This window comes from Coenobita brevimanus, chromosome 84, assembly GCF_032717465.1.
Source record: "Coenobita brevimanus isolate Jiangsu-jjx chromosome 84, ASM3271746v2, whole genome shotgun sequence".
Taxonomy (NCBI): domain Eukaryota; kingdom Metazoa; phylum Arthropoda; class Malacostraca; order Decapoda; family Coenobitidae; genus Coenobita; species Coenobita brevimanus.
Window position 1 is genome coordinate 26,949,785 of NC_137037.1, and position 72,089 is coordinate 27,021,873.

A 72,089-nucleotide genomic window follows, 5' to 3' on the forward strand; every position below is an offset into this window, starting at 1 on the left:
ATCTATCTATATCTCTACCTATATCTATATCTATATCTATCTATCTATATATATATATATATATATATATATATATAGATATATATATATATATATATATATATATAGATATATATATATATATATATATATATATATATATATATATATATATATAGTATATATATATATATATATATATATATATATATATATATATATATGGAATCTATTTTTATAATTTATATATATATATATATATATCTATCTATCTATATATATATATATATATATCTATCTATCTATCTATCTATCTATCTATCTATATATATATATATATATATATATATATATATATATATCATCCAATCCTACGTTGCCCCATGAGGAGCGTAGGAGCCCGGGGCTAGGTAGTTGGTCCTGACATTTAAGATGAGAGTGACCAGCCTCACTCATCCCTGAATGGCATTACATGAGCAATATACCCCAACAACCCCTTGGATATAAACCTTCACCGGCTCAATCCGACTGGAGCACAAAAATTACCCACTAAACCACCAGGCGCCAAAATTTGGTTATATGGTTACCACCCAGGGTAGTAAATGGTTTCCTGGTGCACAGGAAACCATTTGGCTTGTCACTCAGTGTAGAGTCACCCACAGGCAGAAGGAAGAGGAGAGAATGAAGGAAAGAAAGACGGAAGAGAGAGTGTAAAGTCACCCGTAGGCAAAAGGACAAGGAAAGACTGAAGGAAAGAAAGACAGACGAGGATGGAAGGAAAGAATGATGGAGGAGAGGAAAGGGCAAACACCCGAGAGCAGCACAACATCGAGTGAATGGATGGTGAGCGTTGTGTGTGTGTGTATATATATATATATATATAATCCAATCCTACATTGCCCCATGAGCGTAGGAGCCCGGGGCTAGGCAGTTCGTCCCGACATTTAAGATGAGAGTGACCAGCCCCACTCATCTCTAAGCGGCATTACATGAGCAATAAACCCCAACCATCCCTTGGATATAAACCTTCACCGGCTCAATCCGATTGGAGCTTAATAATTACCCACTAAACCACCAGGCGCCAAAATTCGGTTATATGGTTACCAAAAAGCGTAGTAAATGGTTTCCTGGTGCACAGGAAACCATTTGGCTTGTCACTCAGTGTTGAGTCACCCAGAGGCTGAAGGAAGTGGAAAGAATGAAGGAAAGAAAGAAAGAAGACGGAGTGTAAAGTCACCCATAGGCAGAAGGACAAGGAAAGAATGAAGGAAACAAAGACAGAAGAGAATGGAAGGAAAGAAGGATGGAAAGGAAAGGGCAGACACACGAGAGCAGCACTACATCGAGTGAGTGGATGGTGAGCACCTCCACCTACCATTAATATATATATATATATATATATATATATATATATATATATATATATATATATAGCCCGACGCCCTAATCCCGCAAAGGGTGGCCGCAGACAAAACGCCTCCAAGTCACTCTGTCACCCACCATTTGACTACCCTCCCCCCAACTCACCCCCCCCTCCCTCATATACCTCTCAACTCCATCCCTCCACCTCATCCTCGGTCTACCCCTCCCTCTCCCTCCCTCCACCTCACCTACATACACCCTCTTAGTCAGTCTTTCATTCTCCATTCTCTCCACATGTCCAAACCACCTCAGTGTATTTCTCCTAATCTTTTCAACCACATCCACATCTATCCCACAACGTTCCTTCACTTCTTCATTCGTCAACCTGTCCCTCCACGTCACTCCACATGCTCCTCTCAAGTAACTCATTTCCACTGCTCTCACTCTTGATTTGTTCCCCTCTTGCAAGGTCCACGCCTCGCTTCCATACGTCAGGGTAGGGATCACAATACCATCATGCAGTGACTTCTTAACTTCCATACTCACCTCCCTATTTCTCATCAATGCTTTCAGTGTACCAACAACCTTTCTTCCCTGCTGTACCCTTTCACGTACTTCATCCCCCAAAGTTCCATCCTTACTCATCACACTACCCAAGTACTTGAATGCACTCACATTCTCCATATCCTCACCATCCAACCTCACTGCACACTCTGTGACTTCATTCCTCTCAAACACCATAACTCTACTTTTGTTTACATTAACTTTCAGCTTCCTCCTCCTACACACTGTCCCAAATTCATTCACCAAACCATGCAACTCCCATTCATCTTCACTCAACAATACTGTATCATCAGCAGACAGCAATATATATTTATATATATATATATATATATATATATATATATATATATATATATATAGAGAGAGAGAGAGAGAGAGAGAGAGAGAGAGAGAGAGCCTCTGTGGTAGTGGTACAGTGTGCGTTTCGTACACGGGTGGACCAGGGTTCGTGCCTCGTCAGGGTAATAAATTTTGGGAGTGTTCACCCGGCCACGTACTGCATTGGCAGACACAAGAGGTGCTGTGGTTGAATCAGTGTCGCTTACCGTAAAGTATGCTAGCACCCAGTCGGCTTGCGCGGGCAGATTACACTTGGTTCACAGACTACACACACATCCAAAGCCACTGCAACACTACAATTGCACTTACAAGCACTTCTCAGCCTAAATACAATCTCTACCAGACAGCCTAAGCCACTTGGTAGAGATACATTGGCTGTATCGTCCCGACTTCGGTCAGGATAGGCCGGTCCTGCAGTGGATACTCAAACGGCTGATGATGATGAAGATGATATATATATATATATATATATATATATATATATATATATATATATTGTAAGAATGTTTTATAAGTTGTAGGTGGGTGTGCTTACCATCCACTCACTCGATGTAGTGCTGCTCTCAGGTGACTGGCCTTTCCTCTCTTCCTTCTTTCCATGCTTCATCTTCTGTCATTCTCTCCCTTCATTCTTTCCTCTTCCATCTGTTTACGGGCGGTTCGACACTTAGTGACAACCCAATTGGTTTCCTGTACACAGGAAGCCATTCACTGTGCTGGGTGGTAACCTTATTAGCTAGCTTATGGCACTTGGTGGTTCAGTGGCTCATTAGAATGCTTCATGTGGATTGGCCCTGGGTAGGTTTATAGCCAAGGGATGGTTGGGGTTTATTGCTCACGTAATGCCATTCAGGGATGAGTGATGGTGGTCACTCTCAACTTATGGATCAGGACCGACTTGCCTACATCCTGGGCTCCTACTGTCCTCGTGGGGCAACTCGGGATTAGATGGTGATGATGATGTTAATACTGTGTGTATGATATGTGTTGGATACTGCAGTAATGGGGGGTAGGTGGGGGTGTGAGTGGAAGGGAAGGGGTAGGAGAAGGTTGTGATAGAGATAAGGGTTGGAGTGGATTAGATTGGGGTGGAATGGGAGGGGTTGGAAGCTTGGATGGTTTGGGAAGGATCGGTGGGTTAGGCTGAGGAGATGTAGAGGAAGCAGGAGAGGGTTGGTGGTGGGGTTAGAGGGTGATGGTGAAGGAGCATAAGGAGGAGGTCCATGTGTCTATGTAATGTTCTCTGGATGCAAGTGCTGTGCAGGTGAAATGGATCAAGTTCTTGAAAGAACTGCACTGAACTAAACCCTTTGTCTGTTGACTCAAAGTGATGGGTTTTGAGCATGTTGGACAATTGTATGTAATGGGTCCTGGATTGCTCTCAATGTCACCAGGTAGAAGAAGTCTTCAAGAAATGACTGCCGGAGAGTCATTTCTTAGTGTGGCAAAAACAGTGTTGTTATGTGTGCTCTGTTAGGACATGTGGTACTTGCCCCGGTGACCTAAGCCACTCCCAGGTTGTCGGGCCCCATGATGGACAGGGAAGATTTGCAATGGTTTGGCCCCCATGCTGTCCTCCTCCTCCGCTTTGACAGCCTCTGGGGAGTGGACCCACGACAAAGATGCCACCACTCCAGGCCCCTTGTTGTTTATCATGGTGCTTGAAGCCCTCTCACGTCACTTAAGAATGGGCTTCCTTGAGAGATGTTGTATGCATATGATTTGATGTTGATTGCAAATAATTAAAGGAGATGGAGGAAAGATTTATAAAGTGGAGAGATGGTATTGGGCACAAGGGCTTGAAAGTAAATGCAGATAAAAGTGATGTTATCTAGGGGTTGGTGGCACTGCTATCAAAGCAGAGGGAGAGTAGCCGTGTGCTGTTTGCCACAATGCTGTGGGAAGTAATTCCATCTTGTGCAGTGTTTTTGATAAGTGGGTGCGTAAGGGATGTAGTGGTATTAGAGGCAGACTGCAAAATAATGCTGATTTCATGTGTGTGGTCTGTTGGGAATAACATCTGGAGATTGTCATGCGTTAAATGATTGATTTTGGTGATGAGTCCCTCAGGTATGTTGAAGAGTTTTATTATTTGGGAGACATGTTATGTGCTGGAGGTGGGGCTGGAGCTAGCTCTGGATTAAGTGAGGAGTAGTTGGAGGAAGTTCAGGAAGCTGTTGCCTCTCCTGACACTGAGAGGGCTCTCCCTCTGTGCTAAGGGGTCTATATATGCAGCATGTGTTAGGAATGTAGTGGTGTATGGTAGTGAGAATTGGACAGTAAAGGAAGAGAATAATCGCAGGATTAAATGTACAGAAATGACCATGATTAGGTGGATGTCCAGTGCGTCCCCTAATGTGAGGCTTGGGGGGGAGGGGACTAGGTTTACGATGGAAGAGGTAAGAGGTATGATGGGACTGAAGTGTATTGAAGTTGTGATGATGAGAGGTAGACTGAGATGGTTTGGGCATGAGGAGAGGATAGAGGATGACAGTTGGGTACAGAAAGTGAGAAGTGTTAACGTTAGCGGTAGGGTTGCGAGATATAGACCGAAAAGACCTGGGACGAGATCATTTAGTGTCACCTCAGAGATAAGGGACTTAATAGGGAAGCTGCTAGAGATCGAACAGCATGGACAGCTGCCATTTCATGACCAAGGCCGATGCATGCAAGCATGTTGGAGCCTTTATACACAGAAAAAAAAAAAATTCTTGCTGTCTGCAAGTTTTTAGTTTATTTTTACTGTCTCCAAGTATGATTTATTTACTTTATTCTTGTTGTCTCCATGCATAAGTTATTTAATTTACTTGCTGTACGAGTTGTATGAAAATAGTTGTTATAATTTTGCATTGCATCCCTAATGCATAATGAAGGCTGACTGCTGCTATTTGATGACAATTCTTTCTACACTTGCTTCCCTATGTACAAACTTTGTTGGGTTGTGTCTTGAAAATTTTTAAAATCAAATTTATCTGCAACTCAAGGCGAAATACATGATACCCCACAAGGTTATTTTAGGCACTTCTGGAGTTTATTCAATGGCTAATTTTGAATGGAAAATACAGTATCAACATGGGTCCTATTCAAAGCCATTTCTTAGCTTCCGTTACTGTAGACGTTATGGCTGAAAATGGTCACTCTCATAATTAGCCTTTGTCTTCAGTTTTTGTAGTTCAATAAAAGTTGAAAATAGTACCCATGTTGATATATAATATTGTACTTAAAATTAACTGTAGCATTACCTCCTAAGTTTGATAAAAACTGCCATATCTTGCATATGCATATCATTGCAGAACACAGATACTGAATACGATTCTTGTTATTTTTTTAGGTGTCATTGAAAAAATGAATAAATACTGCAAATGGTTTTCGAAAAAAGTTTGTATCGCCCAAAATTTGCAACTCAAAAACTCATAAGTAATTGTATTCGCAGCACTGATGGTGGTGAACAGTATTATAATAATGCTTGTATATACTGTAATTGTATGTAGTGTAATGTATAATGAAGGAGAATAACAGAGAAAGGTTTTTATCAATCAATCAATCAATCATTTCCTGTGGCACCCTCGGGGATGCATAGGGCCTCGATGAACTCACACCACCACATCCTATCTTGTGCTAACTCCTCAAGATCTCCCCAACACTCATCTCCAGCTTCCCGTCTCATTGTCCTCACCCACGTCTCTTTTGGCCTTCCTCTACCTCTCCTACCAGGTGCCACCCACCCTGGTGTACCTCGTACTATTCCCTGTCTCCTATACACATGTCCTAGCCACTTCCATCGTGAGAATCTAACATATTCATCGATCGGCTGCACTCCCGTTATTTCTCTAATTCTACTATTTGGTATCCTTTCCCACCACTTAACTCCTAATATTCTTCTAAGTGCTTTATTTTCAAACACCAAGAATTTATTTTCCATAGTCACTGTGCTGTACCAAGACTCGTGTCCATAAATTAAGATACTCCTAACCATTACCTTATAAAGTTTGATTTTTGTATGCACAGAGAAATTGTTATTATTCCAAATATTTTTAAGCATTCCCATTGCCTGATTAGCCTTCTTTAACCTTTCCTCGAATTCAAAGTTCAAAGAACCATCCTTGGCTAAATAAGTACCTAAATATTTAAACCTATCAACTTGCTTTACAACCATACCTCCAATTACACATTCCTGCGCATTTTCCATATTCATATTGATTATTTCAGTTTTTCCACAATTAATAACCAAACCCACCTTGCGACCTTCACTCACCAAACAGTCCAACACTCTGCATCTCTTCTGGCCCATCACAAATCAAAACTATATCATCTGCATAATCTAAATCCAAAAGTTTCCTGTTCTCTCCCCAAAGTATACCTGCACCGGTTTCTGTTCCAACACGTTTCATAATGTAATCAATGACCAATATAAATAGTAAAGGCGATAGAACACCACCTTGAATTACTCCGGACTTGACTTCAAACGAATCACTCAGACAACCATCAACCATCACTTTACAAAATGTGTCCTCATGCATGTTCATAATGACCCTCACAAACTCCTCTGGTATTCCATAATGTCTCATGATCTTCCCCATAGACTCTCTCGAAACACTATCAAAAGCCTTTTCAAAATCAACAAAACAAAGACTTAACGGTACTCTCATTTCATTAACTTGCTGCATCAAATGCCTAACTATAAAGATCTGATCACTGCAACCACGTCCCTTTCTAAAACCAGCCTGTTCATCCCTCAGAATACCCTCAACCACCGGCTCCAACCTATTTTTTTATGTCATGTCTTATTGTAAGGTTTGTGGCTGGTAGGTGTGGGCACCCACCATCCACGTGCTTGATGTGGTGCTGCCATCAGGTTGCTCTGCACTGAGCGAAAAGTCTAATGGTTTCCTGTAATCCAGGAAACTATTCGTTCTGCTGGATAGTAACTGTATAACCCAGTGATGTCTGGTGGTCTAGTGGGTTAAGGCACTCCAGCCAGATGGTACTTGAAAGGGTTAACACATTAAGGATGGTTGGGGTTTACTGCTCACATATTGTCACCCAGAGGCAAGTGAGCCCGATCACCCTCATGTTAAATGTCAGGACCAAGTAGCCTAGGCCTGAGCCCCTTGCGTTCCTGATGAGGCAGAAAGAATTGGATGAGGAGAGATGAAATGTAAAGTACCTTACTATCACAGTCAAATGCTCGTTTACACTTCCTTGACAACTGTGGCGATGAAAGGTTATGTGAAAATAATTGTTTTTTATATGAGGCATTGGATGGACTTTTGAAGAAGGGCAGATTCAGTCTGCAGTCTACGAACTTCATGTTAGGATGAGTTTGAGGCCACGACGACGGAAGTAAATAAAGCCAGTTTTTCCTCCGTAACTTGGCAGATATTGTGTTCTTTAGCTTATTTCCTGTGGTTCAGTGCCTAAAATATCAATAAATTCTTTCCATACCACTTTTTTACTAGCTCTGGATTTGAAAGGGGCTTGTCTTTATCTTAAAAGCTGAGTTGTAACAAGAGATTAACCCTAGATTATAGCTGTAGTCACAAAGGAAGTGCTGTGGAAAGGATGTAGAGCTATTGCCTTTTTTTTTTTTTTTTTTTTTGCCATTGAACTATAGGAAGTAAGCTGCATATGGACAAAATCCTTACCAAACTAATGTTAAATGAACCATGTGATTATCTCATATTACAGCTCAGCATTCAAGGTGAAGAGATCAGCAAGTGAAACAGAAGACAGTATGGTGAAGAGAGAAAGAGAGGGAAAGAAGAGGTGCAGAGCTTCCGTAATTACACCCTGCCTAGGTAAACTCTTTCACCTTTGTGTGTCATCTTGTACGTTTCCTTCTTGCTGGAAGTTTGCCCTCATTGAGCCAGTCCCAAAGAAGAGTGACCATTCCCAATCCTATAACTATCACCCAATTGCTTTAACATCCTGTATCTCAAAAGTTTTCGAGTTTATTCTTAATAGAACAATTTTAAAACATCTTTCCTATCGCAACCTTCTTTCTGATCGCCAGTATGGGATCCTCCAGGGACGCTCCACTGGCGATCTTCTCACCTACCTTTCAGGCTCATGGTCATCCTCATTTCGGGACTCTGGTGAAGGCTTTGCCATTGCACATGTCATCTCAAAGGCTTTCGATCAGGTCTGGCATAAATCTTTAATTTCCAAACTGCCCTCTAATGGTTTTTATCCTTTTATCTGTGCCTTCATATCTAGCTTCCTTTGTGGTCGTTCTATAGCTGCTGTTGTAGACGGCCACCGTTCTTCTCCTAGAACTATCAATACTGGTGTTCCTCAGGGCTCTCCTGTCACTAACTCTCTTCCTCTTATTCATCAGTGACCTTCTAAGCTGTACATCTAACGCTCATATCCTGATGACTCCACCCTTCACCTTTCCATTCGTTTCCTGCAGCACCCATCTCAGCAGTTACTTCAACAAACAAGGGATGAGGCAATGGCACACTTAATGTGTGACTTGGCTCATATCTCTGACTGTGCAAAAGTAATTTTGTTGTTTTTAACTCATCAAAAACGCAGTTCTTACATCTATCAACCTGACAACAATTTCTGCAGGAGCACCCTCTAAGGTTTAATAGTATTCAGCTTAATCCTGCTTCATCTTTAAATATTCTTGGTGTTTCATTCTCTCGGGATTTGTCTTGGAATGAAAATATTACCTGTCTTGTAAAATCTGCTTCCAAGAGATGGGGTGTGTTGGCCGACTCCATGCCTTCTTTACCCCAGCACAGTTGCTGACTTTATACACGTATTATATTAGCCCCTGTGTGGAGTACAACTCTCGTGTGTGGGAAGGCTCCCCTCACACAGCTGTTCTCAGCAAGGCGCAGTCAAAGGCTTTTTGTCACATTAACTCTCCTCCTCTTACTGGCTTCCTTCAACCTCTCTCTTTTCGCCGCACTGTTTCATCTTTATCTCTTTTCTGTTGCTACTTCAGTGGTCACTGCTCCTCTGAACTGTCTGCTTGCATCCTTCCACCACTACGACAGGCATCAAACTCTCATCCCTTTTCTGTCTAACTCTCTAATTCAAGAATTAACCATTACTCCCAGTCCTTCATATAATTTATGCAACAGGTCAACTCTGGAATTGTCTTCCTCTGTCTGTGTTTCCCACTGCCTATGATCTCCAGTCTTTCAAACGCAGTGTTTTCAGGCATCTCGAAATGTACGGATCTTGAATTTGCCCCTGTGTTATCTTTCTTTCTTTTTCTTGGAACAGTTTTTGAGTTGTTTGCCTTTGGCTCTTTCTTCCTTGCATAAAAAATTAAATAAATAATATGGAAGCTGGTGAAGAGAGCTAGAGCATGAAGAAGAGATGTTAGAGAGGAGAGATTAGATGATAAAGAAGAGATAAAAAATGGAGAAGAGGTAAGGCTGAGAGGAGAGGTAGAGGATGGAAATGAGAGACATGATATAGAGAAGAGAGACAGAAGATGAAGAAGAGAGGTAGAAGGTGGAGAAGAGAGAAAGAAGATTAAGAGAAGAGATGGAGATATGGCTTATTAGCACCTAATTCTGAGTGATGGTTGTGGTATACTGCTCACCTAATGCCACTGGAGGGGAGAGGGTGAAAGTAGCTGGTCACTCTTGCCCCAAATGTCTACACTACGTTGCCTACCCCTAGCCTGGTAAACTCTTTGATTGGGCAGTATTTGCTTGGATAATCATCACGGCGGTTTTAAAATGCTTTATTAATTATCCTATAAATATGCAGATACATTCTCACTTATTACAGCAAACAGTTTGTACCTTTACCCCAATATTTTATTTACTAACCTTCAAGGGATATCTATTTATCTCTCTATATAGCCAGACTGCTTAATCTAAAAGGGAGGTGGCTACAAACAAATCGTCTCCACATCACCTTGTCCTCTGCCGTCAAACTGCTCTCCCTCCATTTCACGTCACTCATTCATATACTTCATCCCATCCCTTCGCCTCATCATCAGTCTCCCTCTTTTTGTTTTTTGTTGTTTTTATTCCTTCCCCTACAGTTCATCCTTCACTGAAGGAACAGGGAGGGAACTGAGAGACATTCAAATAACCAGGCAGCTCAAGTGTCTGGTCATATCGGTGCTACACGTACCACATGAGGGGATCCCTAGCACAAAAGAGGATAAAGCAGTGATGGCAGAGGTGTGGTCAAGCCATGAATTTTTGTTCTTAACCGCATAGAAGCATTACCAGCTAAGTACACCAGGGCAGTACTTGTCAATGAGTGACTGGTAGTAGGTCTTAAGGGACTCGATGTCGGGAACCTTCTCTTTCTTGGTGTATAGGTCAAATTTGCTGCAAGGAGAAAGAGGTTTGTGTAGGTAGGAAATAAAGTTCATCATTATAATCTTCATTGTCATTATCATCATCATCATCATTGTTGGCAATGTCAGTCATCTACATAATCATCACGTCAGTCATTCAATCAGTCAGTCAATCAGTAAAATTAATCAGTGAACCAATTAGTCAAGCAGTTATCATATATCTATATCTATCTATCTATCTATCTATATATTGTTAGGTCCTCACCCCACACTGCCACAGGCTCCAACAGCAGTAGTACAGTACAGGAAGGACGTTGCCCAGTGAGTTGTTCTTCCTATGGTCAGCCTTTAGGTGCGCAGAACACAAAATCAGCTGAGGCGAAAACAAACAGTAGCTCCTTAAATTCACTGTCTTTATTTTCCAAGTAATTCCACTTAATGCTTTTCAACTTCACTATTCTCAGAAGCATTGGAGCTATACGCATTTTACTACTGCTATCACACTTAGTGCTAAACAACGCTTCACAGTTATTACACGTAATGCTTGATACTTCACTATTTTCTCAAGTACCAATGATATACAAACTTCAGTAACCCGTCACTGTTTACCACTGTTTTCACAAGTACCAAAAATATACAATCTTCACTGACACTGACACTGCACTACAAAACCGACTGCACTTCACACAAACTGACCTGAAACCCGACTAAACTTGTAATAATCTCTACCCCATCTTATATAAGCTTGCATTACTCCCGAAACTTCGTGTTTACTCTCGACAGGCAACAGTTGCCAACTCGGAAGCACCCCAAAACATGCCAGTGTTGTCTTACAATATATAACACTCAAAATCATTTACCATACGAACTTAAACTACATAATTTAACAAGTAATCACTTAGAACATTATGAAGGAAAAAGAGCACATAAAGAAATGTATATCTTACGAAATAACTATGCTCACAAACAGCAGGCAAACTGGCAGCTTTGACACGTACTGATTCCCGAACTTCGGTACGAGAAACATCTCGAAGACACGAGACTACCTAACTGGCAAATCCCCTTTCATGACACTACCCCCTCCCTAGTTCTTTGTCGTTCCGACAAAACTACGCAGTATATACAAACATAAACCTTAATCCTACTGAAATATCTAACTATACACAATATAATCCTTCAACTTGTCAGGTATTCTTCTTCGCTGCTTCTGACGATGTCCTTGCTCCTGCACACAGTCCACTCCTCCAGGAAGGTCTTGGTCCTCTTCTTGATGCACTTGTTCTCTTGTGGAACTGTCACCATCCCCTTGCACTTCATCTCCTTGGTCCTCCTCAACATCTTCAGCAGCTGGTGAGCACAATTTCACGGAGACGTCCCAGCTGCACTTTCCTGGCCCATGGTACTGCCACAGACGGTTCACGTGTACCACCTTTGGGCGAGACTTCTTGTCCCCCCTAATCCTTATGTTACGTCTGATAGGCGGTCCAACACAGTGTACGGCCCGTCCCATGAGCTCTGCAACTTTGGTGACTGTCCCTTCTTTCGCTGAGGATTGTATAACCAAACTTGGTCACCATCCTTGAAGCTCACTTCACTTGCCTTGTCATCATACTTGCACTTCATCACCTCTCCTGAAAACTTGAGGGCCCCTCGCACTTGTTGATGTACCTCAGCCATCCTTTCCTGAAGGTGCTTCGCATACCTGGTGGTGTCTGTAGGTAGCTCTTCACCAGGTGGTCTTCTCATTAACAGATCAATGGGTAAGCTTAACTAGTGGCCCAACATCAGTTTTGCCGGAGTGTAACCGATATGCCATAAGCAGGGCAGGTAATTTCTGGTCCCCTTCTGTTTGTCCATCTATGCAGTACATGGCCAGTTCTTGTCTAGGGCCCAATTGAATGTCTCCACCATCTCATCTGACTGTGGCCTTAGTGCGATCATCCTGGTCTTCTTGAGCCACAGTAACTTGCAGCACTCATGAAACACAGAAGACTCAAAGTTTCTACTCTGGTCTGAATGTAGCTCTTGTGGCATCCCCAAACGACTGAAAAACTGATCAACCAACACCTGAGCAACAGTCGCAGCCTCTTGATCGGGGATGGTATAGGCTTCTGGCCACTTTGTGAAGTAGTCCATGGCATCACATAAATACTGGTTTCCTCTCTCAGTAAGTGGCAGAGGTCCAGCAATGTCCACTGCAACTCTTTCCATCGGTGCACCCACTTGGTACAGCTGGAGAGGGGCACCACCACGTTTCTTGGGTCCCTTCTTGGCACAGCACACATCACAGGCCCGACACCACTCTTCAACATCCTCACGCATGCCAATCCAGTAGAACCTCATTCGCAGCCAGTTTAGAGTTTTCTTCACTCCCAGGTGCCCGCTAGTGATCTGGTTATGGGACTCATCTAAGATCTCAGACCTCATTTTCTTCAGAACCACATGTTGCTAATGGTTCCTGAGGCCATCAGGTGTCTCCCACTGACGCTCCAGTAGCCCATTGTTCAAACGTAGAAGGTCTCACTGACTCCAGTAGCTCTTGGTCGCTGAGTTTAACCTGGAAACTTCTTCCCAAGATGTCGTACTGTACTCTGCTGCAGCCACTCTAGCACTTGTTGAAAATCTGCATCCTCCATCTGCATCCTCTTCAGGTCTTCATCTGATGCTGGCCCTGTCATTGCAGTACGACTGCATTTTTTATCATGATTTTCCTTTTTACTACACTGCCGGCACTCTGTATCACAAGGCCGACGACTCAGGCTGTCAGCATTGCCATGTACCCGCGCTTCCCGAGCCAGCGTGCCAGCTGTCCTTCTGGATTTTTTAGCTTTTTCAGCCACTTGAGTGCTGCATGGTTTGTCCTGATGATGAAGTTTGACCCATACAGGTAGGGATGGAAGAAATCAAGGCTCTTCATCACTGCTAAGAGCTCCGTACGGGTCACACAGTAGTTCCGCTCCGGTGGGCTGAGCTTCTTGCTGTAATACGCAACCACATACTCCTTGTCATCCTTCTTCTGTGACAGGACTCCACCAGTACCATGGTCACTAGCGTCACAGGCCAAGATAAATGGCTGATTCTGGTCTGGGCATGGCAATACTGTAGAGCTTGCCAATGCATGCTTGAGTTCGTCGAAGGCTTTCTGAGTCTCTGCTGTCCATGCTAACAACTGCCTTTCTCCCAGCAACTTGTGAAGAGGTGCAGCTATCGTTGCAAAGCCTTTGACGAAACGCCGATAGTAGGTGCACAAGCCCAGGAAACTCCGTAGCTCTCTTACACAAGTAGGAACTGGCCAGTTTTCCATAGCTGCCACCTTCTCTGGGTCAGTACGGACGCCGCTTTCACCTACAATGTCTCCCAGGTCCTTTACATCCTTCTGAAACAAGTAGCATTTCTTGGGGTTCAGCTTGAGGTCCGCTGGGCGGATCCTGTTCAACACCGACAACCCCTCCAGTTCCTGATCGAAAGTCTGTCCAAACACAGTTACATCGTCCAGATAGATCAAAGCCATCTGCCAGTTTAGGCCTTCAAGTATGCGGTCCATGAGGCGTTCAAAAGTAGCTGGGGCATTGCATAGGTCAAATGGCATCACTTTAAGCTGCCATAAACCCCACCCATATGAAAAGTTTGTCTTCTCTTTGTCCTTCTCTGCAACCTTGTCCTGGTGGTATCCTGCCTTCATGTCTAGCTTGGAGAACCACTTAGCACCTGACAGAGCATCTAGGGTGTCATCAATTCTTGGCAAGGGGTATGCATCCTTCACTGTCACTGCATTCAGGGCTCAATAGTCTATACAGCACCTTACTGAGCCATCCTTTTTCCTCACCAGAACCACTGCTGATGCCCAAAGATTACTTGACTTTTCTATTATTCCTTGACTATGGAGATTCTCCATCACATTCTCCATTTCTTGCTGTTGGGCTGGTGCCATCCTCTGTGCTGGCTGTTTAATTGGGAGGTGATCCCCGGTGTCTATACTATGCTCCATCAGATCAGTAAACCCCAGGTCTAGGTCTCCCATGGAAAATACATCAGCATATTCCGTCAGCAGCTGCCTCAACTTTAACACTTGTGAACCATCCAGGCATTGACAACTCCTTGAGAAGAGGTCTTGTAGGTGGTGTGGCACGTACCCGCCTTCCTTGACTATGCTCCTTTTACAGGCCTTCCTCCGATGCGACTCAGGGTCCACAGCCTGGCATAGTCTCACAATTTCTCCCTCGTTGATCTTCTGTGGCTCATGGAAGAAATTGGCCACCACAAATGGCACTTCATCTGCACCTGTCTCCACAGCGTTCTCCTCACCATCACCCCGGCCTTCGTCATGCACCATACATCAGGCTCCATTACTCCTATTCAGCTGTCAAAAGAGCCACTCACCTTACACTGGAGCAACAGTTTTGATTTTGGGGGTATTATTGTAGTACAGAGCGCCCTCAACTCGTCACCAGAACTGGTACATTTCACTGCTGTGATGGGAACCGACCTTCCTCGAACCATCATCTTCATGGAGCAGAAGTCCAGCTCACATCCCATGGACATAAGGTAGTCCAGACCCAGAAAGCAAGGATCCTCCATGTCAGCCACGTAGACTGGTAGAGTAGCCTCTTGCCCTGCCACGTCAATCCGGACATCCAGGGGTCTCCTCAGTTCATCACAGTGCCCAGTTACGCCACACAGTTGTTCTGATGACTCGGGCAGATACCGATGATGTAACATGTCAGACCTTACAAAGGTCTGCTCTGAGGCCGAATCAATCACCAGGGAACACTTCTTTTCGTCTACCTTTCTGTCTGTTCACACAGTATCGATTGCTGTCCTCTTGCATTTTCTCGGTGGTGAGGCTACTTAGGAAGAGCAGGTCTAGCATACCCTGTACTGTTCCAGCTAATGTCAGGCAACTTTATTTACCTACGAATGAGTTGTAGATGTCTGGGGGTGATAATACTGTCACTATTAATTCAGGGCAATGATAATATTCTACCCCAGAGAATGCCAGATGATTTCAGCTGACAGTGAGTTCAGGATCCTACGAGTGTCGTGGATGAACTGTACCCATATGCTCTAACTTGGCCTAGAACTGCCATCTTTCCATCTTGCATAGTGAGTCTTGAATACTCAGTTGCAACAAGAGATTAACAGTACTTTACAATGCTGATCATGAAAGAGTGCTTTTGGAAAGATTTAAAGCCATAGTATTATCTTATTCTGTCTTTGAGGTAACTGGAATAGTAAACAAAAGGACAAAAATCTAGGGCAAGCTATGGTGAAAGAACTATAGCACCATATACTGGCAATAATCTGTTGTTACAACTCAGCAGGATATGTAATCATTCTGTAGAGGGGGCTGCCTTCATATGGTGGCTGACTAGTTATTCAAATGTCCCTCAACTCCCTCCATATCCCCCAAAAGAGGATGGTGGACTACCGGAGGGGGGGGGGGGCAGCTTTGCCCTGCAGTCCACCATGTTAACATTTCAGATGAAACTTTGGCTACAACTAATAGTACTACTACAGTTCATTATTTAGGGTGGAGAGATGGCACTTTTAAGCCAAGGTAAATTGAAGAGTATATGTAAGGTGGATGAGCTGAATTATGAATTAAGACAACTCACTTGAACTCTCTGATCCACGGCAACATCTCCAAGTCACGGTTGTCACAGAGGTGCATGTAGTCCTTACCAGTGTGCCATGGGTAGAAGGAGTGGAACCTGAGAATGAGTGAGAGAAAAATGAAACACCCGTATATTACACTCTCGAGTCTTGTGGGTTGTGGGGATATCTCAGTCTGCCGATGTGAGTAGCACAGATATTTTGGCTGCTTCGTGGAATTACTAATCAACCATGCAGTCAGTAAGCATAACAAAGCACACACAAAAGCCTGAGAATATTGGAAGTACAAAGTGATGAAGGTTGGACACTGATAAATCAGATTGAGATGTCCCCATTACAGATGGGAATTGAGGCGTGTAACTGAATCTGGAGGGTAGGACTCAGGAGTAAGAGCAGTGGAAATGGGACTATTGAGGAATGTGGATGAAGTGTAGAGAGTGAATAAAAATAATAATGTGATTTGCGAAAGATGTGGAGCAAGTAGTTCAGGTGATAACAGGGTTGGAGAGGGAGAGTGCTTATATGGTATGATCATATGCAAAAAAATAGATGTAATAACGTGTGGTAATTCTTGTGGTCCAAGACTTATCAGAAATGTGAACCAAGTGGACCGTTAGCTTAAGTTACCCATCTCCCAAAGTCCATCATCCTCTTCTCATGAGATAGGGGAGTAGTTGAGGGACACGTGTATAACAGTTACTACTTGAAGGCATCCTTTCCCTTCACCAGATAGTGTGTTGAAAAGAGTATCCAGTATGTGAGTGAGGCTGAAGGTTGGAGGAGGTGTGGTAGGCCAAGAAGAAGTTGGACAGATATGGTAAATGTGTGTGTGGGGAAGAGATGTATGGAGGGTAGTGAGGCAGTGGAACTGAGAGGGGATCAAGCTAATTGGAATAATTGTCTAAGTAGTGCATGATAAGGGTTTGGCAGACCCCCTTTTTTTTAACTTGAAAGTTGTTGGACTGACGGTTCCTGGCAAGTGTATGTGAAATGCTGTGGTGGATGGGGACAGTCATCATCCACTCACTTGATACTGTGCTACGCTTGAGTAACTCTACACCGCGACAAACCAAATTGTTTCTTGCAACCCAGGAAACCATTTACTGTGTTGGGTGGTAACCAGTTAATGCCTGATAGTTCAGTGGGTCAAGACACTCCTGTCAGATGTGGCATGTAAAGATTTACTCTGAAGAGATGGTTGGGGTTTTTTGCTCACATAATGCAACTCGGGGGCGAGTGAAGTTGGTCACCTTCACATTAAATGTAAGACTGAGTAGTCTAATCCCTGTCCCATACTCTCCTAATAGAGGAAAAACGACTTGATGATTAATAAACATATACTGTAGACAGATTATGAAGTGCATTTGTAAAGATAAACACCAACAAATATTTGCAGATGGTTAGGCCTTAGAGGTCGGGCTAGGATTCTGTAAGCTTAATAATGTGTGATAATCTACGACTCATGGACTCAAATCCTTTTTGAGTCAAAACCTGTTGAAGATCACCAGGCATCTGGTCACCACCACCACCACCACCACCACCTTTTTTTTCTTTTAATGCAAGAAAGAAGGAACCAAAGGCCAGGAGCCCGCAAACTGTTCCTTCCAAGAAAAAATAAAAACAATATAAAGAGAGACAAATTCAAGATCCGTTCATTTCGAGATGCCTGGACACATTGCATTTGAAAGACTGGAGATCATAGGAAGTAGGAAATACAGACAGAAGAAGACAGTTCCAGAGTTCACTTGTTGCATAAATGAATGACAGGGAGTTCCGTTTAACTCTTGCATTAGAGAGATGGACAGAAAAGGGATGAGAATTTGTTGTTAGACGGGTGCTACGCACCCGTCGCAGAGGTAGAGGGATGTAAGTAGACAGTTCGGAGGAGCAGTGACCATTGAAGTAGCGATAGAAAAGAGATAAAGATGCAACAGTGCAGCAAAGAGACAGAGGTTGAAGGGAGCCAGTAAGAGGAGGAGAGCTGATGAGACGAAAAGCCTTTGACTCCACCCTGATGAGAAGAGCTGTATGTAAGGAGCCTCTCCACACATGAGAGTTGTGCTTCAAACAGGGGTGAATAAAACCTGTGTATAAATTCAACAACTGTCCAGGGGTAAAGAAGGTATGGAGTCGACTTAGCACACCTAATCTCTTGGAAGCAAATTTTACAAGAGATGCAATATGATTTTTCCAAGATAAGTCCCGAGTGAATGAATCCCCAAGCATGTTCAAGGATAATGCAGGATTGAGCTGGATATTATTAAACCTTAGAGGGTACTCCTGTGGAAGACTGTGCCGGGTTGATAGGTGTAAAAACTGAGTCTTTGATGCATTAAAAACAACAAGATTAATATTACCCGAGTCAGAGGTATGAGCCAAGTCAGACATTAGGTGTGGCATAGCCTCATCCCTTGTTTGCTGAAGTAACTGCTGAGATGGACGTTGCGGGAACCGAATGGAAAGTTGAAAGGTGTAATCATCAGTGAACAAGTGGATAAGGTTAGATGTACAGCTTAGAACGTCATTGATGAATAAAAGGAAGAGAGTTGGTGATAGGACAGAGCCCTGAGGAACACCACTGTTGATAGATGTAGAAGAACGATGGCCGTCTACAACAGCAGCTATAGAACGACCAGAAAGGAAGCTGTAGATCAAGGCACAAATGGAAGGACAGAAACCATAAGAGGGCAGTTTGGAAATTCAAGATTTATGCCAGACTCGATCGAAAGCCTTTGAGATGTCAAATGCAATGGCAAATCTTTCGCCAAAGCCTGAAAGGAGGATCAGCAAGTGTCTGAAAGGTGAGAAGATCGTCAGTGTAGCATCCCTGACAGAACCCATACTGACGATTAGAAAGAAAGTTGTGATAGGAAAGATGCTTTAAAATTTTTCTATTAACAACTGACTCAAAAACTTTTGAAACACAGGATGTTAATGCAATTGGACGATAGTTAGAGGGTTGGGAACGGTCACCCTTCTTTGGGCCTGGCTGAATGAGAGCAAACTTCCAGCAAGAAGGAAAGGTACACTCGTGATCACTAATCTCTGACCAGAGAGTTAGCCAAAGTCGTGGCCAGGCGTACGCCACACAGTCAGACACACTCCTCCATCGTTCCAGAAAGGTTTAGTGCTTCAATGAACAATTTTCTAAGTATCAATGAAGCACTTTTGTTTCATATATTATATTACTTTCTCAAGTAATATATGCATGGTAAGAAATAGACAAATTTGGTCATTGCTGTTATTTTTAGTTTATAATGAGTGCGTGATATTTGAATATCATACTGTGTTTTATTAATCTGTTTATTATTTAATTGACCTATTTCTTGAGGCGAGCCTTTAACCAAGCTGTTGGCAGGTGATAGCAGAGAAACATCCACGATATCCACAACAGCCGGCATTCACACTACATATTCTAAGTAAGAATGCTTTATAATGCCTATATCATTGACAAAAATTTATTATTATTACTACTTTGAACTGAATGTTTTTCTCTAGAGATAACAGGCCCGTTGTCCATAGATACAAATAAGCCTAGATGCCATATGACACTGCTTTAGATGCGTCTGCGCGGCCGCCATCTTGGAACGGTCGAGGCAGACGATGTCGTGTTCCTGACGATGATCATAGCTGACCAGTATTTACCTAGAAATGCAACAGCACTGTGCTGTTTTTGGGTGTAGAAAGCGTCAGAATATATCTATGGTGACACCGATAGCATGAGCGGCTCAACTGTCGGGTTATGCAAAACGTCCCTCAGTTGCTTCTCTATCCTCCGAAAGGATGATGGTGGACAACAACAGCCACCACCTTAACAACCACCACCACAGCCACCACCACCACCACCATCACCCCACCACCACCACCACAACAACAACAATCACTACCACCAGCTCCACATCCACCACCACAACCACCACCACCACCACAACATCAACAACATCCACATCCACCACCATAACAACAATCACCACCAAAACAACAATCACCACCACAACAACAACAACCACATCACAAAAACAACCACCACCATCACAACAACACCCATCACTATCACCACAACCACCAGCACATCAACCAACATCATCACAACAATGACCACCACCACAACAATAACCAATAAAAACAACACCACCACCTTAACAACCACCATCACTACAACAACCATAACTACAACAAAAACCACCACCACAACAACAGCCACCACAACAACAACAGTCACCACCACCACCACCATCACAACAACCACCACAGTAATAATCACCACCATAACAATAACCACTACCACAACAATAACCACCACAACAATAACCACCACCACAACAACCACAAAAACAACCACCACCATCACAACAACCACCATCACTATAAAACCCACCACCACAACAACCACCATCACAACAACAACCACATCAATAATCACCACAGCAACAACCCAACAACAATCACTACAACAATAACCACCACCACAACAACAACCACCATCTGAAAAAAATCGCCACAATAACAACAACAACCACAACTAGAATCACCACAACAGTAACCACCACCACAACAACAACCATCACCACAACAAGCACCATCACAACAACAACAACCACAATAACCACCACAGCAAAAACCACAACATCAATCACCACAATAATAACCACCACTACAACAACCACCACCATCACAACAACATCCACCACCACAACAATCACCACCACAACAATCACCACCACAACAACAACAGCTACCACCAGTGCAACCACAACAGCAACAACGACAACAACCACAAAAAACATCACCACAACAACCAAAACCACCACTACAATCATCACCACAACCACCACCACCACAACAACAACAGCAACAACTATAACCACCATCACAACAATGACCACCACAACCACCACCACCACAACAACCACCACCACAAAAACTACAGCATCCACCACCACCAGCACCACAACCACCACCACAACAACAACAACCACAATCACCACCACAACAGCCACCATTATAGCCACCATCACAACCACCACCACCAAAATAACAACCACCACCACTACAACAACCACCACTAACACAACAACAACCACAATTAACACGACAACCACCACCACCACCAACACAATAACCACCACCACCACCAACACAATAACCACCACCACCACCACCACCACAACAACAACAACAACCACAACAACAACAACCACCACCACCAGCACCACCACCATAACAACAACAACAACAAGCACAACAACAACAACCACCAACACCACAACAACCACCACCACCACAACAACAACCACCACTAACACAACAACAACCACAATTAACACAACAACAACCACAATTAACACGAAAACCACCACCAACACCAACACAATAACCACCACCACAACAACAACAACAACAAAAACCACCATCACCACCAACACAACAAAAACAATCACCACCACCATCACCACAGCAAGTCACCACTACCACTACAATAATTACCATCATCACCACCACAACAATAACCACCACCACAACAACAACATTCATTTTCATAGTCTGAATTCGCTCTAAAAAAAAAAGCCCCACTATTACGTGCTTGGCCGCTCCAACATGGCGGCTGCAAAGACGCATAGCCGCTGTACTGAAGAATGGGCTATGCGGCATCAAAATTTTTATTTATATCTGCCATCCAGTGGGAATGGTTGCCCTATTCCTACACGACGTGTTAGCTGCATGCCCCCTCTGGTCAAAATGTGTGCCAGTTAATGCCGCTAATTCATAAATAATCATTACTGTATATAATTATGATGTCAGTACCCACAGGTAGTGGCCCATGTTTTTTTACGTCTTGGAAATTCTAAATTGCAGACTGATTGAAGAAATGTCGGCCCCTGTCAATAAACACAGATTATTATATGACAGGGGAGAAACCATAAGAATATGGTAATACCAATGATATGAGTAGTACGCTTCAGATCACCTGGTTACAGTTCTTTGCCCCGCCCACTAGTGCGGAGGCTGTGTTCGAATGCGTGGCTTGTGTGTGGTCATAACACTGCCCGCCATGCGTCCCTGATCAGAGATTAGTAATCATGAGTGTACAAGTTGACAGACAAAAGCGAAAAAGTTTACCTAGGCAGGGTGTAAGCACTGAAGCACAGTTCTTGACAACAGGAGGGACTCCATCAGGCCGATATGTCTTATCAGTATTAATGCCAGTGATGGCAGAAAATACATCAGCTGAAGAAATTTTAACCCTTTGAGATTCCGAAGACGCGATTTCGAGTCATCGTAAATCCAACCTTTGAGATTCTGATGACTCGAATTCGAGTCATATGAAACAACATTTGTTTTTTTGCATGTTTTCCATATCCTATCCTGGCATGTTCTACATACGCTATCCCGTTTATCCTTTTCCAACTATTTGGTTTTACACTGACAAGTACATCAGACAGTTATGCATAATAAATTCGCTTTTACTATGAATAATATCAGTATTACCTGCATGGATATTTGCCTGTGTGACAGCGAGAGCTTTCGCTCTTCTCTGTGAAAACTAATGTAAGTTGTCATAACCTATATATCACTGGAAAGGTAATTTACTGAAGATTGACATGGTGCAATCAAAATTCATGTAACTCTAATACTTATTTTTTTTTACAAATATTTTTCTACAGAAGGGTGTGCAATTATTTCCTATTTGGCTAACTTCTACTAGTCGTATTGGCCTTTTAGCTACCGTATTTGCCTTCTTCAGCCATAATATGATGAAGAGCAGCTATTCAGCTTTAAAATGGCACCACATTCATTAGTCTACCTTAAAAAGTTAGTGTACAGTGGCCGATTAAGTACAAATATCGCTGCACGATGGTGCACTATGTGTGCGCCAGGCTTAATCTGGCATAAACACAATCGGTGGAGGACTGAAAATCTCAAGGGGTTAATGTCAGCCATGAGAGGAAGTCTGAGGGGGGAAGTGATGGAGGAACAGCACCGGAATCATCTAAGGTGGAATGGAAGGAGAGAGCCTGAGTGAAGAGATCTGCTTTATTGGTAGAAAAAATAGCTACAGAGCCATCAGAGTAGAAAAGAGGAGGGAAGGATGATGAGGTAAAGTTGTTAGAGAGGTTCTTGGCAAGGTGCCAAAAGGAACGGGAAGAATTCGAGTTGGAGAGTTGAGAGCACTTAGTACAGGTGAAATTGAGGCCGTGCGTGCGAGTTTCTACCATGTGAAATTTTTTATAAAAAGCCAGAAATCGCGTTTAAAGTTTGCGAATATTGAAACGATCACAACTCGGTTGTTTTTAAAGCTAGAGACTTCATTCAAAGACCATAATGAAGGGTATAGTATGCCAAATATGCCCATGTTGTTAGCCACTGAAAATAATATACGCAAATATAGGAAATTATAGTTTTTTTTTTTCGAAATGCTGAAATCGGCGATTTTTAGTATAAAATTTCAACGAAGTATAACTCCGTTATTAATAATCCTGGAGACTCCATTAAAAAATTGTAGTAAAGAGGAGAGGATGCAGATTAAGAATATAAAAACAGATTTAGGATAAACCAATTAGAGTAAGAGAAAACACCTGTTTTCCTAGTGCTACAGAATATTCACTCAAAGTTCATGATCACAAAACCATTCAGTACATAGTTGTTAATGGACATAAAGAGATCAAATATGCACTAGGGGGTGGTGATAATGCACTAGGCCACCACGTGCATTATCACCACACCCAGTGCCCTCAGGTAGTGCCACACATCCAACATTATCACCAGCGTCATCACTATCATCACAACAACCCCATCACTTTCACCACGACGAACTATGGCACCAGGAGCCATATCACTGTCGCCAGCAGCCTCACATAACAGCACACTAGCTGCACCATTATCACCATCATCACTATGACTATCACTGCTCTCCAAAGCAGCCACACTGACACTATGTGCTATATCCATAAGACCAAGGCGAGCTTTGTGGGTGTAAAAAACAGCCACTTTAAAAGACTTGGAGCCTTCAGCAGGACCACTCTCTTGCACCCCTGAAGGCCCAGCGATAGGGTCATCAACATACTCACTATCAGAAGACATTAAGAGCACAATGAACACACACACACACACACACACACACACACACACACACACGCACAAAAGGAAAAATGTAGCTTTTGTACGCGGAGAATGACACATGAGGCAAAACTGGGTCTTCGCAGTACCGCCAACAGCATGCCCTGGAAACGCTGAAAATCGCAATGTAGCCCTATCATTAGCATAAGAGTTTCTGGGTTAATGAGAAACAATATTGACCTTATTTACCATGTCAGAGCATTTGCAAAATTTACTTAATAATCTGGCACATAAATTAAAATTATATTCATAACAATTGTTAGATGCTGACAATAGCTAACAGTGTATAGCAAGTGGATTGGCAGTGACTTACCCTGTTGGTGTCGCTTGGCACAAATTCGCACAAATCGATTTCAGTGTTGTATTTTGGAGGACTTTCAACCTTACGTCTAGTTCAAAATTGTAGCAAGCGACATGCCTGGGATATAAAGAAGGGTCAAAATAGTGATATAACATGAAAACACGTGATCGGCTTGGGTGGCGCTTGGTACAAACTCGCATGTGCGGCCTCAATTGTTTTTAGCAGTGTGAAGAACAGACTTAGCACGATTCTGGGCAGAAACATAAACAAGATGTGATTCAGGGGTGGGTTGGCTCTGGTACCTTTTAAAGGGCCTTTCCTTGCTGCAGACAGCATTAGAACAAGTGCAATTAAACCAAGGCTTTCTTGCATTAGTCAAAGGATATGAGAAAGTAACGTATGCTTCCATGCCTGAGAGAATAACTCTGTAATGCGCAGATGGTTCCCGACCATGAAAGCAAAAATCATTCCATGGAAAATCAAAGAAGTACTGTCTGACGGCCTCCCAATCTGCAGCTCCAAAGTGCCACAGACGACGTTTCTTTGGAGGGTCCACAGGCTGTACTGGAGTGATAGGACAGGTTAACCCACCTCGTGCCAGTGCCGTTTTAAAACGGTCTCGATTTCAAAAATTCATTGTGACAACAAATTTTCAAGCTAGGCGGGCAAAAATTGGTGTGCTTGTAGGGCAACCGTTCCTCTATCTGCCCTCAGGTGGCCTGACCCATACACCCATGGGCTCCCGCCTCACTCTCGCTCTGCCTCACTCTGCTTGTGTCAGTCATACAGTGCAGTGATGTCTCGCTGTGGTCTCTCTGGTGAGGAGATTCAGGACCTTGTGAGGGTTTCCTACACTGGGGAAAGTGATCTGGAGGATGATGACATGCAGGATAAGGACTACATCCAGCCTGAGGAGGAAAGTAGTAGCGATGACGAAATTCCCTCACCTAGAAAATCCAGGTATCTGGGCTACACTAGGGCAACCTGTGGTAGGAGGCCACCTGCGCGTCATCACCTTTCACATCACGATGATGATGAGGAAAGGGAGGAGAAAGGTAGTCCTGCAGTTGAGGGGTGGTTGGGGAGGCAAAGAATTTCACCACGTGGGGAGGAAAGTGTGAGGAGGAAGCGTGGAAGATTTGGGAAAGTTCCATTGTTGGGGGAGAGTGACTCATCTCACCCACACTCTCCCTTGCTTCCCCATGACAGCTCAGCCCAGCACCTCAGGACAAAGTCCTCCCGCCTTCCCCACACCCAGCACCTCATGTGAAACTCTTCTCCCATTCCCCACACTTCCCCATGCTTCCGAGGAACATGGAGGCAATGATGATGAGGGGGAGGAAACAACATGGGAGTGGGAGGACGGTAGTGACTTTGTCCCCCACATTCACCTGTTCACCCATGAAAATGAGGCCAGGTGCAGTGTCCCTGAACTTCACCATACCTCCAGTAGGCTTGACTTTTTCAGGAACTACTTTCCTGTGGAGTTTGTTCTGAAGATTGCGGCCCTGACCAACACCTTTGCTGCATTTGAACATGGGGGAACAACACAGACACGACACAGCTGATTGTTTGAACCTGATGTGACCCTGGGTGAAAAGTATGTGTTCCTAGTACTTGTGCTTTTGATGGGGATATTGAAAAAAAATCAGCTTCCCTTGTATTGGACTGTGGATCCAATAATGGTGACACCATATTTTGGTAAGGTGATGGATGGAATCGTTTTCAGTACATCCTGAGCTGCCTTCAGTTTTTTGACACCCTTGACCCTGCTAACGCAAACAACACGGACAGGATGAGGAGGATACATCTGGTTTTTGATCACCTCCGAGAAAAATTCTGTACCTCCTTCTCTCTGTACCGAGACCTCGTCATAGACGAGAGTCTAGTGCTATGGAGAGGAAATATTGCTTTTCGTCAGTATATCCCCAGCCAAAGACACAGGTTTGGCTTCAAAATCTTCGTGATGTGCGACTGTAAGACTGGGTATGTGCAGGACATAGTCCTGTACACAGGTGTTCAGATGGACATCAGAGAAGATAGAAGTTTGGGACTCTCAGGGGCTGTGGTAAAAACGATGATCAAGGAATACCTTCATCGTGGGCACGTCTTATACCTCGATAATTGGTACACAAGCCCCCTTCTCGCCAGGTACCTTCACCTGCACGAAACTGGTCTGTGCAGCACTGTAAAGAAGAACTGTCGGCACATGTTGAAGGTGGGGAGGAAGCTTCAGAAAAATGAGGGTTTTCTTTACAAAGCACATAATATCCTCGCAACAGCATGGCACCACAACCGCGAAGTATTCCTCCTCTTGTCTGTTCATCAGCCCCTTGTACATCACGCAGACAGTATAGATTACAGGGCAGAAGGGCAGCGCCACATCTGGAAACCAGAACCTGTCTTGGCGTACAACGTGAATATGCAACAGGTGGATCAATCAGAAGCCATGATTTCCAGCGTTGACTGTGCCAGGCCCACGATAAAGTGGTATAAAAAATTATTCTTCCATCTCCTCGGCATCACCATCCTCAACGCTCACTATCTCCATGTACAGACCACTGGCATCCAAGAGACATTCAAGGGCTATATTCGCGAGCTGATGTGGCAGATAGTGGGGAATATGGGGAAGATAGAAGTGTTGCTTGCCACTGCCACACCTCTCTGCCTCACCTCTACACACTTCCCCAAAATCGTCCCTCCAAGTGCAACACGTCAGAATCCCCAGCGGAGGTGTCACGTGTGTGCAAACAGTACTGTAAGGCCACGTACTCAGAGGAAGGACTCAAGGTATATGTGTGCCGAGTGTGATGTAGGACTGTGCATATACCCATGCTTCAAGGAGTACTACACTCTTTCTAACTATTGAGAAACAATAATGTGGTAATGACGAGCGATAAAAAGACGCTCAAAAAGTGTTGTAAATACGAAAAAAGATGCTCAGGAAGTGCAATTATAAGTACTGCATACAGTGATGACATGTAAATATTTTCTCGTAAGTGTAAGGACTGAACGTTGTGGAGTAAAGTTTTAAGTATGTTCTCGTAAGTGTTAGACGATATATTCACAGTGAGAGAATTAAAAATACTCTGGTAATGTCTGTATACTGAAGGCATGTTGTAAATAATTTACTGTAAGTGAAAGGGCTGTACATTGTGAAGTCAAGTTATGCATATTTTCTTGTAACTGCAAGACAATGCATTCACAGTGATACGTATACAGTAGTGTTGCATGAGTAAGTGATTTTTTTCCCCAAAAAACACAATTTCTTTATGAAATAATAAGATTTTTTTTTTGTGGGTGAGAAGTGGACAGAAAAGTGTTAAGACCATTCCTATACCTTCCCTGAGTCACATTGGCGAGAATACCTGAGTCTACCTTGCAGAGAAAATGGGTTTTCTCTCATCGCTGCTGGGGATTCCCCTCCCGCTCATACCTGCGGGCGGCCAGAGAGACTACGAAAAATGCACTTCAAGCCTCCGGTGAGTTTTTTTTTATGGTCATATTCGTTTTTTCACATCAAAATCTATCGTTTTAGCAAAAAAAAAAAAAAAAAAAATTGGCCGGCAGGGGGGTGACACTTAGGGCTGGGAGTGGCCGGCACGTGTAGGGTTAAGGTGATAAGGTTGTGATCGGAGGAGCCCAATGGAGAGGAGAGATTAACAGTGTAAGCAAAAGGATTAGTTGTAAGGAATAGGTCAAGTATGTTGGAGCTCTCTCCAAGTCGGTCTGGGATATGGTTAGGGTGCTGTACAAGCTGCTCTAGGTCATTAAAGATAGAAAAGATGTTAGCTTCTTCACCAGGTGGATCAGTGAAAGGAGAGGAGAGCCAAAGGTGATGGTGAATATTGAAATCTCCTAAAATGGAGATTTCAGAGAAAGGAGAAATGAATAGAATGTGTTCCATTGTAGAAGTAATATAGTTGAAGAATTTTTGATAATCAGTAGAATCAGGGGAAAAGTAAACAGCACAGATATATTTAGTCAGAGAATGACATAAAAGCCAAAGCCAGAGAGTAGAGAATTCAAATGAATCAAGTTCAGAAACACGAGAGCAAGATAAATCGTTGTGTACATATACACAACATCCATCTTTGGCTTTGAAATGGGTATAGAGAAAGTAGGAGGAAACAGAAAAGGGTTTGCTATCAGTTGCCTCAGACAGCTGAGTCTCTGTCAATAAAAGACGGTGAGGTTTAGTGGAGGAGAGGTGGTGTTCGACAGAGAGAAAGATAGAGGAAAGGCCAAGAATGTTGCAGAAATGAAGAAGAAATGAGTCAGACAGTGGTTCCAGGCATCTATATGAGTTGTCACCGGGAGAGGGGCTGTACCATACTAACCTAACAATGTACATAGCCTCCTCTGGCAGTGAACATTTGTTGTGCTTCAGGACTTGGTACATGTACTCGTCGTGACCCCAGGAGACGAACACATTCCTCAGACCGCAGTTGGGTTCATACATTCCATACTTGGTGCTGGAAGTATGACAGGTGAGTGTTAGGGAAGTGTCCATACTTGGTGCTGGAATTAGGAGAGCTGGATGTTAGGGAAATGGTATGTTGTTTGAGAGGACGCAAGTTCAGTCCCAGAGCACTTGTCTAGAGGAATATATCTGTTCAACAACTGTCAATTAATCTCTCTCTCTTTCTCTCTCTCTCTCTCTCTCTCTCTTTGTATCTACTTATCTGTATATTATATAACTCTACAGTATACAAGACTAACAGTCTTCATGCCATATTTGAACTAGGGATTATTGAGGTCTGGATTGTTGGAAATGCTGTATATCTAATAATCTGTCTATTTATCCATCCATCTGTCTAGCTATTCGTCTACATCAATCTAGGTCTCTCCATATCCATTTTTATCTCTTCCTTTCCCTGCCTTACTTGAACTTAGGGTTTTTAAGGTCTGGATTGTTGTGGAAGGTAGAGTCACGGTAGACAATGGATGACGGGAATGCACACCCAACCACAAAGGTGTCCCCAACTGTAGACCACTGGGGTTCCCCGTAGAATGTCATCACCTGGAATAGAGGCGATGGTCAAAAGGTTAAGGAAGTTGTTTGGAACCGTTAGAGAAGTTGTTTGCTGTCAGAAAAGACTGGACATTGATTTCAGGCTGTGGCAGGAAATAGTTCAATTCACTGAACTGTGTGTATGGATGAGAGAGAAGGAAGAGGGAGAGAGGTGTCTGACACTGAGACAGGGGTATGTCAGGATAAAGTAGACTGAAGTCGTTTGCCGTGGCCATTTCCCATTCGGGGGTTCTCATGAGAGGGCAAAAGATCGGATATTATGATGATGATGATGATGATGTCCCCAGCAGCAAATCAGTGTGGCATCCCATGGAAAGCCATTCAACTGGCAGGGATAGAGATGTTGATCATGTGAAGAGAGAAGTTGTTTGCTGTCTTAAAAATGTGGGTTGGATTCCAGGCCGAATCAAGGAACAGTCTGGTTGTGTATTTGATAATATTATCATGCTTAAACGTTATTTTACATTAATTCATTCACAATTCATCATCCAGTAATTTTACCCCCATCAGGAATGTAGGGGCATGTGGGTAGGCTACTTATTCGTGACACTTAAGGCAAGGATGCCTAACCTGATTCGCTTCAGAGTTAAATTGTGTGACCAGTACACCCCCAACGCTTCAGCTGTAAATCCTTGAGGACCTCATCCAACTGGAGCATCTTATCCCACTTGACCACCAGGCATCACAGAACATAATCGTACCTTGTCTAAGTCGTGGATAAGGCCTGTAAGATGCAGCCAGTCCTTCTCGGGGTGTGCCTCTCGTAGTTTTTCGGCTGTTTGGAAGGCGTGGATGATATTTGGTACTTTAACATCGGGGTCACTTTCATCCACAAGGTCGTTCAGCTTTACCAATGCGTCCATGATGGTGGATTTGAACTTGTTGAACTGGCCCCATTCCTTGTGCTGTGGGGGAAAGGGGAACAGGGAGTGGGGATTAGTGAAGGAGGGAAAGATAAGAAAAGAGAGGTGAGGGAGGGAGAGCGAGAGAGAAACAGTGAGAAGAGAGGAAGGAAAGGAGTTGAAAAGACAGGAGAGAGAGAGAGAGAGAGAGAGAGAGAGAGAGAGAGAGAGAGAGAGAGAGAGAGAGAGAGAGAGAGAGAGCAGAGTGAAGGGAAGGGAAGGAGGTGGGAAAGAAAGACAGGAGAGAGGGAGAAGGGTGGGAAAGGAGATGGGAGAGAGGAGAGAGGGTTAGGGTAGAGATCCATACTCTAAAGGTATTCTTCTGCCCACTTTTTTCTGTGCGTACTACACACACATACACCGCTCACTGGCTCAGTGGAAACGTTCTCGTCTGCCATCTGGTAAACGGGAGTTTGCGCCTCGTCCAGGTTGCAAAATGTTTCGCTGACGAAGTGGGTGGTTACTGTCCTCCTTGAGCAAAGGGATGGGTGTGTGCAGGTGTGAAGGTCACAGCCTTGCCATTAGATCGGACTATAGTTCTCAGCTCTGTTCTGGGAGGATAAAAGCGGACGATCACTCCTATCATGTGATCCTGACCCACTCGGTGAATTACACACACACACACACACACACACACACACACACACACACACACACACACACACACACACACACACACACACACACACACACACATACACACTAGCATGTTATTCTAGGGGGAGCTTTGGACTTAAAAACTGAATGGTCCTCCTGTAGCAATAGTTAAATAGTTCTTGTGTTGTCCCTAGGCATTCATTTAATTACCTTCTTCTGCACATATTCCACGCATTGATGGGTGTGCATGTTGAGGTAGGTCTGCTTTACCGTGTCCATCCACTGGTTGGTCAAATCGGTCTCAAAGTTACGAAAGTTCCAGCCGGATTTCTTGATTGCCTCCTCCGGCCTGAACACCAGCGACGGGTCGATCAGAAGAACTTTTCCTCCTTCCTTACCACCTCCTCCCCCTGTCTTTCTCTCCATCGGCTCCTGAGAGTGGAGGAAAGATAGATGTGTAGATGGTGGAAAATAATTACCCATTTTATGACTGGGAAAACTCTAGTATTTTAGTATTCTGTGGACTTTAACTCCATCCTTATTTCCTCTTGATGCCTTTTCCATCGTGTCCTAAAGATGAAGGGAATCTATCTATCTATCTATCTATATCTATCTATCTATAGATAGATAGATAGATAGATAGAGATAGATAGATAGATATATAGATATAGATAGATAGATATATAGATATAGATAGATAGATAGATAGATAGATTCACTTCATCTTTAGGACGCGATGGAAAAGGCATCAAGAGGAAATAAGGATGGAGTTAAAGTCCACAGAATACTAAAATACTAGAGTTTTCCCAGTCATAAAATGGATAATATATATATGTGTGTGTGTGTGTGTGTGTGTGTGTACAGGGTGCCCAGTGAAACGTGTGTCAGACTCAAAGAAGTTATTCTTGGATTAATTGTGAGTAAGAAATGCTATATCAGCGTGGATCCACTTCTTAGTTGTTACAGAGCTTCAATTACTGGTGACCTTAAGGGCGAAGAATGATCTTCAAATTTCACCCATAAGGCCATCAGCAACTCGACCTGTCTACAACGGCTGAAAATGGACTGGTTGACTGTCGTGTACAAGTTACATAAAATAATAAAATGGTCACTCGTAATCATCGGAATATCATTAATTTTTCTTTCCGATTAAATCTTTATGAAAAAAAGTCAAAGTTGGAGATTATCATATCTCGCGTGAAACATGCACCCTCGCTGTGACGTCGCAACCCATAGCCTACCAGGACTACAGCTGCTCGCCACCACAACGATGGCTGGGAATCACACTCAAATACAGGTAAGATTTCTGTGATATTCAGCTGTTATTATCATGCTAAGTATATAAGACAGTGTGATAGTTCTCGTAAAGATGAAGTATGCTGTGTTTGCTTTAGTGGAGAGATTTTTTTTTTTTTTTTAATAACAGAACAAAGAAAGGAAAAACAAATGAATAAAAAAAAAAATCCATGCACCAGATTACTGGTGTCCTCTGTTCATAAAATATCTGTAACAGTTAGACTTGAACGCAGTAGGTTGAAGTTTGGAGGGAAACAACTCTGAGGAAGTGAGTTCCAGAGAGATGCAGTTTGGGAATGAAAGAATTCTGATAGGCAGAAGTTCTGCAGTATGGCTGAGTGACATTCCAGTCATGAGCGCTACCAGCTGCCTGGGTAGCACGAGGGAAGGCATGGAGAGGTGGCACCATGGACGCAACTTCGTCTGAGCATTTGCTATAGAAATATCTGTAAAATAAAGCAAGGGAGGCAACAGTCCTTCTTACTTGTAGGGGAGGTAGTTTATTAGTAATAGCAGGGTTATTAATAATTCTAACAGCTGTGTTCTGAATTTTGTCTACTTGTTTTAATGCTACCTCTCCACATCCACTCCACAAGGGTGAGCAGTATTCAAGCTGAGAGTGCACATGACTCTTATAAATTATAGCTAACTGCTCGTCAGTGAAGAAGTTACGGACTCTGTACAATAATAAAAGTTTCTTTGAGGCGGTTTTAGCAAGTGATCTAACATGAGAGGTCCAGCTGATGGCTTTGTTAAGTGAGACGCAGAGAATTTCAGTACTTTTGGAAATGGGAATATTTGTAGCACTGAAGGTAATATACGATTCTGGCAGTACCTGTCTGTTAGTAAATTGTATATTTTTAGTTTTACTAGCATTAAGTGAGACAGGGTTATTTTGTCCCCATTCACTGATTGTGGATAAGTCTTGATTTAAAGAGATGGCTGTACTGAGTTGAGAGTTAGAGATATCGGACTTTGTAAATGGATGTCTGAGTGTGAATGAACTATGAAGTGTTGAGTCATCTGCATAGGAATGGATGGGATTGTGGGTGACAGATAAGAGATCATTAATATGGACGAGGAACAGGGTTGGTGCCAGAACTGATCCCTGCGGCACGCCGGCGATAACTGAGTGGAAAGTGGAATATACATCATCTACCTTTATTTTCCTATTGCTGAGATATGAGTAAATCAAAGGAACAAAAGAGTTTAGTCCATAGCAAGGAAGTTTGGAAAATAGGGAATGATGCCACACTCTGTCGAAAGCTTTAGAAATATCCAGGGCTACCGCATGAGTTTCACCATGTAGGTCAACTGATTGATGGATGGTATGAGTCAGGAGATTGAGTATGTCAATGGTGGATCTTTCTTGGTGAAAACCATATTGTCTGTTACTAATTAAGTTGTTGGATTCAAGATGTTATCTATGTGCTTATTAATTACAGTTTCAAAAACCTTACCAAGAGAAGATATGACAGCTATTGGTCTGTAATCAGACCAGTATTGCCGGAGAACCTTGCGACCAGGGTACCTGTAGGACAGCTTTAATAAAGTCGTCATAATGAAGTGATTTATGAACTGAATCAGTATAAATATTGCTAGGTCCTGACTCCAGGGGCATATCGCCCTAAAATCGGGCAGTAATACGTTGGGAAGATGTCAGAAGGACAGAAATAATTCAGTGTTTTTTTCCTTGCAGATAGGCCTGACCGTAGACAGCTAGACCTCTGTGGAGTATTTGGTTATCTGATTTCTTGGCCTTATGTACTGGTGATGTTTGAACATCCTTTTAGTAACAGCCAATCTGATCTGGAGAACAAAATTTTTACATCGCTACTAATGGCTTATCGCCAAAGTTAGGGTTGGTTTTGGTTGACAAGCGACTGTTATGTAAAATTAAGCTGTATATGTTGTTCTGTTTTAATTTTTATCACCATATAAGTTCATACACACCTAATTATCTGAAATTCCGTCAAAAATTTTTGTTTAATTTGAATGTTACTAAAAATTCAGGATTCAGAGCAAAAATTTGCTAAAGTTAGAAGAAGTGTTTCCTCTCTAGCTTGACAACTCGCTTTGGCAGGCTGCTGTTTTATGTAAATATTGATTTACAACGCCATACATTCCTCTGTGCATTTAAATCAGTATTAAATTTTAGGTTAAATGGAAGCCTGTCAATACGTATTTACGACCTGAAGGGTAAATATATTTTAACTTTAGGAAGTTAAGGTTCTGAAACCTGATTTTTTATTGTCATATTATGAAGAAAATTTTGACGATTTCAGTGGGCATGAACCTGCATGGTGAAAATTATTATAATATTTATCCATTTAAAAGTGCCGGTTCGGTAAATGACCGCTGATTCGGCATTTCCTCGCACAGCTTCACAACAGTAGGAGTTGCTCTCTCTGGCGAGGTATTCTCAAACGCCTATCATGTCGCTTGGAATAGAAATGAATCTTTTTTTCTGGTGTGATTCGACTTGTCTTCTTGCACAGTGGAACAGTGTACCAATGGTGGTTATTTGTTGAGATTGCCATGACGAAACTAAGCTTGACTAATCAGCAGAACCACAAGTCACACAACTTTTGCCTCCTGGCGTAGCGGGTGTATGATGTCATGGCCATTCGAGACTCGCAGCCATCAGCCTCTTTTTGTGCAACTTTGAAGGCTTGTATGTCCAAATTTTTACTTTGGTTTGTCAAATTAACTATATCATAGGATAATTAAACTCATTTATCACCCAAATAAATTGCTTACTTAAAAAAAAATTGACCGTCAACCAATCCATTGCACCCACGATATCGCTAGCATTTGTGACTGGGTGGTTGAGGACATTTGGTCAAGGAAAAATGAAGTCACAGAGTGCGCAGTGAGGTTGGATGGTGAGGATATGGAGAATGTGAGTGCATTCAAGTACTTGGGTAGTGTGATGAGTAAGGATGGAACTTTGGGGGATGAAGTACGTGAAAGGGTACAGCAGGGAAGGAAGGTTGTTGGCACACTGAAAGCAGTGATGAGAAATAGGGAGGTGAGTATGGAAGTTAAGAATTCACTGCATGATGGTATTGTGATCCCTACCCTGACGTATGGAAGCGAGGCATGGACCTTGCAAGAGGGGAACGAGTCAAGAGTGAGAGCAGTGGAAATGAGTTACTTGAGAGGAGCATGTGGAGTGACGTGGAGGGACAGGTTGACGAATGAAGAAGTGAAGGAACGTTGTGGGGTAGATGTGGATGTGGTTGAAAAGATTAGGAGAAATACACTGAGGTGGTTTGGACATGTGGAGAGGATGGAGAATGAAAGACTGACTAAGAGGGTGTATGTAGGTGAGGTGGAGTGTGGGAGAGGGAGGGGTAGACCGAGGATGAGGTGGAGGGATGGAGTTGAGAGGTATATGAGGGAGGGGGGGGTGAGTTGGGGGGAGGGGAGTCAAATGGTGGGTGACAGAGTGACTTGGAGGCGTTTTGTCTGCGGCCACCCTTTGCGGGATTAGGGCGTCGGGCTATAGATAGATAGATAGATAGAAAAATAACTGTACCATGTTTGAAGCGAATTGGTGAAGTGTAGAAATGACACCAAACTGAAGTGCTTCGCAGAAAGATGAAACGAAAGTGGGCAAATACAGCAGGTAGACCTAATGAAGTCCAGTGTGATCTCAGGTGTGTCGAGTATATCCCCAGACACCTGCTGAACAAACTGAGCCATCACATCTGCTGGTGAAGGTGGTAGTTGTGGTGGTTGTGGCAGGTAGTTGTGGTGGTGGTGGCGGTAGTGATAATTGTGGCAGTTGTGGTGGTGGCGATGGTGATAGTAGCGGTAGTTGTGGTGTGGTGGTGGTGGCGTTAATGATAGTAGTGTAGCTGTGGTGGCGAACAGAGCAACACTTTACTACACGGGGTCTCCCTTAAGTTGTATAAAATTGTATGTACTGTATAAGTTTTTTTGCCCGACCATCCCAAGGGCCAACCTGGAAAAAATAAAAAGTCACTGAGTAACCGACTTATTGATTTCACATACAGCGGGACCGACTTGAAATTACCCTTTTTCAGCTCCTTAGAGCCTCCAGGGCAATTACAGGTGTTTTCTTAGGTTACCGTAGAAGATCCCCAGAAATTCCTTTTCATGCCCTTTGTATTGGCTTTTCGGAGTGGAGCCAAGCCGCGTGAAATGTGGTAGTCGCCTTGAGTTTTATCAGTGTTTGTTTTAATCGTATGTGTTGTCTTTTTTGTTAGTGCAGATCTGGGACAGCCTTATTCCCCGAAGGCCTGGCAGCAAACAATAGGGATGTTCTAGTTCATCATGACTTTTTTTTTTTTTTTGTTCTTTAGTAGCTTATTTCCGTAGCTTAGTGAAAAAAAAAAAAAAGGTACGCCCGTACATACGTCTCATAGCACATCTTCGTGGCTGACATCATATTCTAATGTTATTTTAAGGTTACACCTCAGCATTGTAGCTGGGGAGATGGTAGGTTTGCGCCAAGTTTAAGTCAAACGAGTATAGATAGCAAGATTAAAACAGTACAGTACGTGTCCCGGCTAAATTAGTAAAAGATAGGTCTGCTTTAAAACTCTAGAAAGCCCGTAACACCTCTTCTTTCTCATTATTTTTTGTTACTCCCAGGCTTTCTCGTGTATCTTGATTATTGCTTGCTTTAATAATGAATGAATCGCTAAGGAAGGACTGTTACAAAATATTCCAAACCAAAATAGTGTATTATATCCTATCATAATACTCCGTGTTATTTTAAGCTTGTTTAACACTGATATTTTTTATATCAGTAACATACCAGTGACTTTTGAGAAGTAGGTAAAGAAGTGCTACGAAATCTTCAAAGCAATTTAGAGCATGACTGGTAGTAAATTGTGGTAGCTGTGTTAGTGCACTGTGGTAGCGAGGTATGATGTACAGAATAAATCACTAAAGAAGGGGTGTTTTGAAATCTACAAAGCTACTTAGAGTTAAATACGACTTTGTATTAATACTTGCAGCCATAATGGTTGTAGATGATTGTAGTTGTGGTAGTTGTGAAAAAGAGGATGTCGGGGTATAACGCGCACAGTAAAGTCACAAAAGAAGAGGTGCGTGGTATACCGGTATCCAGAGGTACTTACAGCCATAGCGGTAGTTGTGGTTGTAGATGGTGGTAGGTGTGGTAGTACGGACAACACGAGGCTTGGGACTGGCAAGAAATTCTGTGTCGCCTTCATTATGTACTTTTCTCATACCTTGGAGGGAGGGGGTGGGGGACGGGAGAGGGAGGGGCGGGAGGGTGAGGGAAAGATTATATATATATATATATATATATATATATATATATATATATATATATATATATATATATATATATGTGTGTGTGTGTGTGTGTGTGTGTGTGTGTGTGTGTGTGGAGAGAGAGAGAGAGAGAGAGAGAGAGAGAGGATTATGCAATACAGATAAGAAGAAGGAAGGGGATGGAGTGTGGTAATAGTTACAAGATACACAGACACAGGTCGAGACGAGGAGGCCCGACCTTGATATATAATCGTCTTGTTTTGTTCTGTCTCTGTTTATCTGTCTTTCAGTCTATTTATCGTTTTATCTTTGTCTGCCTGTCTGTCTCTATGTATATGTCCCTGTCTGTCCGTCTGTCTATTTGTCTGTCTATCTGCAGTATATCTATCTGTCCGTTTGTCTCTTGTTATCTGTCTAGCTATCTGTCTTTTCTGTTTGTTTCTGTCTATCTCTATATCTGTTTATCTACATTTCTATATCCAGACTCCTTAATCCCTTTTGTAATGGCCACAGTCAAATTGTTCTCATTGCCTTCATGTCACCATGTTCTCTGCCGTCAGTCTGCCCTTCCTCTAACTCACCATCCTCATCTCCAGTCTGTCCCCTTTAGCTCATCATCGGTCTTCTCCTTGTCCTCTTGACTCGCATACACACCCTTAGTCAGTGTCTCATTCCCTATTCTCTTCATTTGTTTTTTTAGTATTCTTAGTCATGAAGTTCCTTCTCTGTGTACCATCCAGCTCATTCATGAGTATTACCACTATATTATTATTATTATTATTATTATTATTATTAGTGTTTCTTGCGCAGTGTTTGTGATAAGTGGGTGCATAAGAGATGTAGTTGTATTAGAGGCAGACTGCAAGACAATGCTGAATCATGTGTGCGGTTTGTCGGGGAGAGCATGTGGAGATGGTCAGGCGTGAAATGATTGATCTTGCTGGTGAGTCCCTCAAGTGTGTGGAGGAGCTTTGTTACATGGGAGACATATTATATGTAGGGGCTAGTGAGCAGTGGTTGGAAGTACTGCAGATCAGGGAACTGTTGCTTCTCCTGACACAGAGAGGGCTTTCCCTCCATACAGGGATCTTTGTATGCAACATGTTTGGAGTGTAAAGCTGTGTAGTAGTGAGATCTGGGCAGTAAAAAAAAAAAAAAAAAAAAGGATATTCGCAGGCTCAAACGTACAGAAATTACAATGATTGGGTGGATGAGCAGTGCGTCCTTGATTGTGAGGCTTGGGGGTCGGAGGAGGGCAAGTTTATGGTGGAAGAGTTAAGACAGAAGGATGGGACTGGAATGTATATGTGCTGTGATGAGTAGAGGTAGACTGAGATGGTCTGGGCATGTAAAGAGGATCGGGAATGACAGTTGGGTGCAGAGAGTGAGAGGTATTAACGTCTGGGGGTAGGGTTGCGAGAGGCAGACCGAAAAAGACCTGGGACGAGGTCAATAGAGTGTGACCTCAGGGACTGAATAGGGAGGCTTCCAGAGATCGAGCTGCGTGGAAAGCCCCGATTAGGTGACGCATACAAGGATGTTGGAGCTTCTATAAAGCAAACGAATCGAGCGTTTCCGTCCCTCAGTCTCACTTAGGGATCTTATTATTATAACTGTTGTTGTTGCTGTAGTCATTGTTATTGTGTATCCATCCCTCAATCATTTCTTGGGGATCAGCTGTGCACGGCCGCCCCTCCGACTTGAGCGTTCTAACCACTATACCAGCAGACACCTGTTATATCATAAATTTCGTCACATATCAAACCGCAGTACACGGCTCCTAAGGCCATTACGTCAAGAGCAGCTGACTGGATTGGTAGCAGTTGCAATTACAGACTGATAATGGCGTGAACTCGGTTGACAGCAGGCTAGATTTGTTCTTTCCTCCTGTACCCTAGCATCCTTCATATAGAGGCTACGGAGGGTGCTGAGGGTCCTTTGTATAACCAGACAGCGAAGCCAAACAATTACATCAGGCCATCACATGAAGTCTTATGCAGGGTCGTGTTAGACCATAAGTCGTAGTGTTAGTTTGTTAGGAATAGGGTGTTATATATCACAGTGTTGTAGTGTTAATGTGTTAGGAATATGGTGTTGTATATCACAGTGTTAGTGTGTTAGGAATAGGGTGTTATATGTCACAGAGTTGGAGTGCTGGTGAGTTAGGAATGAAGCATGATATATATATATATATATATATATATATATATATATATATATATATATATATATATATATATATATCACAGTGTTATTGTATTAATGTGTTTGGAATGGAGTGTTATACTGTACATCACAGTGGTATTGTGCTAATGTTTTAGGAATGGAGTATTTTGTATAACAATCCTTTCACCGTAACTTGGCTCATATTTTCTTCCTTTTGCAGCGTATATCATGTAGCTCAGTGGCTGAAAAAAAAAAAAAAAAAATTACTGCAGCCTTACATTTTTTCCACGGCATTTTTTCATGACAAGCATCATAGTTTAGTGCTAATCTTTTGTCGAAATTCGGCATTAAAGATGGAGAGATGGAAGTTTTATGGTTATACTTTTTTTTATTTTAACTTGGCCGGAAATTGCCATTTCTTCGCCTCAAATCTTGCCCTTGTAACAATACGAGTATTTTGACACTAGAGATTGGTGCTAGTCACGAAGAAGCATTAAGGAAAGTGTCTAGAGACGTAGCACTGTCTTTTACTACCAGTGAATTACGTGAAATAAGCTGCAAAAGAACGAAAATCTGAGCCAAGCCAAGATGAACAGCGTGGTGTAAAGATGAAAAGAGTACAGCTCAGAATTCACGATGGAGAGATAGCAATTTTTACGTTAAGTTAATGTGAATAGAGTTCGATCAAAGATGGCAATTGTACACCTACTTTATGTGAACAGAGTATAGACTTCGGTTATCTTTGTGCTTTATCACGTATTCACCTCCTGGGCCGTGTGATGCAGGTGTCCCGTGTTGCACAGCGATACAGCGTGGCATTGTGCTCAAGGAGATTCAGTACCGGTAATTACCAGTCGTGATCACCAGAGACAGGACTGCGTTTCACAATAGTTGGTTCGTTTTCATCTGACGGAACAGGGCCACTCTTACGACGTGAAATACATGAAATTTGATGTGTCTAATCTATGATGTACGAATGAATGCTTATGTTTACCGTACCCATTTTATCCCTCAAACTTAGCCCAGATGTTGGTCCTTTTGCAGCTTATTTCACGTACCTTAGTAACCGAAATAGACATCCGTTTCATAGCACTTCTTCGTGACATGCATCATTTTCAAGTATTAATGTATTGTTGCAACTCAGTATTCAAAATGGCGAGAGAATTTTTGGCCAAGTTAAAGGAACAATAGTACAGTTAAATCAACCCTCCAATCTGTCAAACCTGGCCATCAATTGAGCTGAAAGGGATTAAGGAGTTTTGTCAGATTCGAGTAAATCGACCATATACAGTATTAGTTTCACTTTTACTTCGGCTAAAATTGTCACCTCTCCATCTAGAATCCTGAGACGTAGCAAGAGATTAAACCTAGAATATTTTACCAGTCAAGCAGAAGTGTTATGGAATGGATGAAGAGTAGTAGCAGGGTTTTTTCCTGACACTGTACAGTATAATATGAACTAAGCTGCATAAGGCGTGTGGTCAAGAAATTGATACTGGTCGAAAACAGATCTGCCCACGAGACACCACTGCGATACACTGGAATTCTTTCGCCTACGTTTCCCTTCCAACTCAGTCATATACTCTTTCCTAGTCAATCTCTCATTCTCTAAATCAAGTAATTATTAACATGGGGTGCAGTGCGTCGTGTCTGGCAGTGCCACACACGCTAGCTAGGTCGTTTACAAATTTGTTCAGTAGAATTCTTAGCCATTGAGTGTTTGCTGGAGAGGACCGCCTTCACGTAGTAGCACCAACATAACCGGACGGTGGAGCTGCCTGGTTATACAAAAGTTCTTCAGTCCCCTCCATGTTCTCCGAAAGGAGAAGGGTGGACCGTGGAGGAAAAGTAAATCTGTCCTGCTGTCAATTGGTTCACATTCAGATGAGCCCAGGGTTGCAACTGCTTTTTTTACTAGCCATTGAGTGTGTTTCCATGGTTTCCTGTATTTTTTCGTGCCATTGTGCCGTATTAACCGTAGTGCGAATCTCATGTCAAAACAGATAACTATGTGCTAAGTGTCTAAAACAGATTTCTGACTATGAGTGTGAGATGATATTCTGAGAATCAAAAAGATGTGAGCACTAAAATAGGGTAAGTACCACATCACTATTTAAGTGTCATAGAAAATGAGTGAACAACAAGAAGGCTCTCCCCTGCCCTACAGATCCTCCGCAGTAAAGATTTATTTCAAAATCTCCTCCAACAATGAAATGAAATGGGCGTTGGGGACAAGGAACTGGGTGGAATGAACTGAAATTGTGGTGGTGCTGGAGAGAGTCCGCCAGGGTTTACAATGTGTATATGGATGCTTTAGGTTGAGGGGTTTGAGGAATATGAAGGTTAATTTCAAAATTTTCTCTAAGAACAACAATAACAAGATACGCTTGCCATGAGAGCAACACCCGTGAAAAATGTGTGTTGTAGGATTAGTGGTTTGAGTGTAATGAAGCTTTCTTTCAAAGTTTCCTCCAAGAATAAGGTATGATTACGTTGCTGTGATTCAACTGGTCTTTTGCCATCATCATCATCATCATTATCATCATCATCATCTCAACCTGAGTGAGTCCAATTTATGAAAAAGGCCTCTCTTAGCTTTCTCCACTTTGACCTTTTGGCTGTTTGCATGTTCCACCAAAGTCCAGCATATCTTAGGATCTTATCTCGTCATCGTATCCTCTGTCCTACGACGCAGGTAAACATAAACCACCAGAGAGAAGGTGTTAAGGGCGAGTATTGTACAACCGTCCTTCCTTTGCCATTCTTTGTACATGAGTTGGTGTTGCATACTACTGATACTACTAAACAACACCAACAGAAACTACTACGACTACTACTACAACTACTACTATTACTACTACTACTACTACTACTACTACTACTAATAATAATAATAATAATAATAATAATAATAATAACGATAATAATAATAATACTGTCACCTAATAGTAGTAGTATTTCGAAAATAGTAGATAATTTTGTATACTCGACATCCCTGAACCCTTCGTCCTTTTCCATATATACAATGAGTACCGTTGTTCTTTTATATACCATAAATGAATATTAACGGAACTTTTAAACCGGGAAGCAATACTCTCTCTCTCTCTCTCTCTCTCTCTCTCTCTCTCCAGGCAAAGATTGTAACCCGTTCTCAAGTTAGTTGTTCGGCAAGTGTAGTCGGAATGGAAAGTTGTTATGGCTATACCCTGTTCACTTCAACTGGATCTAAAATTGCCGTCTCTCAAGGATAATGAATTGCAACAATAGTTTATCACTAGAATATGGTGATAGTCGAGAAAAAGTGTTGTGGAAAGGATGTACAGCCGTAGCATTGTCCTTTTCTGCCACTGAGCTACGTTAAATTTACTGCAAAAGGAGAGAGAATCTAGGCCAAGTAGAAATGAGTGAACTACAGTAACCAGGGAGACATTCTTACTTCATTATTAAGGCTTATCGAATGACACGTAAACACGAATTAGTATTCAAGTTGTGGTAGTGAGATGCAAACAAGCTGACTCCCATATTCCGCCACTTTTCGGCTAATCAGCTACTACCTTTGGCCATGGGACGTTGGAGGCTGCCTTGTTGCCCAGTGATACAACACAGGGGTCAGTCAGTACCCGCTTCGTACTCATGTGACAGAATTGGACCACTCACAACTTGAATGCTAAGTCGTGGTTGCGTGAAATCGATTAACTTTTGTTGTGGGATTGACATTAGTCACCTTGGTTACTTGCCAAATCGACCTTCCCAGCCTGACTACACTTGGTCATTAACTGAACTGGAAAGGGTTAGGGATCTTTATCAGGCTGGAACAAAATTCATATATTACTGTAGCTAATATGCAAGCTATACTCTGTAACTTGGGTGTATCAAGAGAGCAGCACCAGGATGTGGTGCTTGTCACGAAGAAGTGCTTTGGAAAGGCTGAAGGCCGGTAGCATTACCCTGCTCTAACGCTGAGCTACGGGCAATAAGCTGCAAAGGGACGAAAATCTTTCCCAAATTAAAATTAATGGGCTCTAGGATGATAACTGACATCTCTTCGTCTTGACTGCTATACTGTAACAATAGATTTTCACTCGAATATGGAGCTAGTTACGAACAAGTGCTATGGGAAGTGTGTAAAGCCGTCGCATTGTCTTTTTCTACCACTTAACTACCTAAACACGGTACGAAAGAACGAAAATCTGGGCCAAGTAAAAGTGAAGAGTGCAGTATTCTACTATCTTTGCGGTTATCAGGTGTTTGTCCCCTGGCGGTGGGAGGGTGCAGGTTGCCCTTGTTGCACAGTGCAACAACTTAGCGTTGTGGGAAAGAGTGCGGACTATGCTCAAAGAGATTCAGTACCGGTTTCAACCAGTCATTTCCACCCGACCCCACTGCGTTGTGACACAGCGCGTTTACTCTATCCTTCATGTCGTGGCACCAATATAGCCGGTCATCTCCACTGCCTGGATACAAACGCCTCTCAGCTCCCTCTCTTGAAGAAGAATGGTGAACTGCAGGAGGAGGGAAACTTCAGCATGAAGTCCACCGGATTCACGTTCAGATGAGCCTGGGGTACTACTACTACTACTACTACTACTATTACTACTACTACTACTACCACCATCAACACCACCACCACTACTATTACTACTACTAGTACTACTACTACTCTAGTAGTAGTAGTAGTAGTAGTAAAGTTTTCTAAGGCTCCTAATCCCTTTGCGGCTCAGTTGATGGCCAGCTGTGGTCAGACAGGAGAGCTGATTTCGCTATTTTTTTTTTTTTTCTTGACCCAGATTTTTGTCTCTTCCTGCATTTCTACATACAGTAGCCCGCTTTCCGAGTAAGGCAATGCTGTGTCTTTATTTCCTTTTCACAGCACTTCCTCATGACTAGCACCATATTCTGATGTTAATCTCATGTTACTACTCAGCAGTCAAGATGAAGAGATGTCAGATTTAGACCAAAGTGTGTCAGATAGGGTCAAAAGTTTTTAATTTGTATTTTTTTTTTTAGTTTATTAATTTTAACTACGTGGAGATTTTCGTTCTTTTTCACCTTATTTTCCTGTAGTTCTGTGATGGAAAAATACTATACTATAGTTCTGCATTTTTTCCAGTGCAGTTCTTTGTGATTGGCATCGTATTCTAGTGTTGATGTTTTGCTGCAACTCGGTAATCAAGCTGGAGAGGTGGTCACGTAAAACTTATGTAAGTGTACAGAGTATAGTAACCGAGGAGACTCATTCCTACTTCATAACTAAGGCTTATCAGACATCATGGACCCACGACATAGTATTTAAGCTATGAGAGTGGTCTAGTTGCCTCTAAAACTGTTTCTTCGTGCGGATTTTCAGCTGGCTGCTTATTTCACGTGACTCACTGGCACAACATGGCAGTATTACGGCACTATATCATTTCCATAGCGCTGCTTCGTGACTAGCACCCGGTCGTCTATGGTTGTATACATGTATATATTTTGGGAAAACGAAAACCTTATTGATTTTCAAGGTTGTAACCCCTTCTCTCTCTCTCTCTCTCTCTCTCTCTCTCTCTGTATATATATATATATATATATATAAAACTGCGCACCAGAGCCCTGCATGTGTGAGATAAGAAACACCTTTGTGCTGTCTTAAGGTCAAATAGTGATGATATTATGTAATTCCCACATGTAATTATGAGAGAGAGAGAGAGAGATAGAGGTTGAATACTGATAATATTCCTCTCTCTCTCTCTCTCTCTCTCTCTCTCTCTCTGCTTACTTACCACCTATCTGTCTGCCTGTCTGCCTGCCTACTTGCCTACTTACCATGTTGCCTACCTACATGTTTGCCTGACTACCTGACTACCTATCTACCTATCTATCTGTTTATCATTTTATTATTCTATCTATCTGTATGTGTGTGTGTGTGTGTGTGTGTGTGTGTGTGTGTGTGTGTGTGTGTGTGTGTGTGTGTGTGTGTGTGTGTGTGTGTGTCCCCCTCTCTTCCTCCCTCCCTCAATACATACATACATACATATATACGTACATACAGGCATACACATAAACATGCATGCATACATGTATATGTATCCACCTATCTACTTATCTACCTACCTATCTACGAACCTACCCACTTACCTCTTACTACCTGTCTACCTACCCACTTACCTGCCTACCTACCTACCTACCTACTTACCTACCTACCTTCGTACTCACCTACCAGCCTACCAACCTACCTACTTTCCTAGCTTCCTACCTTCCTCATTACCTACCTACCTTCATACCTGCGTCACAGAAACAGTATAATTAGTGTTAAATATTTAGCTGTCCTCTCTCTCTCTCTCTCTCTCTCTCTCTCTCTCTCTCTCTCTCTCTCTCTCTCTCTCTCAGCGTTACGTAAGATGTTTTACATCAGCTCAATACCATGTGACTCGTTACCCTATAGATAACTCTAATCCAGTGTAGAGACGGGAGGGGGGGGGAGGATGCAGCCTCCAGTAAGCACATTGGGCCCCACTGCCCCCCACTTAAAATTTCGTATTATTTAATGTGTAGACAAAGTATAGTTTTGTGCCCTCCTTCTCCCAATAAAAGTGGCTTGATCTCAATGGTCCCACCGTGGCCCCCCGTCCTTGGAGACCTGGATATGCCACTAAGCACATCTCTCTCTCTCTCTCTCTCTCTCTCTCTCTCTCTCAACTCTGGAATAACCACTCGATGGTTACAAATCTCGCACTCCTTTACACTGTATCTTGCGTGTTGCGGGGACGGATCAGTCTGCTGGAACTGTATTCATAAACAATCTTTGGCAGTTTGCACGATAAGCAGAATTTCCAGAGCGACCCGTTCCTATAGTCGGTTTGTTTTCATCCGACAGAACCGGGGCACTCCTATAACTTGAATAACCACTAAAACGCCTTTGTCGGCGGGGTACCAGCGAGGCCATTTAAATGCACTTGAAATGTCGCCTCACACCCCGAGGATGCCTAGAGTATATTAATGACTATTTACCTACCAAGTTTCATGCCTTTATGACAAACTGTCAGGCCTGTGGCCCTCTTTTGATGATTTTCGACATGCTGCATTTTGCGTGTGTCACGTGTCACGTGCATCGCCGGGGTATGATGAAACCTGACAGAAACAAATCTTAAAGAATGGGGCTATCATATGGTCCAAACCACGCGGTGATCGCCCCTGCGTTACTGCTGGCCCGGCTCGGGTTGGGCCGCACATATGTGAGAAAATATGATTCTTTGATGAGAGACTAGAGAGGGCTTTGCCTTCACTCGTGATAAATCGTGGTTTGAATTGGATCACCAGCAGTTGTGAGGCAGGGATTAGACTCTTTGGCTAATAAAGTCGGTTTGTTTTCACCAGGCGGAACTGAGACATTCCCACAGCTTGAAAACTATGTTGTGAAATTCGATAATGCTTAGCTGTGAGGTCGGAATAAGTCTCATTGGTTACTGGTCAAATCAACCCTTTAATCTGACTTCACATGGCCATCATCTGAGTTGAAAGGGGTTAAGGATCTTTGTCAGGTTAGGCCACGTCCACACAAAATGTTTGCTTGTGTGTGTGTGTGTGTGTGTGTGTGTGTGTGTGTGTGTGTGTGTGTGTGTGTGTGTGTGTGTGTGTGTGCGCTGGAGAGTTTTGCATCAGCAGAACCCATACAAGTGGTCCCACTGTACGTGGGTGGGTGTGGGTTTAAGTGAGTTACAGTGATGAAGAACTGCCGCCCGCGTCAGCATACATTTGGTGTGGTCGCGCACTTAGACGAAATGCGGTATCCTTGCAAATCAGTAAGCACAGCTTTTTCTTTGGGCGTTGTTTGTGCGTGTGTGATGTGAAAATGAGTTATTTGAGAGGAGCGTGTGGAGTTACGTGGAAAGACAGGCAGACAAAACAGGCAAAAAGGGAGCCTTGTACTGTTGACGTGGATATGACTGAAGGCAGAAGTACAGTGAGATCATTGGGTCATGTGGAGAGGATGCGGAATGAAAGAAGGACAAGGAGCTTGTATTTCGGTGAGATGGATAGTGGGGAGGAGGGGAGATCGAAGATGAGATGGAGAAATGGGGTAGAGAGGTATACGAGAGAGGATGCTGTGAACTGGAAAGAAGGAAGCCAAACAGCAGAGGACAGGGTGACCTGGAGTTGATTCGCTTGTGGTCGCCCCTTACGAGATTAAGGCGCCTGGCAATAGACAGATAGATAGATAGTGAAAACATAAAGCATCCACAGTTTGTGATGCATAATGGCACAACGCTATAATACCCTCTATACTTTACTTAAAATTGCCGTCCCTTCATCTTGAATGTCGAATTTTAGCAATGGATTAGGACTAGTATACGATGTTAGTCACGAAGATGTGTTATGGAAAGGATGTAGAGTCATAGTATTGGTATCTTTCGATGGGCTACGGGAAATAAGCAAGCAAATGGAAATGCTTGCCATGATAACGTGAAAATGTTATTCGGTAGCACACCGTCTGCACAAAGTATCCAAACGCTGTAAACAACATGCATTTGAAATATATGGCAAATGAATGTGAAAGCAACAACTCTCCTCAATGCATTCTGCACCCTATACTCGTACTAGTGCAGCGTCGTCAACTACCGTCCGTCCACAACTATTCATATCAACTCTTCCGAGATGACAAGCTCCCTTCCTACCTACCTGCCAACCAACCTACATACCATCCTACGTTCCCTACCTGTGTATCTGTTTATCTATCTATACCTGTCGATATCTATCTCCATCTGTCCGTCTATCTGTCTATCAATATCCATCGTGTCAAGGTGTTGGTGAGAGTGTGTTTTTTTGGTGAGTGTACTAGTGAGAGTGCACTATTTAGTGTGTGTATAATTTTTGGCAAGAGTGTAGTTTTGGTGGAGTACATATGGTGAGATAAGTGTACTTTTTGATGAATGTAACCTTTGGTGAGTGTACTATTTAGTGAGTATACTTTGTGGTGAGAATGTACACTTTTTGGCAAGTGTACTTGTTGGTAAGAGTGTAGTTCTTTGTGAGTCTTGTTGGTGAGAGTGTACGTTCTGATGGGGTTGTACAGTGCAGTCCTATACTGCCAAGTGAGTATGAGTGGTAATGCCATCATGGATTTCCCCTTGATCACAAACCCTCGCGGTTGCACTGTGCAACAAGGACAGCATGGAAAGTCTCACGATGAGGGGGTAAACACATGATAAGCGCAAAGGTGACGGAGTACGATACTGCACTCACACTGACTAGGCGTGAAATTGCCATGTCTCCATCTTGATTGCTGAGTTGTAACAAAAGGCAAGGTAAAGTCGTCAGCATGAAGACCTAAACCCATTTTTATTCAACAGTGATGTGATCCTGCATTACACTGGTTTACATGTTTTAGAGGTGAGATTTTTTTGTTTATGTGTGCGACTCTAGGCATAGCCCGTTCACTGAGGCCCAGCAGTCCTACATAACACACACCTCTTCATGTAACCATTTCGGTGTTAACACCCGCCGTCGAAATTGAATACATGGTAAAGGCTGTCTCGTACGGGACTGGTGTATTGGTATTAGCGAGGGTGTTTTTACGACGCGGTGGGTCTTGTGGTAAATCAGTGAAGTCTGTTTTAACGAATTTCAGATCCTAAGGTGTTCGCCGGTCCAGCCGCATACACTATTCTATTTAGCCTCTCATTCTTCATTCTCTCCACATGCCAAACCATTTAAAAGTACTGATTCTGTTTCCAACACATCCACATCAGCACCAAAACGGTTCTGCCTGTCTGTCTCTCTACGTAACTCGACATGCTCCTCTCATATAATGCATTTCAGCTGCTCTCACTCGTGACTTGTGCTCTTTCAACAAGGGCCAAGCTTCACTTCCATACGTTAGAGTAGGGATCACAGTACTCCCATGAAGCGACTCTTCCATGCTCACTTCCTTATCCTTTATCACTGCTCCTAGTGAACCTGCAACCTTTCTTGCCACAGAGCTACTTGATATACTGTAAGCCACAAAAGAACGAAATTCAAGTCCAAGGTGAAATGCTTGTAACACCGTATCACTGTGATATATAGAACCCCACTGCTAACTTACCAACATTATTACACTTAGATATAGGTGTTGTTGCACTCTGAACTGCTGCTCTAGACAAACTGGTCTTGGGAGGCCTGTTTCTAAGTATGATATATAAACAAATTGAAGATTAATAGGTACCTGTTGGTCTGGTAGTTAGAACGCTCTAGTCTAGTCCGAGAGACCTTCTTGCGTCTAAACTCATTGGAGATATAATGTGGCTATTCCTTGACAGTTGTACTGTACCACTGGCCTCCACCTCACCATCTCACACTGTGTTCTAAGCTCACAGATTCCTTCAAATCTAAAATTATCCATCCATCTACGTACCTGTCTGTCTATCTGTCTGTCTGTCTGTCTGTCTGTCTGTCTGTCTGTCTCTCTCTCTCTATCTATCTATCTATCTGTTTGTCTATTATCTGTCTATCTATCTGTCTTTCTGTGTCTGTCTGTCTGTCTGTCTGTCTATATCTAACAGAGACAGACAGACAGACAAATACAGAGACAGACAGACAGATAAACAGATAGATAGATAGATAGATAGACAGACAGATTAATGTACTGTAGATTGACAGACAGACAGATTGATAGACAGGTAGATAAATACAGGTAGATAGATATCCAGACAGACATACAGACAGATGAATAGATAGACAGAAGTAAAGAATTCCATGATGTAGTTCAAGATTGGGAAAGCATCAATTGAAGTATATAAAAAAATGGTGACTGATAAATCGATAGATAGATAGATAGAAAAACAGATAGACAGACATAAATAGATAGAGAAAACTGAAGAATGATATGAAAAACACTGACTAATAGGAAAGACATAAAGACACAGATAAGCAAGGAGCGTGAAGCAAGACAAAAAGACCGACTGCAGCACATAATCGAACATCTAACACCAGACCAGTGAAGAAGAGTTGAAATTGCACAGGAGGTTTGGGCATCGAACTGGCTCACAACCCTGCCTCTCAAGGCAAAGGGCTTCCACTTCAACAAACAAGAATTTATTGATGCCATAGCCTTGAGATATGGGTGGCTAATAGAGAACCTACCTCAACACTGTGCTTGTGGCACCGCCTTTGATGCAAACCATGCAATGGTATGCAAGAAGGGAGGCTTTGTTTGCATCCGACACGATGAAGTACGCGACCTCACTGCCAAAATGCTGCAGGAAATATGCCATGATGTCACGATTGAGCCAGCTCTGCTACCCCTGGACGGCGAGCACTTCACCCACAGAACAGCAAACACATCAAATGATGCAAGAGTGGATGTCAGTGCTCGAGGTTTCTGGACACGTGGGCAGAGGGCGTTCTTCGACATCAGGATATTCGATCCCACGGCAGCATGTCATCGTGAACTGTCTCTCGAAGCTGCACACAAGAGGAATGAGCAAGAAAAAAATAGAAATGATCAAGAAAGGATCCAACATGTGGACCACGGTCGATTCACTCCCCTTGTGTTCACGACATCAGGTGGGATGGGTCCAGAGGCAGTGAGATTCTATTCGAGACTGGCAGAGGTTCTTTCTGAGAAGAAACGTCAACCGCAGAGTTCTGTTATGGCCTGGATGAGATGTCGACTCTCATTCTCCCTCGTGAGGTCTGCTCTGCTATGTCTCAAAGGCACAAGATCATCAGCCCTCAGGCCTGTCTCTCTGGCGGGTATGGATTACGAAGCTACAGTGGTCGAGAGTCGCATAGACCAGCGACTCCAATAGTTTAATGTCTTTATTTACACTGTAATATCAATAAAAAAAATAAAATAATAATAGTAATAGTACTGTAGATGGTTGGTAACCACAGCCGTTGGCGTGCTTGGGGCCAACGGATTGTAATATGAGGGTTAGTGTTAAACTTCACATTACAACTTCAAATGGTGAACTGTATTAGGAAGGTTGGTTTTGATCTTCACAATATAATTCACCAATGGATGGAGGTGATTTCTAGTAGTAGTAGTAGCAGTAGTAGTAGTAGTAGTAGTAGTTATAGTAGTAGTCAATCAATCAATCAATCATCTTTATTTCGTGTTTAACATACATATGACCAGTAAGAGAGGTAACAGCCAAGCATTCTTACCGATAAAAAACATATCCACTAATGTATTATTTCAGAAAAAAAAAAAAAAGATTCTATTATGTTGCTAAATTACCGTATCTTTTTTTTTTACCATTGTTACGGAACAGCGAAAGATAATGTACACTTTAAGTGAGAATACTAAAAATCACTACTGTCCCGTAAAGTTCCAGGTTCAAAACAAAAGAGTTAGGTAAAATTACAAGTTAAAATTTAATGCTCAAACTAACAACAAAACATTCAGGACTCATAAGGATAATGTAATGGCAAAAAACAGATTAAATATATGGTTAACTGCAATAGCCTCTATTAACACGAAATTAGCATGAGTAAATTTATCTAAGTCAGCCCTGATAAAATGAGAAAGCAGGATAATACTCAGTGAATGCAAGATATATTATTACAGATACAAAATATTATCAAAAATGACTGACAATAAGATCCTTACATGAATTACAAAAAACGTTACTAGGCCTAAGAATTAACACCTTATGCTACACAGTACAAGAAAAAATGCAACAACAGTTATACTCAAATTACACAGCTGCTCGATGGTTGGAGACTTCCTGAGCACTCACAATAATAACCGTACAGGGGAGGACAGAGATGTGAGCAAAATGAGGAGTAGATCTAAGTGGCAATAATGCAGAGACTGAGCTAATTATATAGGGGCCAGCAGAGCTTGATACAACTTGTAAGAAGGACGCGTAAATGAAGCCATAGGGGACAAAGAGCTGACAATCCTACTCTGAACAACAGAAAGAACGACTTACTCTACTATAACGGTAGAAGGGGGGACTGAGGCAGAACACGCTCGTGATCAAATATGCAGCATACTGTGCGTTAAAATTACACAAAGGATGATGAAATCATAGGCTATGTAACACCTCCCCACAAAGAAAAAGAAATTTACAAAGGAAATTTCTTATTACTCTACAACAATCTGTCTAAAGTCTAGATAAGCTATCTGCAATAACATTTTCTTTCCCCTTGACATGTTGTATGTCTAATGAATACTCCTGAAGAAGTACACTCCATCTTGTCAATCTCTGATTTTTATCTTTAAACTTACTAAGGAATTTCAGTGGGTTATGATCGGTATAAATGACTATGGGGTCAAAACCAGAACACAAATAAAATGAAAAATGCTGTAAACCCAAAATCAAGGCCAAAAGCTCTTTCTCAATAGTTGAGTAGTTCTTTTGAGGTGGAGTGAACTTCTTACTGTAGTAAGATACAGGGTGTTCAATACCCTGATCATCCTCTTGCAGCAAAACAGCCCCAGCTCCTGTATCACTTGCATCAACAGCCATCTTAAAAGGCTTAGCAAAATTTGGAGTAGCGAGCACTGGCTGACTTAATAGGATAGCTTTAAGTGTACTGAAAGAGGATTCACAGTTATCGGTCCAGACAAATTTAACTCCCTTTTTCAGTAGGTCTGTAAGTGGTGATACAAGAATTGAAAAGTTAAGAACAAATCTCCTGTAATAACCTACCATTCCCAAAAATCTTTGTAGCTCTTTCCTACTTTTAGGTCTGGGAAGATCACTTATAACCTGAACCTTAGCTGCTGCTGGTGCAACGTGTCCATTACCAATTACGTACCCAAGGTACTGAACTTTAGCTTGACCAAACTCACACTTTGATAAATTAGCTACAAGATTAGCCTGAACCAAACGCTCGAGAAATTTACTGACATGGCATAGGTGATCTTTCCAGTTGTCACTGAAGATTAATACATCATCAATATAAACAACACACCCTGCCAAACCCTCTGTTACAACATTCATGAGCTTCTGAAATGTGGCTGGTGCATTCTTCATACCATACGGCATTGCAGAACATGCAAAAGTCTTTCCTAGTGTTACAAAACATGAGATCTCCCTAGCACGTTCAGTCATAGGTACTTGCCAGTATCCCTTTAACAAATCAAACTTACTTATATACCTAGCCTTTCCGATCTTGTCTATGCAATCTTCCACACGAGGGAGAGGGTAAGTGTCTGTTTTGGTTATCTGATTAACACGTCTGTAGTCGATGCAAACCGCTGTGACCCACCTGGCTTAGGGACTAGAGTGACAGGAGAACTCCACTCGCTCTGACAGGGCTCAATCATCTTGTGGTCCAACAGGTAGCCAAGCTCCTTCTGGATGAGAGGAACTTTCACTGGGTTCACACGGTAAGGAGGCAGTTTAATTGGCTTTGCGTCTCCAACATCGACATCATGCATCAACACAGTAGTTCTTCCTGGAGTGGCACGGAACACTTGCGGGTACTCCTGCAGTAATGCTGAAAACTCCTGCCTTTCCTCGGGAGGTAGATGAGAAAGCTTAGTCTGGAGATCATTCATGATATCAGGATTCTTCCCCAAACTATCACTCAGGTTCATACTGCATGGGAGAGCTTCACTTGCAGACTCGGGTGGAACAGCTACAGTGCAGACTGGATTATTTTCGTCCCGCCTGTGATATAACTTTAGCATGTTGATGTGACATAGTTGCTTGTTCTTTCTACGATCTGGTGTGGTGATGACATAGTTGACATCACTGAGTTTCTTCTCCACGAAATAAGGACCACTAAACTTGGCTTGAAGAGGTTGCCCATGCACTGGTAGCAGAATCAAAACCTGATCTCCTGGCTGAAAGTGGCGTAACCTGGACTTCTTATCATACCAAGTCTTCATCTTCTCCTGAGCAGCTCCTAAATTCTCTCTCGCCAGCTGTAAAGCAGTGGACAGCCGTTCTTTGAACTTCATCATATACTCCAGCAGGTTGACGTCATCTTCCTCCGACAGCCAGCATTCCTTGAGTAGCTTAAGGAGTCCCCTTACTTCATGGCCAAACAGTAGTTCAAAAGGTGAGAAGCCCAGTGATTCATTTGGAGATTCTATTGCGGCAAACACAACGAATGGAAGACCTTTATCCTAGTCTTTCTGATGTTCCAAACAGTATTTCTTGAGCATCGATTTCAGTGTTTGATGATATCTCTCCAACGCTCCTTGGGTCTGGGGATGGTAAGCTGAAGACGTGATCTGGGTGATGCCCAACTCTTTCAGAGACTGCTTGAAAACATTTGACATGAAATTACTTCCCCGGTCTGACTGTACCTCCTTGGGCAGACCAAACTTTGCGAAGAACCCCAGCATTTCCTTAACCACGTTCTTTGCTGAGATATTTCTAAGTGGAATGGCTTCAGGATAACGAGTAGCCATATCAATCAGGGTCAACACATAAGAAAATCCTGAAGAAGTCTTAGGAAGAGGGCCCACAATATCCACCAACACGCGGGTGAAAGGCGCCTCAAAAGGAGGAATGGGAACTAGAGGTGCAACCTTTTCGGTCTGATTACACTTCCCCACAACTTGACAGGTGTGACAAGACTTACAATACCAGGAAACATCCCTGAAGATACCTGGCCAGTAGAAGTGTTTCAAAATCCGTGCCACAGTCTTCCTCACTCCAAGGTGTCCTGTCAAACTGGAATCATGAGCCACTCTAATGATATCCTGCCTACAAACACGAGGGATGACAACTTGATGTACAATCCCCCATTCACAGTCGGCTGATGCTGTTGGGGGTCTCCACTTCCTCATAAGTACTCCTGACTTTATATAATAACAAGTAGAAGCACCAGCTGACTCTTCCTCACTGCAAGCAGAGTTAGCTAGACCTTTCAACTCAGGGTCAGCAACCTGCAACTCAGCCAACTCTTGACGAGACAAATTATGAACACTACGGGGTACTGCCTCATCTGGTGAGTGGTCCAAATTAGCAAGAAAAGTGTCAGCTAGGATAACATCATCACCATCATTATCCTCTAAATCACCAGTAACTTTAGACTTAGCCCTAGTGACAGCACATGCAGGGAACACATGAGGGACATCACAATCCCGGGACGCAGCCACTGGCTCACCAGACAACTGAGGAACTGGACACACTTGACTTCCACCAATATCATTTCAAAGTAAGAAAGTTACACCTGACATTGGGAGTGTCTCAACCAACCCAACCATAACGGAACCATTAGCAAAACCAGACTCTAAATTCACTCCGCACAGAGGGACAGAGAAGTAATTATTCCCTACACCTTGTAAGATTACAGTTTCATCAGAGGAATTAACATTAGAGCCTAGAACACTGGTTAGCATAAGGGATTGGCAAGCACCTGTATCACGATATATTTTAACTGATTTCCTGTCATTACTGTGCAGAGGACTGACAAAACCATCAGACAGGAAATTAGCACATGAACTCTTGAGAGTGTCACCCACGTTACTGCTCAAAAGAGGAGCTCCATCATGAGAATTTAAGTTACCCCTCAAAGCAGGTTCAGTTAACTCGGTTAAAGAATTCTGGAACTCTCAAGGGTGGACACTAGACCAATTGACTGAATATTTAAAGACTCCTTTTTGTTCACATCACGCTGTCTCCTGAAACATTTCTCCGTAGTATGACCAAGCTTACTACAATAAGTACATTTACTTTTCTGAAATCTAGAGGTGGAGCTGGTATTTAGTTCCTGAGAAACATCATCTTTATTCTCTTTCCTGTTACCTGTACTCTGAGTAGAGGCAACGTACTTACTCTCAGCTTTCCCTTTTTCTTTAGAATATCTCTTGTGAGTGAGAACATATTCATCAGCTAAAACTGCAGCATCAGACAAATTATCTATTCTTCTCTCATCAAGATATAGGCTTACATCCTTATAAATACACCTTTTGAAGTCCTCCAGGAAAATCATCTGCTTAAATTTACCAAAATCAGAATCCACTTAGAATTTAACCACTGCTCTAACAGATCTTCTTTGATTTTTGCATACTCAACATGGGATTGTTTATCTTGCTTGTAAGTTGTCCTAAATTTTACTCTATAAGCTTCAGGAACAAGCTCATAGGCCTTAAGAATCAAGCTCTTAACTACATCATAATTATCAGATTGATCCTGAGGCAAAGATGCATAAGTTACTTGAGCTTTACCGGTGAGAACAGTTTGAAGGAGTACTGGCCAATACTCTTTGGGCCTATTAAAACCTGTAGCTACCCTCTCAAACAACTGAAAATACTTTGTTAAATCAGATTCATTAAATGGAGGGACAAGTTTAACATTTTTAGCCACATCAAAATCATCAGAGCTAGATGATCCAGTTCCACCTTGTTTCATGCGATACTCATGGTCTGCCTGAATCCTAGCTACTGTAGTTCAATTTGTGCCTGAGCCTGTATCTGTGCCTCCTGAATACGAGCCTGAGATTCAGCCTCCTTAGCACGTGCTTGAAATTCAGCCTCCTTAACACGAGCCTCCTGCAGGGCTAGCAGTAACTTAGCTATTTCAATCTGCGTTTGCTCATTTGGAGGAGTTACATTAACAAGCTCTTATTAATCATGCCAACAATTTGATCTTTAGAATGATGTGAGTGAACTGCAATTCCCAATTGTTGAGCAACAAGCTTAAGTTCATTCTTTGTTCTGTTTTCTACATCACACACTGTTTGCACATTTGACAAAAAATCTTTGGCTTCATCAAGTGTAGTAATAGTAGACATCATGAATAAATCACAGTCACTAAATATCAAGCAATATCCTTATGATAATATCCTGAATATCCTGATAAGAGGTCGCCAAATTTATGTTACGGAACAGCGAAAGATAATGTACACTTTAAGTGAGAATACTAAAAATAACTACTGTCCCGTAAAGTTCCAGGTTCAAAACAAAAGAGTTAGGTAAAATTACAAGTTAAAGTTTAATGCTCAAACTAACAACAAAACATTCAGGACTCATAAGGATAATGTAATGGCAAAAAACAGGTTAAATATATGGTTAACTGCAATAGCCTCTATTAACACGAAATTAGCATGAGTAAATTTATCTACGTCAGCCCTGATAAAATGAGAAAGCAGGATAATACTCAGTGAATGCAAGATATATTATTACAGATACGAAATATTATCAAAAATGACTGACAATAAGAACCTTACATGAATTACAAAAAACGTTACTAGGCCTAAGAATTAACACCTTATGCTACACAGTACAAGAAAAAATGCAACAACAGTTATACTCAAATTACACAGCTGCTAGATGGTTGGAGACTTCCTGAGCACTCACAATAATAACCGTACAGGGGAGGACAGAGATGTGAGCAAAATGAGGAGTAGATCTAAGTGGCAATATTGCAGAGATTTAGCTCATTATATAGGGGCCAGCAGAGCTTGATACAACTTGTAAGAAGGACGCACAAATGAAGCCATAGGGGACAAAGAGCTGACAATCCTACTCTGAACAACAGAAAGGACGACTTACTCTACTATAACGGTAGAAGGGGGGACTGAGGCAGAACACGCTCGTGATCAAACATGCAGCATACTGTGCGTTAAAATTACACAAAGGATGATGAAATCATAGGCTATGTAACACCATACACACAAATATCTTCATACATATACTGCATTATGCAAGTGTACACATACTATAATACATAATTACATACTGCAGGAACATCATAGCCCAATATAACCCAAGTAACTCAAACCCACACCTCTTTTTATCTGTTCACACAGTATCTTGCAATCCTCTTGTTTCTTCATGATTTTGAATCCAATCAATCATTGATTTAATAATATCAATTTCCATTCTTATAATATTTATATCATATTTTTCATTGACGTGATCACAAAGTTGGATAAAATGATGGCCAGAGGTAAAAACAGGAATATTCATCCTAAGTAAAGCATTCCTCTTTGTTAATAAACATTTCACATATCTTGCCTGTGTGAACGCTACATGATGCCTTAGCAGAAAAAGACCAGCTACCTTGGCCATACTATGATTACTTGCTACTCTTGGTAAAGTATGTATTTTCTTTATAGTATTAGCATATGCAACAGACCTTTTTGTGTTTTCTCTAAGTCCCATAATGATAACCCATAATCAGGGACACAATATGCCTTAAACAAAAACAGTAACGTTTGTGAATTAATGTTCTTAAATTTCCTGTATATAGAATTAAATTTAGAATAAAAAGAATTTAATCTTATCTCATTATCATATTTATCTGAAAAACTGTCTTCAGTTATATAGCCTAAATAATTATATTTCTTCACTACTTCATGCTGATTTATGTAAGGGATACTGTGCCCCTCATTTTTCCTTGTATTAAATATCATAACTTTGGATTTAATGCCGTTATTTTTCAGCTCCAGATTATTTACCTCAGTCTCAAATGTTTTACACAGTAACTCAATGTTTTCTTTTGAATCACCTAAAATTACAATGTCATCTGCATATGCAATGATATTTACTCTAAAAAAAGCAAAGAAACATCCAACATTCACCTTCGATAAGGTTTTAATTATATTATCAATGTATAATTTAAAAAGGGGAAAAAGAAGTGTGTGGTAATCATAGGGGCATTTGTCTTCTTAGTATAATAGGAAAAGTGTATGGTAGGATACTTATAGATAGAGTTAGAGAAAGAACAGTGAAATTGGTTGGAGAAGAACGGAGGCTTTAGGAAGGGAAGAGGTTGTGTAGATCAGATATTCATTCTTAGATCTTTAGTGGAAAAGTTTCTAGAGAAGGGAAAGAAGTTGTATGCGGCTTTCATGGATTTGGAGAAAGCATATGACAGGGTGGATAGACAAGGATTGTGGAAAGTGTTAAGAATATATGGAGTAGATGGGAAGTTGTTGAATGCTGTGAAGAGTATGTACAATGGTGCGAAGGCTGCAGTGCGTGTGGATGGTGAACTAAGTGAATTTTTCTCTTTGAAAGTTGGTTTGAAACAGGGATGTGTCATGTCTCGATGGTTGTTCAATCTGTACATGGCTGGGGTAATAAAAGAGGTACAAGGTAGGGTAGTGGATGTTGGAGTGGCCCTGGTGAGAGAGGATAGTGTTTGGAAACTCCCTGTACTGTTGTTTGCAGATGATACTGTGTTGTTGAGTGAAGACGAAGGGGAGCTGCAAGGCTTGGTGGATGAGTTTGAGAGAGTGTGTAAGAAACGGAACCTAAAGGTGAATGTAGGGAAGAGTAAAGTGATGGTCTTTGAGAGACGTGAAGTTAGTGAATGTACAGCGAGGTTGGATGGTGAGGAATTGGAAAATGTGAGTACGTTTAAGTATTTGGGTAGTGTGATGAGTAAGGATGGAGGTTTGGAGGGTGAAGTGCTTGAAAGGGTACAGCAGGGAAGAAAGGTTGCTGGTTCCTTGAAAGCAGTGATAAGAAACAGGGAAGTGAGCATGGAAGTGAAAAAGTTACTACATGACAGTATTGTGATACCAACTCTAACGTACGGAAGTGAAGCTTGGACATTGTTGGAAGGACACAAGTCAAGAGTGAGAGCAGTGGAAATGAGTTATTTAAGAGGAGCCTGTGGAGTCACGTGGAGAGACAGGCTGACGAATGAGGATATAAAGGAACGTTGTGGTGTGGATGTGGATGTGATAGGAAGCGTTATGAGGAATACACTGAGGTGGTTTGGCCATGTGGAGAGGATGGAGGGTGAAAGATTGACGAATAGAGTGTATATGAGTGAGGTGGAGGGGGAGAGAGGGAGGGGGAGGCCGAGGATGAGATGGAGGGATGGGGTGGAGAGGTATATGAGAGAGGGGGGTGTGAGTTGGGAGCAGGGCAGTGAAATGGCGGGGGACAGGGCGACTTGGAGGCGATTTGTTTGTGGCCACCCCAAACGGGATTGAGGTGTCTGGCAATAGATAGATAGATAGATAGATAATTCAAAAAGCAAAGGAGAGACTTCCCCCTTGTCGAACACCTCTATTGATAGGGTAATATTTACCAAAACTGGTGTTCCGTAAATAATTCATATTAATTAAAATAATGTCAGGGGGAAATTCCCACGCCAATAAAATGTTGCCTAGTTTAAAATGATTCACATTATTTAAAGCTTTTGAAAAATCCATAAAAACTGCATAAGATGTTTTGCCTCTTTTAGTGTATGGTCTGATAGTTTCTTTTAATAAAAAACAAGCATCAGCAGTAGACAGTCCTTCTGTAAATCCAAACTGCCTACAGTTAAAAACACACTTTTCTTTTAAAACATCTAAAAAATGTAATTCTAAAAGTTTTAAAACACATGAAGATACCATTATTGGCCTATAGTTAGATGAATCTGATGCATTTCCTTTTATGTCTTTAATAATGGGAGTAACATTACCCTTCAGCATTTCTACTGGTATGTAACAATGACTATAACAAGTGTTTATAAGACGCACCAATACACCTTAAAATTCCTCAGATCCACGCTTCAGTAATGTAGAGTGTATGCCATCATGACCTATGCCTTCATTCAGCCTCCTAATTAAAAGTTTTAATCTTTCTACTGACATTTTAATGCACATTTTTCTCCTGGAATACCACATTTCCTTTAATTTACAGTAGACAAAAACTCTGTTTCCTCCCCAATATCCTCTTCATCATGATTCTTAAACAACTTTTCACCAAACAACTGAATAATATTATTGTCATTAGTCATACCATCTATAATCTTAGATGATTTTCTCTTATTACTCTGCTTTCTTATTTCACCCCAGAAAGAAAGCATATTCTTGCTCTGAAATTTCTCTTGCACAGCTCTAGATCTCTCAGATATTTCATTGCGCTTACAACTGGATAACGCATTCTTAAAAGTTTTTCTACTCTACCATTCTTTGGTATTCCTCCGAATTTCTGTTTCTTCCATTTTCCGACCATTTAAAATAGTCATATCTTGATTAAGCATATAATTCTTTAACACAGCGGTTCCAACCAGGAATAATCCTAAATTTGCATCTATTCTTTCTTATCTTTCTAAAACCCTGTGTAAAACAGGCCACTGAATCAATCATAGCATGATAAAAACGTTCTGGCTGGGCTCTGTGCTCTACTGAGACACACCCAACCACTTGGCAAGTAAACGCTTCACAGTTCATATATTTGTTAAGTTCCATATTAACAATCTCTCAATCAAGTAAATATGCTTATCACTTATCTTATTCCATTCAACATAAAAATCATCATCAGAACTCTGATCTTGATGACATACACCTAAGGACGAATCCATGAATTTATTATTAACAGTAACGGTCATGGGTAAATGATCCGACCCTGTCATAGAATACAACACTTCAGTATTGGAAATGCTGGTAAAAGTAGTATCTTTTCCAATGACATGATCCAACCATTTTGTATAGGAATCACTGTAAGGAATGAAAGTAAAAATATGATCATCCAACATCTCAACATCAAAGCACTCTAACTTTTTTCTCTGTATAAAATTGTTAAGATTTAACCAAGACCTACCAATAAAAGGATCAGCATTAAAATCTCCCATGATATAAACACCGTTAAACTTATTCCATTCATCTTTCATGAACGGAATAAGTTTAACGGTGTTTATATCATGGGAGATTTTAAATCTCCCATGATATAAACACCGTTAAACTTATGATTATTTAAAATATACTCCAGGTTACTCAATGCCTCCAGCTATTGGTCTAATGTTCTGTCCTCCCATATATCACTTTTTATATAGGTATTTATTAAAAGAATAACAGAGTGTCCCATGGTTAAATTCATTACTATATATATATATATATATATATATATATATATATATATATATATATTTTTATGTGACCGACTCTGGGCATAGGCTTCACAGCCTGCTTTCAAGGCCCAGTAGTCCTCCTACGTACCGCACACCTCTACATGTCACCACTTCGGCGCTAACACCCACCGTCCATATTGAATACATGCTAGGGCTGTCTCATACAGGACTGGTGTATATGATTAGTGTCAGTTAATAAAATCTTTATTCTAAAAGGTAGATCTCTCCTCCACATACAAACTAATCTTCCCTCACACTTTCCTCTGTTTGAAATAAGAGACTTTTCAGAGTATCTAGCAGCAGATCCTACACATTCATATCTTTCATCAATAAATTCAATATCACCCAATTTGTCTTCTGTTATATATGTTTCCTGTAAAAAGTAGTAGTAGTAGCAGTAATTGTAATAGTAGTAGTAGTAGTAGTAGTAGTAGCAGAATTAGTAGCAGCAGTAGTAGTCGTATTATTATTATTATTATTATTAGTAGTAGTAGTAGTAGTAGTAGCAGTAGTCGTTGTAATAGTAGTAGTAGTAGTAATAGAAGTAGTAGTAGCAGTAGTAGTCGTAGTAATAGTTGTAGTAGTAGTAGTAGTAGTAGTAGTAGCAGTAGTAGTAGTAGTAGTAGTAGTCATGGTGGTGGTAGTAATAGTAGTAGTAGTAGTAGTAGTAGCAGTAGTAATAGTAGTAGTAGTAGTAGTAGTAGTAGTTATGGTGGTGGTAGTAATTGTAGTAGTAGTAGTAGTAGTAGTAGCAGTAGTAGTAGTAGTAGCAGTAGTAGTAGTAGTAGTTATGGTGGTGGTAGTAATTGTAGTAGTAGTAGTAGTAATAGTAGTAGTAGTAGTAGTAGTTGCAACCCCAAGCTCGTGTACAATGTGAACGCTGTGGACTTCAAGCTTTAGTTGCCATCCTGCAATCCACATTCTCCCTTTAGAGGATAGGATGGGAGCTGAGGGACATTTGTATAACTGGATAGAGGAACTGGTCAGCTAGGTGTTAAGAGACGCCGGGCATCTCCATCTCCCGGTCATATCAGTGCCAGCACGTGAAGGCGTCCCTCTCCAGCACCAGGTTATTACGTAAAAATGTCAGTTGCGTCACCGCATTCGAGAGGTTTGTTACGAGGGGTTATTACGTGAAGATATATAGTTTACAAAGCATTGTAGACTAATTAATGGAGCTTTGTTAATAAAGAGTTGTTTTCGTTTTTCTTTCATCTGACGAAACTGGACCACTCCTACAACTTAAATGCACAGTCGTAGTTGCATGAAATTGTATGAAAGTTGTAAGGAATGAGTCTGCTTGGTAACTGGTCATATCTGTAAAAAATACTGATAGTGTTATCCTCTTACCAGTCCAGGGGGCTGCTTCTCTAGATTTGGACAGCAACGCCTTCAGTTGGTGCCACTGATGTAACCGAGCGATTCTTCTTCCCTGTTAGACAAGCGCCCTTTAACTCCCTCCCCCCCCACCTTCCATCCCCCGTAAAAACGATGGTGGACTGCAGGACGAGGGGAACTTCAGCCTGTAGTCCACCGAGTTCAAGTTTCATATGAGTCTGGGCTCTGGGTAGTACTTCTCTTACGTAATACCCTCTTCAGATTCCAAGATGCAATATTTGTTTTGTTCTTGATCTCTTAGCTACGGTGGTCGAGTGGTTACCCTGCTGGTTAAGAAGGTGCAGGCCCGACAGCACTAGGGTTCGAATCCTGGTGTGGGCAGCTGGCATCACTTGACTCTGGTGTCCATCTGCCATTTGTGGGTTGTCAGGGAAAATGAATGCCTAGAATAACACCTGGGGAAGGTAACTTTGGAAATCTGAATGAAGCAGTGGCCTTGTATCCCAGGATAGAGTGAATAAACTATCACAGGCTCAAAGGCTACGGTGATGAGCACCACTGCTAAGCGCCTCATGGCATGTGCCTCCACATTTACCTTTATCTCCAGACGCTTTGATTCACCTGATTAAAGACGAAGAGACGAAAACCTAGGTCGCTGAACTGAAAGATTTAAGGAAGGCTATTTCTAAGCCTATGAATGGTCTCTTCTTAGCTGACGGAAGCAAGAATAAAATTGAAAGACGCGCGCGTGCATGTGTGTGTGTGTGTGTGTGTGTGTGTGTATGTGTGTGTGTGTGTGTGTGTGTGTGTGTGTGTGTGTGTGTGTGTGTGTGTGTGTGTGTGTGTGTGTGTGTGTGTGTGTGTGTGTGTGTGTGTGTGTGTGTGTGTGTGTGTGTGTGTGTGTGTGTGTGTGTACTTGTCTTGGCTCCCCTCACGCCGTCCCACACAGCCCCTCTCAGTGCTGCACGTAACACACATCTCCGAAGGCGAGGTTACACGCAAAATCTACAGTTTCACGCGTTTCCACATAATTACACACGCTGATCTGCGCATATTACTACAGGTAGCACGCTGTAACTTACAATTCCACGCAATTTTCACTTAAGTACACACGCAAATACATTACCACACGCAAATCTATTAAGCTAACCACAACCACACACGAAAATATGGCACCAAACGCAATACACGTAGGTAATGGAAACTTCAGACGCGATTCTGTTCAGTTCCAAGCAATATTCACGCAGCTACCTACGCACATTTATTGCCACATGCATGTCTTTTAAACTAAACGCGATTGTGCACGCAAACGTGGTACCATAAACAAAATACATTGCTACAAGTAATTCGTTGCATGCAGTTCTGTACAAATGCCCGCAATTCCACACACTCACGCACGCAACTCCATTCTTTATCATCAATGTCATTAGCGTCGTCGTTCTCGTCGTCGTCGTTGTAATATAATTATCATCGTCTTACCAATGGAAATCTGATCATCTTCATCAGCATCCACTAACTCACCCATGGACGTGTGTTCATCGATATCATCATTATCATCATCCAGCTACTCACCTTTGGAAATCTGTTCATCATCATCATCATCATCATTTTACTCACCTCTGGAAATCTATGTATCATCAACATCAATATGAAAAATTTGGAAGAAACTATTGGCGCACACAGATCCAGTAAACACACGCAAATATGTCTACCCACGCAAATTTATCCTGACTGTACGCAGTCTAAGGACCCAGTTCAGCATTCTGTGAGGTGAGTCAAGATATTTTCATTTTTAACTCTCTCTCTCTCTCTCTCTCTCTCTCTGTCACACAATATGCTAACACTCAATACACGCAATTCTCTATATCTGTCTCACACACACACACACACACACACACACACACACACACACACGCAATTCTCTATATCTGTCTTTGCACACACACACACACACACACACACATGGAAATAGAGGAATTAAATAAAGTTTGGATAAAAAGATGCCTGACTCAAGAGGAAATGGAAATACCAAAGGAGAAGAGGAAGGAAACAAAAACAAACAAGGAAAGGTCAGTGGAAGAGATTAATTTTTTTTTACAAAGTAATTGGATTGCAGGTGCGAAAGTGGTACATAACCAACAGAGAATAAAAAGAAGGAGGGCAGCAGACTCAAGTTATGGCAAGTACGTAAACAAGATGATTAAGTTGATGTACTCAAATGTAGATGGAATGGTGTCTAAATTATTAGAGATGAAAGACCATATCAAAGAAAAGGAACCACAATTTATTTGCCTAAAGATATGAAACGATACCTTAAACTTAGAGGAATTCAGTATATGGAGAAGAGACAGAAATTTAAGAAAAGAATGAAGAATTATAATCTTAACAAAGAAAGCTCTACAAGGCAAAGAAATCCCTCACAAGTAGAACTGATTGCATTGGAAATTAACATATCTGAAGGGTAATTAATTGTGGCAAATTTATACATGCCACCCAAAACAAACACTTGGGAAAGAGGCAAATATGAACACCTGGTAAAAAGTACAATTCAGAGTATAAGAACATTACTTTTTTTTTTTTTTTTTTTATGCGAGGAAGAAGGAACCAAAGGCCATGAGCCCGCAGTAACAGTTCCCTCCAAGAGAAAAACAAAATACAATAGAGAGCCAAATTCAAGATCCGATCATTTTGAGATGCCTGGACACACTACGTTTGAAAGACTGGAGATCATAGGCAGCAGGAAATACAGACAGAGGGAGACAGTTCCAGAGCTGACCTGTTGCATAAATGAAAGACTGGGAGTAACGGTTAACTCTTGCATTAGAGAGTTGGACAGAAAAGGGATGAGAGTTTGCTGCCAGACGGGTGCTACGCGCCCGTCGAAGAGGTGGAGGAATGCAAGCAGACAGTTCAGAGGAGCAGTGGCCATTAAAGTAGCGATAGAAAAGAGATAAAGATGCAACAGTGCGGCGAAGAGACAGAGGTTGAAGGGAGTCAGTAAGAGGAGGAGAGTTAATGAGACGAAAAGCCTTTGACTCCACCCTATTGAGAAGAGCTGTATGTGGGAAGAGAAATCTGATATTAACTGGAGATTTCAATACAAATATAAATTGGAATACTCTAGACTGGAATACTCTAACACACCATGTAAAGGAAAACTCCAGAAAAAGAGGACTTGATAATCTATCAGTATTAGATCTTATATTTACTAGGCAAGAAATGATATTGACAATGTATCGGCCTCCATTCGGCAAAAATGACTATGCAGTTTTAAATTCTCTCTTCAGGATAGCATATGACATAATTTTCAGTAATGAGAGTTGCATAAATAGTCTAAACTACAAAAAGGGCAACTAACATGACCTGAAGAAGTACTTCTTAGAAACAGATTGGGAAAAGAAGCTTAGAGGATAAGATATAAATGTTATATATAGATAATTCTGTGATTTTAATGAAATAGGAGTCCAAAATTACATCCCTCAGCACAGAGAAACAGAAATTATAATAAAGAAACGGTTTAATACCGAATGCAAACAAATCCAAAGAAAAGATTTGCTGTGGAATAGGTACAGAAGATGCGGTGGTGAGAGGGCATATAACAACTATAAACAGTTAAAAAATTATTTTGCAAAGATAAGGAGGGAGGCTCAAATACAATTTGAGGAAGACATTATAAATAAAAGTAGTGATCAACTTAAGCTATTTTGCAGCTACATCTGAAGCAAAACCAAAGTTAAAGAAAAAAGACAGTCCATTATGGACGAGGGGATCATCTGTACAAAAGAGAAAGATATTTGTGGAGCACTGAATAAAAACTTCGAATCAGTTGTTTACAAAACAAAATACTGTTGAAAGAGATGATATGGAACATGCATGTCCACACATATTGCCAGATATACAAACATCAGATAAAGAAGTACAGGAAGAATTATGTAAATAAGAAAAAAAAGCATATGGTCCTGAAGAAATTTCAGGTTGGGTGCTACATGAATGTGCAGAAGAGTTAAGCAGACCATTATATTTATTATTCAAGGACTCCTTAGGTCAAAGTAAACTACCTGATGTTTGGAAGAAAGCAAACATTGTTCCCCTATTCAAGAAAGGCAATAGACAGAATCCACTCAATTACCTACCAGTATCACTAACCAGTGTTGTAAGTAAGATACTAGAAAAGCTGATAAGAAAAGTTTAGGTAAACCATCTAGAAGAACACAGTATGATAACTGAAAGGCAGCTCGGTTTTAGAAGAGGAAATTATGGAAACTACCATCAAGGAGGTATCCAAGGCAACCTGTACTGCTGGATGCAGGATTTTCTCAGAAAAAAGGAAATGAGAACAGTATTAAGGGGAAATTACTCATCACTGAGGAAAGTGACTAACAGAGTTCCACAGGTCTCTGTGCTGGCACCAGTTATGTTTTTAGTATATAAAAATGATATAGTAACATTGGAAATAGAAGCTATCCAAATATGTTTGTGGATGATGCAAAAATACAAAGGAAAAATACTAACGCAGATTCTTGCAGAGAGCTACAAGAAAAATAGGTAAAGAAGATGCGGTAGTGAGAGGGCATATAACAATTATAAACAGGTAAAAAATTATTTTGCAAAGATAAGGAGGGAGGCTCAAATACAGTTTGAGGAAGACATTATAAATAAAAGCAGTGATCAACCTAAGCTATTTTGCAGCTACATCTGAAGCAAAACCAAAGTTAAAGACAAAATACAGTCCATTATGGACGAGGGGATCATCTGTACAAAAGAGAAAGATATTTGTGGAGCACTGAATAAAAACTTCGAATCAGTTGTTTACAAAACAAAATACTGTTGAAAGAGATGATATGGAACATGCATGTCCACACATATTGCCAGATATACAAATATCAGAAAAAGAAGTACAGGAAGAATTATGTAAATAAGAAAAAAAAGCATATGGTCCTGACAAAATTTCAGGTTGGGTGCTACATGAATGTGCAGAAGAGTTAAGCTGACCATTATATTTAATATTCAAGGAATCCTTAGGTCAGAGTAAACTACCTGATGTTTGGAAGAAAGCAAACATTGTTCCCCTATTCAAGAATGGCAATAGACAGAATCCACTCAGTTACCTACCAGTATCACTAACCAGTGTTGCAAGTAAGATACTGGAAAAGCTGATAAGAAAAGTTTAGGTAAACCATCTAGAAGAACACAGTATGATAACCGAAAGGCAGTTCGGTTTTAGAAGGGGAAAATCATATGTTACTAATCTATTAAGATACTATGATAGAGTTACAGAAACATTACAGAAAAGAGAAGGATGGGTGAACATTATCTATTTTGGTTTCTAGAAAGCATTTGACAGAGCACCACACCAAAGACTTTTATGGAAACTATCATCATGGAGGTATCCAGGGCAACCTGAACTGCTGGATGCAGGATTTTCTCAGAAAAAGGAAAATGAGAACAGTATTAAGGGGAAATTACTCATCATGGAGGGAAGTGACTAGCAGAGTTCCATAGGGCTCAGTGCTGGCACCAGCTATGCTTTTAGTATACATAAATGACGTACGAACATTGGAAATAGAAGCTATCTAAATATGTTTGCGGAGGATGCAAAAACACAAAGGAAAATTACTAACACAGATACTTGCAGAGAGCTACAAGAAGAATTAACAAACTTCATGAATAGAGCAATAAATGGCAAATGGAATTTAATGTGGACAAGTGCCATGAAATTAAGTTTGGTAAAAGTTAGAAAAGACGTATTACCAGATTGGGATTATAAGTTAGGAAGTAAAATCCTACACATATCAGAATGGGAGAAGGACCTAGGAGTGATTATCAATAACAGACTATCTCCGGCTGACCACATCAGTGAGAAGGTACGTAACATGTATACTCTGCTTGCTAATATGAGATTAGCATTCACATACCTGTATATAAATGAAGACATGCTGAGAAAGATAATACGATCATTCATCAGACCAGCTCTTGAGTATGCAAAAGTAGTCTGGAATCATCACACACACACACACACACACACACACACACACACACACACACACACAAATTTACTGTTTTACACGTGCTGATACACGTTGACAGCTACAGATAATTCCCTCTCTCTCTCTCTCTCTCTCTCTCTCTCTCTCTCTCTCATCTCCTTTCAGCCATATGCTTTGGTATCCTTTTCTAATGGTTCTTTAATTAATGCATTGTGTAGTTGGGGGGGGGGGTCCATCAACCGCCCACTGGATGTTGTGCTTCCTTCTGGTGACTCTACTCGGAATAACAAGCCAAATGATTTCTTGCAAACCAGGAAGCCATATAGTAAGCTGGGTGCATAGTACCAAATGGCGCCTGGTAGTTTAGTGGGTTATGGCACTCCAACCGTTGCCTTAAAATGTCGGAACTGAGTAGCCCAAACCCGGCCCCCTACGCTGCTAAAAAGGCAAGGAAGTATTGGAGTATGGATAAATGAAGTCTCGCTTAGGTTCTCCCAATAAAGTTAAGTCCTGTCTGTCTATCTATCTATCTATCCATCTCTTCTGTGGGACTATGAGGTCTTGTGTTATCGTTGTATCTGTGTAACAGTAACTCACTCTCTGTCTATCTATCTGACTATCTTTCTATCTCTCCATCTACAGGCCCGGATCCAGGGGGGGGGTGAGGGGCGTACGCCCCCCTTTTTCAGAAGCAAATATATGTTTTTTTACTATAAGGTTCGAAGGTGGAGATAGAGGTGGGAAAATTTTATGAACATTTCTGATCTGAAATTTTTTAATGCGAATTTCTATTTTTTTTTTTTTTTTTTTTTGGCTCAAATTACACTGCCATTCTGATGCTTTACCAAAATTCGTTAAAATTTTCAGCCTCTAAGTGTGTAATATTTGACCGTGCCAAGTCGAACTTCAGTACTGGCAACGTTATATCTTAAGTAAAGAAGACAGTGGTGTATGCCATTAACCTATATGTCACATTTCAGTTTGTATGTGGATCGTGATATACTGAGCACTTTAAAAATCCCATTTTGGATAGATTGCCAAGGTGTTGTCCTCAGAATTTTACCGACCAGGATGGGAAATCATAATTGGTTGCCTTAAGCCCCAGTCACACTGCAGGTACGACTTGTCGCAAACCTGAAAATCGTGAAACCAGTCCCCGACCACGGAGGTCTCCTTGCAGTCGTGGCACCGATCGGCTACTGGCGGTCATCCAGTGTCCGTCCAGCATCCGTCCAGTGGGCGGCCGAACGGCGACCATGGCCAGGTACACACAGGTCAAGACACCGATGGGTGGCCAGCCAATCCAAGTCCTGTCGCAGTTTAGACCGTGACGTCATGTAGCGGTCTAGGCCGCCACTAGACTGACACCGGCCGCGGACTGGCCAGCGGCTGGTCTCGGTCCAGCCCACCACCTGTCGCTCAACCAATCGCTGGCTGAACGGCGGCCGGACTTCAACCACCACCCCAGACAGGAGGCTTGTGGATGGCTGCCGCCGCAGTCCAGTCGTCGCCTTGACGGAGTGCGGACGGACACCACACAGAGCAAGCGGCGACCGACCTCTGTCCGGATGGCAACCATTGCTTAAAAATCAGGTGTCACTGACCAGTCACAGTCTGTAAGCCAGCCAGACACGGTCCAGCCACCCACTGGGCGGCTTCCATGCCACAACATCGGTAGTCATGGGGAGGTTTTTCATGCAGCACGAAAAACCTTGTGACGATTTTTTGGTCACCATGGTGGCCTGCGGCTAGACCGAGACATATGAAGACCGGTCTTAAACTTCACCAAAACCACCCACGACTTGTAGGTCACGAGTGGTTTGCAATAAGTCGTACCTGCAATGTGACTGGGGCCTAAGTCGGCCATGCTTCTCAGCTAAGGCCCCAGTCACACTGCAGGTACGACTTATCACAAACCACCAGCGACCTGCAAGTCGTGGGTGGTTTTGGTGAGGTTTACGACTGGTCTTCATATGTCTCGGTCTAGCCGCAGGCCACCATGGTGACCAAAAAATCGTCACGACGTTTTTCGTGCTGCACGAAAAACCTCCCCACGACCACCGATGTCGTGGCATGGAAGCTGCCCTGTGGGCAGCTGGCCTGTGCTTGGCCGTCTTATGGACTGCAACTGGTCGGCAACACCTGATTTTTAAGTGGTGGTTGCCATCCGGATGGAGGCCGGTCGCTGCCTACTCTGTGCGGTGGCCGTCCGCACT

At 42.0% G+C, this 72,089-nt stretch overlaps 1 protein-coding gene across 1 annotated transcript; it reads right to left on the reverse strand.

The window, feature by feature from the left end:
- Positions 1 to 10,444: 10,444 nt before the first annotated feature.
- LOC145410108 (inositol oxygenase-like) lies at positions 10,445 to 49,067 on the reverse strand. The gene is made up of 8 exons (XM_080280310.1): positions 48,941 to 49,067; positions 46,077 to 46,084; positions 31,299 to 31,520; positions 30,291 to 30,494; positions 29,441 to 29,577; positions 28,895 to 29,029; positions 16,138 to 16,233; positions 10,445 to 10,553 (listed from the first exon to the last, which is right to left on the reverse strand). Exons 1-8 carry the CDS (start codon positions 49,065 to 49,067, stop codon positions 10,445 to 10,447), a joined length of 1,038 nt encoding a protein of 345 aa, XP_080136436.1.
- Positions 49,068 to 72,089: the final 23,022 nt, after the last annotated feature.

What these genes read in the sequence shown, in the direction of transcription:
- LOC145410108 (XM_080280310.1), bottom strand. Translation starts at nt 49,067, where the DNA reads ATGGCAATTTCACGCCTAGTCAGTGTGAGTGCAGTATCGTACTCCGTC. An exon ending in GAGGCTATGTACATTGTTAG is followed by an intron (nt 16,234 to 28,894) that starts GTTAGTATGGTA and finishes ACTCATTCTCAG; the next exon opens with GTTCCACTCCTTCTACCCAT. An exon ending in CCGTGGATCAGAGAGTTCAA is followed by an intron (nt 10,554 to 16,137) that starts GTGAGTTGTCTT and finishes TTCTCCTTGCAG; the next exon opens with CAAATTTGACCTATACACCA.